The sequence below is a fragment of the Alosa sapidissima genome, chromosome 13 (genome assembly GCF_018492685.1).
Source record: "Alosa sapidissima isolate fAloSap1 chromosome 13, fAloSap1.pri, whole genome shotgun sequence".
NCBI classification, from domain to species: domain Eukaryota; kingdom Metazoa; phylum Chordata; class Actinopteri; order Clupeiformes; family Clupeidae; genus Alosa; species Alosa sapidissima.
Window position 1 is genome coordinate 8868458 of NC_055969.1, and position 61858 is coordinate 8930315.

Sequence of the window (61858 nt, forward strand, 5' to 3'; positions counted from 1 at the left end):
AGATAGTGAGGAGGGGTGAATATGGTAGGAAGGGGGGGGGGGGGCTTAGAAGAAAGGGGGCAAGAGAGGAGTGAGAGCAGGGGGAGAGAGAGAGTGCATGTGAGAGAGAGAGAGGGAGAGAGAGATAGTGAGAGAGAAAAGAGGAAGGAAAATCAGGGTCTACCATTTTGATTCCCTATGGACTATAGCTCAACGAGGCAGACCTTGGTCTCTCTCACTCACTCTCTCTGTCACACACACACACACACACACTGTTTGTGTTTTTCATCCTCTTTTTTCATGCATAAGTTTTCATCACAAACAGGAATTCATGAATATATGTAGCAATACAGCGAGGAATAAAGTGCTTGAGAGAGGGAGGAGTAAGAGACAGAGAGGGAGAAGGGAAAGAATTGAGAGATAAATAGAGTGAAGGCATAAAAAAGACAAAATACAGAATAACAGCAGCATACAGGAGCAACAGAAGGAATATAATAAGAGAGAGAGAGAAGAACAAAAAGAGAGACAGATACTCACATAGGTAAATAGATAGATAGAGAGACAGGAAAAGAGAGGATGAGAGAGAAATTATTAGCAAGTGCCTTAAAGTTTTCTAGTGTTTGTCACTGAAATAAGCCTGTCTCAATAGTACTAAGAGTTAGCTGATAGCACACACAGTCGTCCCCCCCACACACACACACACACATACACACACACACAGCCAAATGAACTCTGGGCTAAAGTACGGTTTTTCAGCCAAGAGGCACAGACTGTCCTTACCACATTCACACACACACACACACACACACACACACACACACACACACACACACACACACACACACACACACACACAGTGGTCAAGAGCCTTCTAATAACCCCCACTGTACCATTGCCATGGCCAGCAAGGCAGACATTGCCACAGTTTGGACTCTCACACACTGTGAAGAAGAGAAATCATTATTATTGTCTGAGTGCTGCCCTGCTTCTCAGTTAGCCCCTGACACCGCCATAGCAATGAATTCAACTTTGGATGAATAAAGTTTATTTCTTGTTTCAGACATTAGGAGAGTATCCCTCTTGTAAGATTGCATATCTGCATGTGTTATGAACAAGAGGGATTTTTCTTCCTCCTGGGATAAGGGGGCCAGTTCACTTCACAAAATGTGCACTTGGGCAGGTGCACACATAAACACACATAAGTGTGCGCGCACGCACACACGCATGGACACACACACACACACACACACACACACACACACACACACACACACACACACACACACACACGCACACACACGCACACACACATTTCTGGATGTCTCCAAGGGATGTTTATTAAATTAATAAAAAGTAGCTGAAGGCAAAGGAAACGGGGGAAAGCCCAGAGCGTCCCTGTGATTGGCACCCTAGCTGCATTTCACACTCTGTGGTCACACACACACACACACACACACACACACACACACACACACACACACTCCTGAAGAACACACGTTTGCTTTAACTAACTGACCATGACTGAGGGGCATCACTTGACAAGCACCAACCCCCCTTCCTCATCTCTCTCTCTCTCTCTCTCTCTCTCTCTCTGCCTTGTCCTCCTGAGAGAGTATGGCTTTAAAGCTCAGTGGGAACCTGAGTGGTTATGGACACAGAGCAAGGGAAAGAAAGAAAAAAGAGTGAGTGTGTGGATGAGCGAAAGAGAGAGAAAGCACACAAACATACTTATAAGTCCCCAACTTTCAAAAGGCTTTGGTAATCTTCATAATGTGGATAGTTAAGAGACTGTGCAAGGGAGCACCTCCCTCTAAAATTAGCGTCAGACTCTCACTCGGGACTCTCGGCAACAGGGCCTCCACCACTATTTCTGCCCCTTACAAAAACAAACGCCGGAAATAAACAGCCTTAATCATCTCCCTTAAATCCTTTTCATAAACAAACAAAATAAACAAAAACAAAACATGACAAAAAAGCCGCTGCCACCCCCGCCATTCTCTCTCTCTCTCTCTCTCTCTCTCTCTCTCTCTCTATTCCTCCTTGGGCTGAAGGCTCTCTGAGGAGTGATGCAGCGCGAGAGAAAGAAAGACAGAGAGAAGAAGAAATGGAGGGAGGGCGAGATATTAGCATATAAACTGCGAGGCAGGAATTGTCATGGGCGGCACATTTAGACGCGTGGAGACTCGGGCGGAGGCCATTTTCATGTGCAAATCTCTGCCGTGCCGTCGACGCACCCCCATTATTATTTCATCAGCGGCGCTGAGAAGCGCTCCCTGCTTTTCTCCGCCAAAACCCCTCGCGGATGCTTCCGGATCCCAACACCACCAGCGCCAGCAGCGCCGCCACTACCACCCCCCTCCTACCAAATCCAAACCTAGCCTCTAACACCCCCTCTCATACAAACCTTTCCAGAAGAAAACACCCCCCACCCCACCCTATCCAGCACAGCACTGTTTACAGTGCCACTAAAAGCGATGAGCCACAGGGAAATGGGGCAGAGAATCGCACAAAGCCCCCCACCCCACCCCACCCGTCTCCTCCACTCCACCCCCCAACACCAGTCGTGATTGGTGCCGTAACTGCTGTTCTGGGCATTGGGCCTCTTGTAAAATGGCGAAGGGAGCGAGCCGAGGGCTAGCGGGCTGTTAAAGGGAAGATTGGGCGGGAGGGATTACAGCCAATTAGCCGGCCTCTGCATGAGCCCTAAGCCTGAAGGGAAGGAAAGGCTCTTCAGAATGGAGGACAGAGCAGAGGAGGGAAGAGGGAAGGAAAGGAGGAAGGGAGGGGTGTAGCAAGGCCTCTGGGTTCTGATTAAGAACGCTGCTACACGGCATGTCAACAGTTTTTTATGGTGCACGTGTGAAAAGGTGAAGAAAACGAGCTGTGAAACATGCTCTTGCCTCAATGTGGCATCCTTCTGCCTAGGTGTCTTGTGTAGGCTACTGATGTAATGCTAAAGAGCATAAAGTTGCACATGTGAATTGTCTGACGCGCGCGCACACACACACACACACACACACACACACACACTCTCTCTCTCTCTCTCTCTCTACTCAGATGCACACCAACTTGAGAGTGAAGGCACACACAGTCTGTACACAAATCAGTTTTTGGAAGCAGCAGAGAGCTGCTGTATTTTCTCTCATCCATCTGTCAGTTTCCGAGCTCCCGTGCCCAGAAGGGTGCTTTCCCCTGTAAACTGCCATCTGCAATTGTGCACTTTCTGTGTTTGACGGGCTGCTATGCACCAACAAACAAACACAAACACACACACACACACACACACACACATAGCAAGAGAGCATGAAAAGCCCTTGTGAGGGGAAACATCACTGTACCTTTGAGCCTGACTACATCTCATTTCCTCGAGAAGGGAGAAAGGTAAAAAAAAAAGACCGCCAGTGTTCCACTCCACTGTGACGGACTTAGTGATCTAGCAGAAGTGCAGAGATTCGTTCCAAAGCACAGAAGTACGATAGCATCGGAATATAGAGTAGTCACTGCATCTCAATCATCTTTATCCTTTACCCCTCTGTAGAATGGAGGATGTGTTATTAACCGTCAAAGAAATCTCTTTATACACAGTACAAAGAGGGTTAGGATATTTATAAGGCTGATCCTGATCTATCTTCACATTTTCTGTAGTAAGAACCAACAGGGACATGTGAAAGCTGTAGGATTGTGTGCAATAAGGGTTTTAAATTGAAATGAACCATCCCTGTTTAGAGTATGTATAGGAAATACTATTTAAATCATGCTCCTCGTAGTTTTGAGTGCACAAGTTGACACATGCATAATCTCATGGACTGAATACCACAAAGAAACATAGCTTTACAACAACAGCAAACAACATAAAGTTCGCCGAATGTCGCTGAGGAACTTCTGGCCATCTTTGTTTGCCAAAGAATAGCCTTCAGGAGTGAACTCTCCCTTGTGACCCACATAACTCTCTCCAGAAACTCAGGAACAGCACCTTGGAACGAAACCTGCTTTAACATTACACCTGCAAGCCCTCGCCAGCAATGAATCACTGCAGAGAATAACATATAAATCCGAGCCATTTTGAATAAACTTCTGTGAATCTCCATGATCTTCAGCAAAAAATGCAAGAAAAGTGGCTTTAGGATGCTGCTGTGGATATATAGAACGAGCCTGCAGAGAAATTAGGACACGGTAACAGAGCATGGTCTTCTTATCCAGAGCAAAAGACTAGCAGGTGATTCGCTCCCACCTGGGCTTGTGGAAGGATGTTGACACTATGCTAACACAACGCTAAAGGACTCAGAAAGTGACCAGGTGTTGGAGACACCGCTCTGGCCGGCCATCAGGCCCGGGACCATGACTCTACATGTCTCCAAGCACCATTTACCAAAGTGGAATATGGTGAAAACTGACTGTTGATCAGCTGTCTAGACTTAAGAGTGTGGGCCTACGGTGCAGCTGTTCTGAGATGAACAGGGAGAGGCTACGCTCTGCGAATACCAACGCGATCCACTTAATCACCAGCATCTCCCACTCTCTCGCTCTCCCCTCGCTCGCCTGGCTCCTGGGGAGTATTTGTTTGTAGTGTGACCCTCTCAGGAAAGTCAACAGCTGTTTCCCGTCAGCTTGTGAGGCTACGCAGCCATTCTTCACTGTGAGGTGTGCCGCGCCTTCTAATGGATTGCCATTAACCACGTCCTAATTAGAACTAATGACTGCCTCGTTAAGCTCTCGGTTGCTAATTGCTATAGCACACCGCGAGCGGTGAGACAACGCAAGCCAGCGAAAAACGATTGCACGCACGTTGAAGCTAAACGGGAGGATAAGTCAAAACGAGGATTGGGTGACTTATCAAACTGCATTTTTAATTAGCCGTAATCAATATTCAAGGAGACGGCTTTATCGTGGACATTTATATTTCTATCAAGGATCATGAATTATTAACATATTTTAATGAGAAAAATACACCCATATCCTCTTGAAGCAATATATTTAATCAAGGGTTTTTTTTTCCAGCAATCAGGAAAAATCACTCACGATTAAAAATATATTGAACTACTAATGCATTAATGCCTCGGCTCTACCACACACTGGGCAGGCTATGCACGATCATCTTTACACACACACACACACACACACACACACACACACAGACCACCATTCTGCGGGCATTTCAGCAGGGAAGGAGCGAGGCCTGTTTGGCATGCTGGGTCCATCTCGCACTCTGTGTTTCATTTAGATCAAAAAGACTCCACGAGATGGAGAATCAGAGAATTTCCACAATATCAAACCGTTTCCTCCTCACCTTTCCTTTGTGCTCCTCACACAGGCCGCGGAGTTTCTCATTAAAGCTGAAAGTCGAGAGACAGACACAAAGAAAAGCAGAGGAGGGAGCGAATACAACAAAAGCAAAGGGGTTTGAGGTAGTTTTTCCCCCTCCTCTCAGGGATGGAGAGAAAGGTTATGGATAAAGAAAGAGGGAGAGCCTGAGACAAGAAAAAGCAAAGCAAAAGAGAGACAAAGTGAACGAGAGACATGTATGTATGTGTGTATGAGGGTTCTTGTGTATACAAGAGAGTATGGGTCTGTGTGAAAGGGAGTGCATGTGTGTGTGTGTGTGTGTGTGTGTGTGTGTGTGTGTGTGTGTGTGTGTGTGTGTGAGAGAGAGAGAGAAATAAAGAGAGAGAGAAAGAGAGAAAGCTTCTGCATGAGGGAGAAGGAGAAGGACACAGTCGTGTAAGAAACCGTATACATGCCACACGCAAACTCACCAGAAGGATAGACGGTACGGCACGGCAAGTGTGGCAGTCAGACTGCATCAGCGCAACGGCCAGAAAACAGCACGCACGTGATTCCGCTCCCAAAAATACTCCCTTCACAACCCACGACCTCCCGCCTCAGGACAACCCTTCCCAAAAATAAAAATACACCTCACCAGGACCTTCCAACCCCCCAACCCCCCCTTCATGCCCTAAAAACCTCTAACGAGGAAACAGGGGAGACAATAGAGTCATTTGTTCGAGGGGGTTGGGGACTGAGTGGGAGGCGAGAGCACTCCTCTAATGGGCTCGGAAGGGGCCCATGGGTCTCCAGCTGCTCCAGGTGCCCTGCAGGAGGAGCTGGTCGCCCTGGGCTGTGCCTTAGGCAAGCCTGGGCAGAAGGGCTGAGGAAGAAGGCCTGGGTGGCAGCAAGCTTGGAGATCAAGCTCTAGTGGAGGAAAGTGTCCTCCGTGAGGAAGGATGCGCAGGACCAGAAGGTCTGGTGTTGGATGGAGACGGCATTAGGAGAGGAAGCTGGACGCTGTTGGGAGACAGGTCAGGCTCATGGGAGTTTTGTCCATGGTGCCAAGCTGAAAGGTCGGCTGATGCTGGGGTATCAGTGGAAGGGTCGAGACATGCAGCTGGGTCTTGCTGAAGAGAGACAGCAATTTGTGTGCAGAATTTAGATTGTTAAGGTTTTAAGTCAGAACAGCTACGCTGGGTTTGGGCCTGCCCTGCAGGATGTTGGTGATGGGCTTGACAGAACAGGGTAGGGAGAGATGGGTCAAGTGGAAAGGCCGATTTATTTATACCTCCCCAATGTTAGATGAATTAACAAATGAAATACTATTCGAATCTTGTTTTATTGATGTTGAGGGAAACACCTTGATCAAGAACTAACTAAGGAATTTCGCTGTCTAGAAGATGCTGTCTAGAAGATGCTGTCTAGAAGATCACTATAGTACACTTGGTGTTTTGCCATACCTGGGAAAAAAAATCCTAACATGTGGGGAAGAATATGCATGTGTATATGAATGTCAGGAGAAGCCGTTGTGGAGGTCAGCACCCCCCACAGCCACCGTGCTCTCTTTGCCCAGTGGCTCTCCCTTGAGCAGGCCAGCTTAGACCAACACTAGCTTTGGATTCTGCTCATTCAGGTTTCCTTTATAGCTAGTGGTGGTTGAACAACTCACCAAATGTAACAATATTCCACTAAATAAGCCAATCCACAAACAATACTGGCATCAGTAACATTTTAGCACCAGCCATATTGTTGACAAAAAATGGGTGACTGGAGAAGGCATCATGCATGCACACAGTAAAGGCCTTTAACATGTAAACAAAATGGGCAAGGTACGCTACTTAATACGTAACATGTAGCATCATCTGGTTTCCTCCAGAATGTCATTGAAGTTTCTTTAAGCATGAGAAATATACGAAGCCAACAGTGTTAAGAAAAAAGAAATGTGAAAAGTAATGCAGAGTAATACCTGTATATCACCTTTTCAAGGGAGATTCCAGGGAGCTCTGCACCCAAGGAGGAGATTCACAGCACCACTGTAGCAGGATCAAGGCCTGGGAACAATCTTTATTTAACACTGCACTCACAGACAGGGAGACAAAAAACGCGAGGTGGGAGAGACAGTTAGCGAGACTAAGAAACCTTTTGAGATATAAATGAGATGAGGCACTTTATAGTAAAAAGTCTACCATACTGTAATTGAAAGCATATCTCCAAGCTAGACCTCTCCCCCAGAGCACTGAGCAGTCTTGTTGTCATAGACAATTAATTATGAAAATGTGTCACACCCCCAAACACCAAGGTGGCCCTGAGGGAGAACTAGAGGCAGTATTATTCAGATGTGTAAACATTTAGGGGGGAAACAAGCGTGGTTTGTGACCCTGTTGAGAGCTCTCCTTTAGCACCATAGGAAAGAAAATGGATCAAAGCCTAAATCTCACTTTTAATGTTTAATTACATCTAAGCATCTTTATCTTAGTACAATGCTTTGAGCCTTACTTGCTTTGAGTATTTTTATTTCAATAGTAGTCTGCTAGCCTTTCTTTTGAAAATTTAAACAACTGAACTGATGCAATCTAGAGACCATTATTAAGCCTTAGTTCAAGGATGAGGGAAACTATTGCTTAAATTGTGCAAAATATCCAAGATTATCTAAGAAGTGCAAAATACTTTCTGCTCCACAGAAGAAGGGATCTGTATGGAACATCCATCCATTTCAACCCAGATGTCTGATCCCCTCAGAGCTGCCACACTGGGCCCAGTGCACTGTTGAGACAGCACTCTATCAGATTTCTCATTAGAAGTTGAGCCCACATAGAGCGTGTGCTTTTAGGTCTAGCATAAGGATATACACAAGGACATTTCCCTTGTTAGTGAGAAATAGACTTGGAGACACTGTGTGATGCTGTGTTTCTGACTTACAGTCTGGCTTACAAGGTTTCACATACACACATATTCACTCTCTCCAATGACTTCATTGCAGCAGAAAAAGAACATTGGTCATCCTGTCAAGTACACTGACCTTACTTACACATACACATACACACACACACACACACACACACACACACACACACACACACACACACAGAAAACGGTATTGCTGAAATGACACTGGCTTACTCTTCTATCAACTTACAAGTAGATGCTCACAAATTCCACATTTTATTGTACACACACACACACACACACACACACACACACACACACACACACACACACATTCCACCTGCTCCATCTCACAAGGCAGAAAGTGTCAGCCTATGCCTCCGCGACTTCAATCTCAAGACACACACACACACACACACACACACACACACACACAGACACACACACACACACACTCACACACACACTCTACCTCACAACACCCTCTGCGTCCTATTCCCATCCTGACTGCTCCCTCTCCTTTTCACAATAAAGCCCCCTGTTTACAAGTAGGAAAGTCACACAAGCCACATCAAAGCCCGAGCCCTCGGGTCCACATGGACATACACAAACAAAAACACACAGAGACATACACACACACACGCGCGCATACACACACACACACGCAACACACACACAAACACTGGTGGTGGGGAGGAGGGGGGGGGGGGGGGTCTTGGAGGAGGGCTGGCGGGTGGATTCTGCGGGGAGGTCATTATCAGGGCATGTTCACAGGGGCTCCTCTTGATGTTGCGCTCCCTTCTTTTTTATTAGAGTTTGAGAGGAGTCAAGGCGCCAACCCCGCTCGGAGACTTGCCGCACAGCGCCTCGCCGCACCGCGCCGCCGCCGGTGTTTCCGGGGAGTTTGCCGAGGCTAGAGCCGAGATGAAACAGATAAAGGATGGTGCTCCTCTCCTGCCGCCGCTGCGACGCCGGTGCTCAGTGCCACGAGCACGCTCGCTCTTTCCCCCCGCGTGCGAGCGAGCGAGAGTGCAACTAACCAACCAACAAACTCTTCTCATCAAGAGCCGAGACGCTACGCGTCATTATTAGGATATCTGCATCTGGGAGCATCACCCGAATAACCACAGGAGGGGAAATCGAGAGAGAGAAAAAATCTAATGAAGAAAAAGAAAGTAAAACTCTTTGCAATCCACAAACACCCCCCCCCCCCCATACACACAAACACACACACTGAAAGAGTGAGAGAGGGAGGGAGTGAAGGGGGTTAAATAACAAAGAAAAGATCCTTGAAATGGGGTCTAATTTCTCCAGTTCCTGCCTCTGCCTGCTCGCGCATACTTACCCTTGCAAAGTACACAAGAAGAAGAGGAGAAAATAGCACGCATATCATTCATTAGCCACAAATAAAAGAAATTCGCTCTAATAGTTCCCCAAGTCCCCGAGCATTCCGACGCCGCTGAGCGGGAGAAAATAAAGAAATGGAGTTCGCTGGTGGAGGCTGGGAGGGGGATGCAAGAGGAAGCCGTCTCCCTCAAGTGCTTGTTAGGCCCAAATTATTATGGCGATGAATAATTTTTAAAAATAAATAAGTGGGTAAATAAATAAATAAGAGGAGGGGAGGGGGGGTGGAAGAAAAGAAACATTTATAGATCTAAGTATCACCAGTGGAGCGGTGGAGTTTGTTGCCGGGCTCTCAGGGCCCCCGTTTGAAATGGGGCTTTGTTTTTGCCTTTGATCTCTAAGAGCTAACCTCTCCATCTTCATCTCCATCTACTCTTCCTCTGCCTCTCCCTCACTCCGTCTACACCTCCTCCGACTCCACGTCCTGACGCCCACCGTAGAGGCGATGTCACACCCATGTGCACTTGCAATATCTATTCTCTGCAGCAGCAGCAATAATTATGGCTCAAATGATCAGTAAAGGCTTGTAATACCCAAATGGTTTTTGTTATTACCGAGGTAATGAACAGCAGAAAGGCAGAATGGATGAAGCAGTGTGACACAAAGTAGATGAAGCAATATGACACACAAAGAGAGAAAGTTGGCTGGAGAAGTATGTGTGTGTATTTGTGTGTGTGTGTGTGTGTGTGTGTGTGTGTGTGTGTGTGTGTGTGTGTGTGCGTCTTCGGGGACCCCGACCTGTAATAAGGGCCATCCCAGTCCTCAGCGTTCCCATCTGATTGATATTATAATGAGCCCGTTTCACTATCCCTTCAACAACCCCCAACCCTGTCTTAGACACACATACACACACACACACACACACACACACACACCTCCCCACTCTCCCTGTGGCCCAGAGCGGCTCGCTCCATTCTGTTTCATCAGACATCAAACACGGCTGGCGTTCGGCTTCACACACCGGACCCAGGGACCACAACATCTGCACGGGGAGGGACACGCACACACACACACACATACACAGACAGGCACACACACACATACACACACACACACACACACACAAGAGTCTGGAGCAGATGTCATAGGGAGCAAAACAGCAGGCATCGCAATAGCCACGAGGGAGTCACCTCTCAACAGGTTGGGCACTGGAAGCATCCAATACACATAGTCACACACACACACACACACACACACACACACACACACACGTACACGTACGCACACGCACACGCACACACACACATACACACACAAACACACACTGCCAATGACATCATACATATCCACAAAAACAAAGCCACACATTTATTCATATACACATCCAATCACCTGCTGTGAGAGACAGCCATAGCCACACACACACACACACACACACACACACACACACAGAGCCTACAACATCCCCTGTGAAGTGAGACCTCTCCTACCCTGACTGTGAGACCCCCCTCTGATCCCCCCGCCTTCTCTCTTCTCCCCTTTGACAATACAATTAGCTAATTAGTCACCCTGGCGCTAATAAGCTAATCATTATGTGTCTGTTTTTTCTATTATTTAAGCCATGTCATCCACAGGGCTCCCTCAGGACACCCACCATTGGCACACACACACACAAACACACACACATATGCACACAACAAGGATTTGAACTTCAGTCTTATCATGACCTGGCAATCAAGCCCTCAGTGGGACACGGACACACAAACACACACACACACACACACACACACACACACACACACACACATATATATAATGGCTGTAATGGGGGCTTTCAAGAAGAATCAGTTATGGAAGGAAGGAACATTATTTAACTTTAGGGTATGGTAATATGCTCTGAATCATTGGTTCTCAAAGTGGGGTCCGCAGCACATTGTCAGGGGGTCCCTGACAAAGTTTGTTTCAAAATATGAAATTGTCTTATACGGCGAAAAATTCTACAGTATCAGTATTTGCCCAATTGATCTGCTGACATCAATACGTCAAAACACTTACTATTAATTAACCGCCAACAAAATGAAAGTTATGTGAAGCAAACACTATGTGTTCACAATAGGCCTACATTTGACAAAGAAACAACAATCCATTAAAAAAATCCTACATACTGTCAAAGTTTGCTAACATGACTATTGTGGTATTAACACTCTATGTTTTTAAAATACATACAACATAAGCATCTAACAGAAAAAAAGGCTATACAGATACATGATTAACTTAAGTTTTACAGTATGTGTTGCGATTATGAGGGGTCCTTGGAGAATTTTCCACTCCATGAGGGGTCCCCAACCCACAAAAGTTTGAGAACCCCTGCTCTAAATTGATTCCACCAACACAACCTTGGGGCATTTAAACATGTGACTGCTGTGAGCATTGCATATTGTGAATGCAGTGCAAAGCCAATGTTTCATTGTAAATATGTATATTGTATATATAAGGTATACACTTAACAGCTTAAAACAACTCATAATCAAAATATAATGGATGCATCCCATCCAGATGATTCAGTGACCAGGTGGAGATATTTATGCACTTTCGCTACCTACCGCATTATTTTCAACTACTGCTGCAGTAAGCTTTTACAGGTAGCGCAATTCTGTATTCCTTTGCCAGGTAGGCCTACTCTGCTATAGTGAGACCAGACAAGGATAATAGGGACCTCTTCTCTCTGACCTCGTTTAGCTATATCTTTGGCAGAAAACTGTGCGTGACCCTCACCCGCCTCAACTCCTCTCGTTCTCCCTCTTCGTCTTTCTCGAACATCCATTCCCACTACTCTGTCGTGGCAGCCTAAATGTAATTACTGCGCAAATTAAACTTTGCCACGCTACTCTCCGAAGCCGTTTGCGTTTCGTTTTGTTTTTCTTTATTTGTTTTTCAGAGTGAGGCGTCCTGCGGAGCTGCGAAGACAGCAGCCGCATCTCATCCTCATTACCCATGCATACCGCTTTTGTCACCCGGTCGACGGGTGCCTCTGAACAGCTGTTTTCCATGGCTGTATACAAGCATTTGTTCTAACATGAAAAGGGAAGAAGGGAGAGGAGGAGAGGCGAGAATAACGGCGGCGCCCGGTCTAGACAGAGAAATGGAAAGATCCGAGCAATGTGCATTCTGTTACTGTCACTTTATATAGGCCTATCTAGTAACCTCTACCGCCTTATGACAGGGAACATTACATTCTCAAGAAGGCTACTGAGATGCTGTTTAGATGGGAACGTGTTGGTCTATTTACCTCTGAGAGGCTATCTTTAGAAATGGATAGAATACCTGACATAAACGAAGCTTAAGCGTCTGAAAGGGGCAAAAAATGTTTTGGAATGTTGAATGTTGACAACACATGCATTACTTCCAACTGCGCCCAATGTGGAATATTTAAATTGTGTATCTGCCTCAAATAGCCTATGTAAAAAAGCCAGTTAAAGAGAGCGGCAGCAGTCCTCCAACCCAACCAACCAGTCCTCTGTGGCTGGTTGAGGGAAAGCTAGAAGCTGTCAAAGCTTTCTACTCGTGCGCTAGGCCTATGACATGAGTATGGTATGCTAACGCATGTGCCATGTAGCAGATTCGATTAGATCAAAGTCAACACATGCCAGTGGCCTGGACGAACAGGCAGCCCAGCACTCTATCACAGCGCGGTAATGAGAGATAACCTCACCAAGGCATAGTTCTCCTCCGGTGCCACCCGCATGCATTTTTTATCAGGCGCAATTACTCAGCCATGCTGATACTCATCCGTTCTTTTCATTTGGCGAAAAAAATTTGCATCGCCTAACTGGAGGCCAGCTGTGGGAAGGCGGGAAGCGCGCGAGAAGAGCAGCCCATGAATGAATTAATGACCGAACTGTGCATCTGTCGGCCGAGACTAAATGTGTTTTCAAATAGGCTAATTCCATCTATACATTGGTATCCCCACTTTGACCATAGATATGGCCTGAAGCAAATAAGAAATAGGTGAATAGACAGCATTTACAAACATTTTTGCAGGTATTGTCTGAAGTCTTGTATGAGATAACATGAGTCTTGGCAAGTGGCATGGCCAGCTGTTACGACTTTCTTCATGCTTGAACAAGAGGCAAAATAAGCAATCAACTCTGACATGTCCAATGATTGTCCATCAAGCCAAAAATAGGGCTGTAAAAAAAACATCCTAGATGTGCCTGCCTCTCTTGTAAAACAATGTGTTCCCAGAAGTATCCCTTGTAAATCTTGGTTGTGTTTTATCACATCCACAGAATTAGCTGGGAGTAGGCTCATTAATGAACATTCCCTGTCACTGACATATCTCTTGTCACTTTTCTAATCTGTGCCTCGAAATCTGGAGCTATCCTCCAGGCAATCTTTAGAGTCGAACTGCTAAGTGCTCTGAATCCCCTTTCACCAAATTAGGGAGAGGAGCGAAACACATTTGGAGTACAAAGCAATACACCTGAGGGATGCTTTCCAAGAGGATGTGTCTAGTTCATAATCCATTAAAGGTTTCTACACTGTATTGCATCTTTACTTGTGTCATACACAAGGATGATGTCAACACACTTTAACCATAAGTGCTGCCAAAATATTCTGAAAAAAGGAGGTATACATTTTAACAAATTATATATACAGCTTTTTAACATTTCTGAGAAGGCTCCAATATCCACACCTTGAAATGGAAATTAACTGCTAAACTGTACATATTCCAAGTAAGGATCTAATCAGCAAATAGGTGCGAAATTCCAAAAGAGCCCAATGTTATTGGCAGTCAGTTAAAGTAACATCAGTAATGACAGCCTGAAGATGAAAACCCAAAATGGACTCCAGTGGATCGAAGTAGAGAGCAGTGGGGAGCCCAGTCAGTCACTCTCACCACCCCCTCTTCCATCACGCCATAATGAAGCCGTGGTACCACCACTCAGCCATCTTTATGTGATGTGTCAATCATCCTGTCAGATGATCTGTCATGTTCCATTAGCTGCCAGTCATGCCACCATGCAAACCTGGGCGCTGGCATCCCACTGGTAGACCTATGCCCGGCACAGGGGGAGACAGACTGGATGTGACTGGCACAATGAATGATTTCCTACTGAGTCAAGTGAAGAAGGAGAGAGAGGCAAATTCCTGGCGGACGTCCATGGCATTTATGCAGATAAATTGGAATAATATATAAATAACCCGATAAGCACAGCGAGCTGCTAGCCTGAGGGGATGAGCATCTATTACTAGATTAAACAACAGCAATCACCAGCAGTCACTCATCTTAAAATGTGCAAAATGTTAAAAGATGCCAAGCTGAGGGGGTGAAAAAAACAAGCAAAGTCATTTCAATTGCTTAAATTGGAGGGAAATAGAAACTGTTTTCTCAAATTAATTATGAAAAAGAAACTAAACAAAACATTAAAAAGATGCTTGCATAATTAAATGACAGTAATTTTGTTCCTCCCACAAAGGCAACAGTAGTGGTATTTCACAGAGATGCAAACTACTGTTGACTCCTGTTGCTACTAACACAGGCTTTTAAAACACATCTTTACACAGTGGGTATTACTTAATTATTTCAGTGGAAAACATGTCTGGAGGATCAACTAAGATTTCAAACAACTTTGGGCAATGGACCTGCTTCTTATAGCTTCTGCAGAATTTATTTGCTTGGCTGAGACCAACAATATCGTTTATAATTGGCACAAAACACAAACAGCAACTAGCGATCTGTCATTTCATTGGCTCTAAAGACCAAAACAAGTCATAACTGACTGGGAGGGCTCCAGTCAGACTTCAGTAAAGTGTGTCAACTCCCCATGGGACAACGGAACCCTGGGTGATATCACTCCTGGGACATGCAGGTGTGAGTGTATGGGTGTGTGTGTGATGTTAGAATGCCAGAGGTTGTGCGTGCATAAAGACATACAAAATTAATCAGGCTCTCACAGTGTGTGTCCGTGCCCGAGTGTGTGTGTGAGTGCGCGCACACACGCGGTGAATGCATTTCCCTCAGCTTTGAAATCCACATCAGTCGATATCAAAGCGGCTCACCGTCCCCGCAACACAATGAGAATGTGAACTGACTGAGCCGGATTGATCAACAACAGCACACACCGCCGAGCTCTCCCCAGCCCAGATAGAGTGCCGGGTCCCTGGTGCCTGTCTGAAAGTGCTGGTTATTGCCAGTATCCCCCGAGAGCACTCGTCTTCTCAGAACTACAGTCAGTACTGTGGACATCCTGAGGAGGCTTTCAGGAAGCACTGATTAGTGTAATAATTGAAGCAATGAAGGATTGGACTGTTATTTTCAGAGTTTTGTTTGGCTGAATGAGGCTAGTTTTAGACTGTTTGTATGTTCCATTAGAGAAGGTAAAATCATTTAAACTGCTCAGTTATTGAAATAATGAAAACTACACTGACATACCTAATTTGACAGGATCCTGGCAACATGCCATCCAACAAACTAAATTAATTCAACTCTCAAAACCTGGTCTAACTCTTAACCTGCCCAAACACTCTTCAGGGGTCTAGCTCCTCAACCACCAAGTGGTACCGAGTTTTGTAGCGTTTACCTCTCTTTCGCTCTCTCACTCTCACTCCCTGATAAACACACACTCACTCGTTTATTCTGCTGTTGTTTTTGCCCTCAGGCCGACAGTGGGCCACTGCTTGTTCCAGTCTTTGATCATCGTTCAGCCAGTGAATTAACATACACGCTTATTTCAACAAGCGCACACACACACACAGACACACACACACACACACACACACAAGCACACACACACACTCCTTCTCATTCAGCTGCTATATTAACATATGCACTCTTCTTCCTCCCCTCACCCCTAATAAATCTCTGCCCCCCTGCATCCACTCCAACACACGATGAGGAACCAATCAATCAACCCCAGGTTGCTTCAGCAACCCCACTGCCTTACCGGCCTGCCGCATGCAGACATCACACAAATAGAAAAGGCATCGCAATAAACTCAGACACACACACATACAAATGCAAGCCCGTCAACAGACACATAAATCTGCATGAACAAATACACACACACACACACACACACACACACACACACACACACACACACACACACACACACACACACAACCACCAGTTTAAATAAACAAAAGATGGATGGATCTATTATTTTGGGAGCATTTGCCTATTGAAAGCCCTCCCTCCCTCCACCCTCCTCTTCTCCTTCACTTCCTCTTTCATCACGCCCTCACTCACTCACACGTGCAAACATGGAGGAAAAGGCAAATATGGCCAGGGAGTTATTCTGATCTTTGGTACACAGCAGGGGTTGATTCCCGTGGCAGAGAGGGAGGCGCAGACTGAGACGGGGACTCTTGACCGAGGGGAAAACTTTGATCTGCAGTGATTTTTGCGAGCCAGACAAAGAGAAGAAGGGGACAGCGGGAATCAAGTTAAATCCTCTGCATGTGCCCCAGAAGGCTGTGTGTGTGTGTGTGTGTGTGTGTGTGCGTGTGTGTGTGTGTGTGTGTGTGTGCATGAGTCTGGGAGAGAGTCCCAAAATGACTGTGTGTATGGGTGTGTACTTGTGTGTAATAACAGACACAGACACACTACATGTGTGTGTGTTAGGAGTAGAAGGACTGCACAGAGACACAGACAGAAAATGTGAGGCTTTTTATGTGCATATCTGTGTGTGTGTGTGTTTGTGTGTGTGTGTGTGTTTGTGTGTGTGTGTGTTTATTTGCAGGACATTGCACACTTGCAGCCCTGCACTGGGACCTGGCTGGCTGGTTTGAGTCTCCAGCTCCTGGCTGTGCTGTAAGTGCAGGCATTAGTGCCGTTTGGGGCGCTAACCTCCTCAGTTTGTCTGCATCAGCCCCGGTGCTCGGCATCCTCCTGCTTTAACCGCCGAGGCCTCTGGGATTGCGCCGCGCCACTTCCTGATTGGCTGGCATCGGAAGCGGAGCACTGGCATCTGCGCAGCCTGCTGGCCCTACACACGAGCTCTGCGAGGACGACACACCAGCACACCGTCTCCTTCACGTCTCACACACTCTCCTTCAGAGAGGCCTGAGCGATAGACCAGCTGGATAGGGCTGGAACGTGGTGGCCGAGATACTGTGGTCACCTGTTCCAAGCGCTTATAGGTCAGTGTCTGGAGGGGAAAGGACAGGAAGAGAGGGAGGAAGTTATTTAAAGATTCAATGCTGAATTCTGTGCAGCGACCTGTTAAAATAGGACATCTGGGGTGAACTCAGAACTGCAAACAAATGGAAATTCAAGTGTTGATTTATGTTTTCCTGCATGCCTCAAGCCCTACAACTGCACCAAACACAATCTTATGAAAACCAAGCTTGCAAAATTATAGGCTTAGTATAACTTTCACTGCAGCACAATTTTGTAGTTAATTACACTGAAGGTGGAACAGGAATTCTGTATACATGAAAAATAGTCCCACACAGTCCCACAAACAGTATGGTACATGGGCATTTATTAAATAAAATGTTCACCGTCTTCATGATTTTATTGTCAAACCACCCCAAATGACCCCCATCCCACTTTGTTCACTCGCTAATGGGAATGCATATTTTCTCTCCACAGAAAACATGGGGTCATTTGGGTTATTGGCATGGCCAAAGCATAAGTGCACTCCATTTTCACACTAATCTCCCCTCACATTTTCTAGAGTTTGGTATATTGGCCATACGATACATCATACATTTGCTGAACTTTAAGGGTTAGCTAATGTCTCTGAGGGGGCATTAGTGTTGAAGTGCTTATCTTGACCATTAACCTAGATACAGTGCCTTATCAGGAGCAAATAAAAACTAATGATACAGTGATCATAATGAAGCTGTGTGACCATGCACAAACATTTGACACGTATGAGAGACTAAGTGCCAAAAAGTAAAATTGTGGGTAAAAAAGTGAAAAATAAATAAAGCAAGCACTCAACAGTTTCGCTTACTTTTTAATTGCCTCACAAACGTTTCAGGCTGACACCCTTCTTCAGTGTGAAAAATGGCAAAAATAAGTCGGCCTCAGGGTAAAAAAAGTGATATTTGGATGAGATAGAGAGGTCTGCAAACTGGAGTTAGGTGTTGGGATAAAGTATAAAGTGCATGTTATGGCTTCCGTATGCCATAGTTCAAACTGATACATGCCATACAATTTCATTCAAAACACATCTGGTTTATTCTGCTCTTTTCACCCTTGAGGCTTGGTATTTCGATCCTTTGTATGTCTCTGCTGGCATTGGTCTTTCCAGCTAGTTATTCTGTTGAAGCGTAAACTAGGTGCACCTTAAAAACATATATCAATTCAAAATCCTCCTGTTCAGATAGCCCCCTTGCCCTGCATGCATTTAGCGCTTGGAAGTGGCACCTTTGTCAGTGCTGGGCTTCACCATAAACTGAGACAAGAGACAGCTCACAACCCATTTCATTCCTGGGGACTGGGGTCAACTTGGGCACAAAGCGTCTGCTGTTTATGCCATTCAATGTCCAACGAATGCTGAAGGCAGTGGCACAAACACACCATGGTGCCAACACACCCTGCAGACTTGCTCACAGTTACAATGTTGGTCATCTAACTGAGCACAATGCATCTATGCTGATGGATCCTCCATATAGCCACATGTATATGCCTAACTCCCACAGAAGTGTGTTCAGCACACCACTAGAGTAAGCTATTTTTTATTATGTAGGACATGCCTGAGAGAATTGCTTTGAGAGCTGCAACTGCTAAGGCAAAACATTCTTGCAATCTGATAATGTTAAAAAGAAAAAATTATTGCATCCGCCCAATCCAGATCTGCACCAAAATGTTTTTTTTTTCCCTTGGCCCAATCCACACCTTACCACCAAGTTTCATGGAAATTGTCTTTGCGTAAACCTGCTGACAGACAGACAAACAATGCAACAAAACAAAACACAGTAAAACATGCCTTCCTTAGCTGAGGAGAGAAGTGAACACATTAGCATACTTAGTCTTGTGAGAGCAGATAGGTGTACCCAGGTGCTCTGACTGTGATTGATTAAAAACAAATATAAAGCCTGCACACAGCAATATAAAAATATAGTACACTTTTAAATAGATAGTGATACCTCCAAATTACCCTAGGCAAACATGTATCTCAGCCAGCCAAAACACAAACATGAATGCATCTCTGGCTGGGCCCATTAGAGGCCTGGACCAGTAGGAGTGCATACTCCAGAAACATGCTGGTGCGGCGGGGAATGAAAACAAGACTCGACATGCCTCCAAATCAAACCAAATAGGGAGAGGAGATTGTAAACAAGCTGAGGGGTGAGCAGTGAATGGGCAGACCTTTAAGTCTGGAGCTGAGGCCCCATTAAAGCCCAGGCCTGCTTGACTCACGGGTGCCGTGTTTGTGTGTGTGAGAGTGTGTGTGTGGCGCATCCTGTAACCACAGTAAAGCAGTCCCTGAGGCAACAGTCAGACAATCAGTCGGTTTGTGTTTTCGGGGATGGGGGGGCAAGGACTGGCTGTTGGCTGCCCAGCGGAGGTGAGCTCCTCGTTTCACACTGATGAGCAGCAGGACTTACTTCAAACGCTGGCGACTCCCAGTGACCCCTGCATGTGCACAACACACACACACACACACACACCTCACAAAACAGCCTGCCACTGTCACTCCACCAAACATACACAGACTAAAACACTCAAATTCTACAGTATTTAAAAAAAAACACTCCAATTCCAAACATAGATATTACAAACAGATTATGTCCATATACAATACACTCACACATACTGACAATCTAAAAACATTAACATGCCACAAACACAGTCAAACAAACAGAACACACAAAAAACACTACACCCCTCATGGACACATACATATTGCTTCATTCATGAAGGAGGATGACCCATTGGCACAAATCGATCACACCTCACAGTGGCAAAGCCCTCCCACATAACTCCTGAGGTGATTAGACGCAGGCCCAGCTGATGCAGCGGGCAGAGGGTGGGTGTCTGGGAACACTCCCTAATCAGCGATGTGCGCACACACACACGCACACACACACACACACACACACACACACACACACAGAGGTATCGATCCCTGGGTGTGCAGAGCTGTGGGGTCTTCTCACCTTTCACTCGACTCCCAGACTCACCTTCAACACAGGTGAAAGGCCGTCTAAAAACAAACCAACCACGCAACGGATTACACAAAAAAGACAAAAAACTCACCAAGTGGACCCAAAGCTAACACTTACACCAGCTCAGAATTCATTGGCTTTATTCTACACCCACTCGGTCTCTCTCAGTCTCTCCTAATCCATCTCTCTTTTTCTGTCACTCTCTCTCTCTCTCTCTCTCTCTCTCTCTGTCTGTCTTTCTTCCTTTCATCAGCCTCTACACTCCCTCTCCATCACTCGCCACCGCCATCTCCGCGTAAAAACAGACACACACACAAGACAGTCAGCCGTCAGCCGCCTCCAGTCATCTTGGCGAAACTGGCACCGGCTGGCACCATTCTTTCAGTCACCTGCCACTGTGCCACCGTAGCCCCAGCCCCTGGCCCGCGATAAGAGCGCGTGGCACACCCGTCAGAGAGAGAGAGGCGATATTAATTAGGGGGGGGTGCAAGGCAGGTTTTTGACAGGGGCGTCCCGCAGGGGCCACGCCATGCGGGCCTTGGCTCTGACCTGGCCCAGTGGGGGTTAGCGGGCGCTGGTTTGGGATGGGGGAAACACAGGGGTGGGGAGAGGGGGAAGGGGGGGGGGGGGGGGTTGGGCGAGGTGGGAGAGGGAGGGGGGGTGGTGGTGGGTTGGCACCATGCTGTCTGCCAGGCTGAGAGCGTCTGCCTGCCTGCTTTGAAGTGTCACCTTGAGGGAGGAGGCACTGGCCAGCCTGCATGGGAGAAGGAGAGAGACAGGGAAAGGGCTGGGGGGGTGGAGGAGGAGAGGAGTGTCACGCCTCTGGTTGCCAGACATGGCGCTTTAATATTACATGGGCTGCTGTCCATCTTTCTCTCACACATACACACAATGACACACACTCACACACACACGATCTTAAACGCACACAGGATATTGCCTCTGCTTGATTTACTCTGAAAGTGGATCTCTCTCTCTCTCTCTCCTCTTCTCATGCTGTGAATCACCTTTCTCTTTTTTATGTAAAACTCCATCGATGCTTTCACCTGAACTGCTTTCGCCAATTACTAAAAAGTTTGAGTGGGGCATAAGGCTGCTTTTAGGTGAACGTGTGTGCGTGTGTCTGTGCTTGCTAGGACAAGGACAGGTTTCAAACAGGGCCTGTTTATCCAGCGTGTATGGAGCAGTCACTCCCCATTAGGCAATGCTTGCTGTTAAAGAGGCTTCGGGGACTTGACGTCAAGTTGGCCGTTGCAGGTGGCAGGCGCTGATGCGAGGCAATGGCAATTCATTAGTAAGGTGGTTAGGGTGGAATTCGACAACCATATCGCTGGTAATGGCAGCCTTATGTGTGGGAGGCTACACTAACCCTGTGATTGTTACATCCACTTATTCCCTACATAGTGAACAACTATATAGTGGTTATTCATTATATAGTGAATGAGCTGGTGATCTGAATACAGGGTCTACCACTAAGTAGGTAAAGATCAATTTATGACCTGAAGGCCTCAATGTGAATTATCTTATCATTTTGACTAGCAACGACTGAAAAGGGGGATTTGCAGCACTCTCATCCAAATGAACATACGGTAATGCCATAGTGGTGTACAGCACAAGCTGAGGAACACAATTGATGTATCCAGACATGATATCCACAAAAGATGGATAAAAGCAAGGAGTCGGTTGAAGAAGCATTGAAGTTGTGCAGAATGTGAATAAAGAAGAGAGACCAAAAAGAGTCGGAGAGCGCTTGCACACATATAGGCCTTCACAGTGAGCAAGTGCGCTCCAGAGAGAGGAGAGGAGAGGAGAGAGCACAGTTTCTGCCCCCTTGTACTGCCGTCCCAGTTCACAAATAGCAGTGTTAACTCCCCTGATTAGCTTTGACATCTGCATGCTTTTATCTCTCCTCCATCTTGCTTCTCTTTTTTTTAATCAGATTAACCCAAATGGGCATCCTTTAATGGGGCTTTTTTAGGGGAGCTGAGAGGGATGATAATTAAAATAATTAAACCACAGGGACAGCTTCCCCTCTCTCCCTCTTTTTTTTCCACATTTTTTTTTTCAAAGTTTGGAGGCTACAGTGCTTGCGAAATCAAAAAAGAGGAGAAAACGAGAACAGCACACAGCATCCACGTTTAATTACATTAACTCTTCTCTCAGTGGTCCAACTACACAAGGCTCTCTTTTCCTTTCCCTGTCTCCCCGCGTCTTCAGGAGACAGTATCGAGTGATTTCTGATGGGGTTATCAGCTGTTTGACTGATGCAACGGGGAGGGTTGGTGAATAAATAGGCTCTTTTTAGCACGTAGCAATTTTGTCTGTTTTGGTACATTGCGTATTAAGCCAAACGCAGAAAAAGCAAGCGCAAAAAAAGTATTCACTTTAATGATTATTTATTCATGGACTTTTAAGCTTTTAATGAGGACAAATGAATTCGTTTTTCAGAGTGTCAGTGTGAAGTACACTTACCAAAAATGATGTTGTTTTGCATTTTCCCGCTCCAGCACGCACCCATGAGGGATGAGTATAAACATTTAATACAACCAGACTTCCGGCAAGGGACTGGTCCTGACCGTGATTGAGTTGGTTTAAAACCCGCCCTGTTCTTTGTTTGAACCTCTTATGAAAACATTTAAACTTCAAAAAACTATAAAATGCATCTTCCATTTTCATGATTTTCACCGCAGTGTAATCGACTGTCACTGGGTTGTGTTTCCCAAGTTCTGGCTTCCATAACACCCTTAAATAAGACTGACATTATTATTCATGTCCCATAATTCATGATGGCGATTTGGCCATATATAATATGATGTCTTAATCTGTGGTGGTCAAATTAGGCTGTCGTCCAGATTGTTAAATTCGTAATTTTCGGACCACTGGTGATTATAACAAGTAACATATTATTGCTATTGTTATTAGGGCACTATTACCACTAGTAATAACAATAGTAGCCTGATAACACTAGGCATATACTGGCCTAATAACATATAATCATTGAGGTCGAAAAGTGAGCTCTTATTCAATTATAGTTAGACTATATTTCATAGAACTCGGATAAATTATTTACAATGTCATTGCCTAAATATTATTTAAAAAAAGAACTTCTGGAGAGAGAGAGAGAAAGATGGCATTGTCAAGCTCAATCTCAACTTTACATTTGTCTGTTTTCAGTACTGACTGTTTCACAGGGTTGCATAAAAAGTTTTGGTGAAAATCCTGATCCCTTTGCTGAGAAATATTTAGATTTATATTTAAATTTTCATAGAATCTTTGAGAACATTGAGGAGCAATTTCACATTTGCACTGACATCTAATTCCTCAAGTCGAGTCTGAAATCACAAATTGCTACGGATTCCCTCAGTGCCCAATTATCCGGCATCAATTTTCCTGACCCCTCGGAGTACTACTAAATTAATCATAAGATTTTTTCCCCTAAATCATGAAATACATATGCACACGTTTGATAAACTAATCATACTTGCTCGGTTATGCTCACAATGATTCTTTTTTCCTGAAGCTGTAAGTGTCAGCGGCACTTACTCGAGGAAGCTGGAAACATCTGCCAAAGAACTACAGAGAATAATTGGACAACGGCAGGCTATATGCTCACCGCATACACTGTGTTCCATCTCTCAAATACAGCAGCCTTAATTTACGGTATTAAAATATTAAGTAAAGAGGCGACAGAGATGGAGAGGGAAGTGCGGGGGAACAGGAGATGGTGTTTGGCATATAAAATGAGTGTTACCAGATGAGGCTGCGTGAGCACAGAAGCAGTATTTTTCCTTTTCCTACAATTATTTTAGGCCCATGCCTTGCTTTGAAAGCTGGTGACTGTCTGTCTCGAAGAATAAACGAGTTAATTAAATTCGACTTTTAACCCCATCAAGAATGACTGTCGCGAGACTACTCGAACTAATAAGCCAAAATTATTTTATGCGTTGGGTTCAGCGAGCCCATCACTGTCTGGTTGACTCTAGTCGCATCAGGACCAGGCACTACCTGTTGATCATGGAAGACTTCACGAGTACTCGGAACAACAGCGCTCTCTGGTGGTTGATACAAGATAATCTACTACGCCATCCTCGTATTGACGTACAATCCTGTTTCATGTACCAGAGCATCGCTTTACGCATACTGATTTAGCTCATCAGCAACTCTATTTTAAACATGACACGGCATACAGGTACACGGTTACAGGCATGTGGGTTTCTTCAGAGGTGGATGAAGTTCACAGCCTACTGTTCCTGGCTAGCATGACCGAGTCCAGACTCCAATTCCTAAGTGTTTGGCTCACAAAAATGATATCTAAAGGTGACATTTTATTCTTTCATGTCACCTCTGAAGGATGCCTGAAGGTCATGCTTGTTTATTCTTGAAGGTCTCTATATCCCCAAAGTTCCTTCAGCTATTGACTGTAACAAACTGTTCCAGGAATCAAGCTTTTGCACACCTGAAAAATATTGACAACTAGTGCCACCTGACCTGAAGGTCCTAAATAGTAGTTTACCATAGGCTACTGCAAAATTATTTGAAGAACCCTTTTGGTTTCAGGCATTCAGGGCCAAAAAGTATTTTTCAAGAACAGGTCTACCTTGTCAAACAGTTACATTCGTTCTATAACCACAAGGGTTTGATGTTAGGACATTGCGATTTATCAAAGCATTTATTGTACCAGTCCTCACTTTGTTGAATGTCAAATAGAGAAGTTGATGAATTTTGATCCAGACACATACACAATCATAAGAAAAAAGTCAGAGACCTGAACTGTAGTGCAAAACATTGAAGACAATTTTTTTTATTTCATTTTTCTTTTCTTTTTTTAATCGTTCACAGTTAACACAAGCAACTGCTTTTTTTTCTTAAGAACTTTGTCCCCCTCCAAACCTTTTTTTCCTCTTTATTCGTAACGTCCATCTCCAGTAAAGGAGCTCCCATTCAATTTCTCCAGTCAATTTTTCACTGATTGTACCTTTTTATCTTGGTATGTTGTATTTCCTATGGTTGGCGTTTAAAGTGGATTGTTGTACATGCTTTAGATAGCAAGGCAGAAGGACTGAAAGAGGCTTCAGGTGGACAACAGGATTTTGGACATTAAAACAACTGGGCAGACAGACAAAAAGACTTTTCACATTCTGTTCACAGCAAAAGGAAAACAGCAGAGAAGCAAGTAAAAGGAGGTAACACCAGACACCCTTTTAGTATGTGTTGACTGAAATAATGTATTAGATATGTTTGGTGTGTGTGTGTGTGTGTTCCACCTCAGCACATCTGATCTGAGCTATGCTCCATATGCTCAGCAGCATAGTGATGGGAAAGACAAGAGTGCATGTGAGTGAAATGTGACAAAGTGAGCGTCACAATAATCAGTGTGAGCGCATCCCATTGCAAGTCTTTATGAGTAGGAGAGAAAGAAAGAATGAAAGAAAGAAAGAAAGAAAGAAAGAAAGAAAGAAAGGAGAAAGAAAGGAGTGAATTAGCTCATGGCCTTCTGTGCAATCAGAGAGCGATGCAACTCAAAAGTGATATGTGCATAAAAAAGGTTCTACATGATTCTTTTCTAACAAGAAAAGAAAACTGAAATGATAGCTCATACTTTTAAGGTATGCGTTCCCTCGCCTTAAGTACCTCTTCAGCAGCATGTCATGGTTTGGCACTTCTCACGCAGAATTGTGAAATACTTAACACACCATGATGCCATCGTTTAAAAACAAAACAAAACAAAAAAATAATCTGTGTGAGCCAGTATGCGTTCTAAAGGCAAAACATCAGGGAAGGCAACGGAATAGCTTTGCTCTGAAGGCAAAGGCCAAAGCAGTATTTAACCAAGGGTTAAATTAGGGAAAGACTGGACAATACAAAATTACGGTAGGTAACATGGCATACTGTGGGTAAATGATGGGGTTAGTCTCACAAAAGGGATCATTCCTTTCACTAGCAATGTTCCATGAGCCTGGAAGCAACTGGCTCAGCAGCAGTTTAGCTTCACGAATCACTAGACAACTGCGGTTGCATCACTCATTGTGTTCTGGTGTGATATCTGCTGCTTGGTGTCAACATTGCTTAGTGTGTTGGTGGGAGGAAGAGATCTACATTAACAGCTGTGCTCAAGATATGTGAAACGGGGGAAAAAGGGTTCTCCGTGTCCTGACATTGGCCATCTCCTCAATTCTACTTCTAGCACATTCAGCACCTTATTAGTGAACCAAAGTTCATTTAGTGCACCTTGAAGACCTACCTCTCTCTCCGAGCAGAATTCAGCATGCACAATGGGTATACAAAGGCAGCAGGAAAGCATGTGACAAGAGAATAAATAATTTAAAACTAGCTTAATAAAAAAAATCGCCTCTGCACTTCCTCACTCCTGAAAATTCCGCTTTCTAAACTCTTACACAATGGAAGGACAAACACATACACATACACATACACACACACACACACACACACACACACACACACACACACACACAACGACCTTCATATGTTCACTGATATTGGCAAAGACACACACAGATGACAGATATGCATGATATGAGTGTCTTTGATTTAGTTGTACTTGACATTCTAACGTTACTTGGATTTTAATGGGGGTGCCTGAAAAAAAGTGTGAAACACGATGACCAAACACACACTTGACATTCACCTTCAATAGCAAATCATCAGTGCCCAACAAGAACCTTGATTCCTTCAAAGTGAGATATTGCTCGAAAGAACCTGGCACTTTTTCCCACTGTTGTTAGTGGCTGTAGTCAGGGCACATACCGTGTCTGTTGTCTTGATGTGGACAGGTTGTAGTAAAAAGCTTATTGTTCTCTAAAATGGCTAACGGATGGCAACACTAAAAGCTAAGTGTTCAGCTGAGTGCAGAGGTCTGTGAGAACGGACTTGATGGGGGGTGGGGGGGGGGGGGGGTGGGCAAATGATGGGAACACTGAGAGCCCTCTGCTGGTGAACACTTGCGACTGCACGAGGTGAATCCTCCATCATTTGTTTTCCAGTTTTCTTAAGGTAGATCATGACAAATAAACAGAGAAGAAGCCAAAAGGAAGATAGTCCAAAATCCTGTTGTCCACTCGAGGGAATGGAACAAATAACACTGAAAATCAAAAAAAGTCTTAAACGCTCTTTTACTGGTAGAAGCCAGCAGTTCTCTCCATCACTCACTTCAGCTTCGTTTCTCCTTCCAGTCACTCAGTAACTCAGTACCTCCTCCCCTCATCTCTCTACCTCTCTCTCTCTCTCTCTCTCTCTCTTTCTCGCTCTCTCTTTTATTCCTCTCCTTCACTCCATCTCTCTGTCTCTCAGTCTGTCTTTCTTAACTGCTCTCCTGGTGGGTCTCGTTGTAGTCCATGATCTTCAGCTGCTTTTGTCTGGGCCGTCCAGCGCTGGCCGGCGAGCCCACCCCGGGCCCGACCCCCGACCGCTCCCGACTGTTGGCCCTCTGCAGGGCCTGCTTGGCGGGCGAGGACCGGGGCCCGGGGCTCGGAGTGCTCGCAACAGGGGCCGAGGCAGGAGGGGGGGGTGGCGGGGTTGGCACTGCCCTGACCTGGGCACTGCTGCTTCTGCTGTGGGTGCAACTGCTGCTGCTGTGGTTCTAGTTGTTTCGGTTTCTGTTTCTGCTGCTGCTGCTGCTGCTGCTGCTGCTGCTTGTGGGGGTTGGCGGGTGGTGGTGGCGAGTCGGGCCCAGGCGACGGAGGCTCCATGCACAGCTCGTTCTTCAGCGCTTGGGAGAGGCTGGTGAGGCGGCGCGGGGAGGCACGCACCCGGCCCCCACCTCCTCCTCCACCTCCTCCTCCTCCAAGTCGGCCCAGCCCGTCCTCTCCTTCTCCACCGCCGCCACCTTCGCCTTCCTCTCCCTCGTTCTCCTCCTCCAGGTCCTCCATCTCCTCCGACTCTCCGCAGCGACTCTCGCTCTTGTTGCGGAAGAGCTCACGCGCGCGCATGCCCAGGAAGCTCTTGGCGCTGGGGTAGGAACCCACGGTGAGGGGCTCGTCGTGGGCGCTGGTGCCCCGGGGGGGAAGCCCCAACAACGGGGGCTCCAGGAGCTGAGGGGGAGGCTGGGGGCCGTCGCGGCTGCCGTTGACGGAGTTGGTGGCCGAGGAAGTGGCGGAGGAGGCGGATGAGGAAGAGGAGGGGGACGAGGAGGACGACGGGGAGGGCTTGGCCTTGGGTTGCCCGGGCGATAAAGTGCTGGCGTTGCCATTGCGCGGAGGAGGGGAGGGCTGGACGCCCGGGCCCTCTTTGGTGGTGGCCTTGGCCAGGCAGTCAGGGATGGAGACACTGGAGCGACACACACACACACACACACACACACACACACACACAAATACATATAAACTTTCCTGTAAACATTTACTGAAAGCTTTAGGATCCTACTTTGATGCTTAAAACAGCTGGGTGAAATGGCAGCATGTGTACAAAACGAAGGGCTGCAGAGAGTGAGGCAAAGGTGTGGTCAGGGCACCTAATGGGCAGAGCCGAAGATACGTTTGGTCAAAGCCATCCAATAGCACTGTCAAGCAATCCCTTTGCGAATGTATCAGAGGAGATTGAAATATTGCTGTAGATTCTGGTAGTAAAAAAAAGTGTTTTGTTCACTTAAATTTCATGAGGCTTATTGTGATGAAAAAGTCAATAAAAAAGACCTATGAATGATTTCATGAAGCTATTTGTGTCGAGATCAATACAGCATAAATCCATTCTGGAGAATTTATTTACGTAAATTGAAATAAATTTTATCTACTTTAATACTCTATTGGATTTTGATCTCTAAGGAGTTTTAAAGGAGTTTAAAGTAGTCTGCTATTAAAATCTCTGGATTTCCAGGGTAGTTTGGGTCCAGCTTGAGGTAATTTCCTCTGAACCCACCCATCTCTCTCCCTCACTCATGTCCTGTCATCTCCACACTAAAACTGAGGCAGGCATTATACGATGAAAGAGGGGGGCAGTTGGTACCATCTTGTACATAACCAATGCCTGCAGTGATGGGGTTACTATTAAATGACATGATATGTATTTTCTTCTAAACTTCTTTCTTTAACTACACTTAAAACCTTTGTTTACAATGTTACTTGTTATACTTCCAATTGGATTCAGTTAAGAGCTAAAAGAAGAAATCTGGCGATGTTTCTCGAGGTTACCGAGTACCGTCAAAAAACGAAAACAATCGGTTTTACCTAACTCAAGTTGCTGCAGCCAGCAGCTAAAGCAGTCAGGCAGCTACAGCGCTACACCCCCCCATGTTCATGCCCCCAGAGTGTAGTGCTGCTTTAGCTGCTGGCTGCTAGGTAAAACCGATTTTTTTTTTCCCGTACCGACAGTAGTCTGTGACATCGAGAAAGCGGATTTCTCCTTTAATGTGCAACTTCAGTTTAATTTCACCGGTGGTTACCTTTAGAATTCAAAGTGAACTAAGAGTGCCGAGACCTATTCTCAGTTGGGGATTGGTCTGGTGTCAGCCAGGCTAGGGGTCAGACCCAATCAGAGGTAGAGTATGGTCAGGTGTGCTCTACTTCCACCCTTCTTCTCTTCTTGGTATGATGGTTGTGGTGCATCCTGTTACACTATCATGTTTTAGGGTAGGTTGTTGGATATGAATATTTGCATGTGATAGTGAGATGTTTGGCCACAGAGGGAAGTCCAACAATGCAAGCAACATCTTTTCCTTGTTCCTGTATTTATTTTTTTTAATTACTTTGGCATACTGCTGACATTTATTTTCAAGTCAAACAAATTAGACTACCACTTCCTAGACACTCCAGTCTTTCAAGAGGTTTTAACCTTTTAAAACAAATATTTAATTCTTTTTTTAAACCCTGCCATAATATGTATTAACTTTGAGGATACCAAGATAAATTAATTGCATTAACCCTCAACATTTGGTCCTACATTAGACATGGGCATTGATGGCTTGTGATTGCTGGATACATGTTCCCGATCAGAGAATAGGTCTCCTCTCCCATACCCAAAATCCATGCCTCCGCAGCGAGTTTAATTTATCGCCAACCCGCCAAACGTTTAAGCCAACCCGCCCCGGGCAGAAAATAGGGTCCTTAAGGTTCGCAACGTTAGAATGTGTCTGTGTCTGTATATCTGTGTGTGTCTGTGTTACCTGGCCTCTGTGGGGCCGTAGATCTCGGTGCTGCCCCCTGCTGGAGAGTTGGTGGTGTTGGCAGGAGCCTCCATCTCCAGCCGGCTGTAGAGCTGCAGCAGCTCGGCCTGGAGGGCCTGGGTCACATGCCGCTGCGCCTGGTACCGGCTCTCTGAGGCCTGCAGTTCCCCTCTGTACACACACACACACACACGTACGCACAATCAATTTAATTAGAGATATGTTCCGGTTAAATGCTTTTCGAATCAATATTTACACAATATGAACAATATTTACGGAACATGAACTATCGTATGAAATTCAACAAAAATATCCAAAGCTGAGCAAGGCATTTTACAGGATATTAAGAAACCTGTCGTTACAGTCACTTCACTCATCAGGACTTCAACACAAACTTGGATCTAACTTGGTTACACAACCCCAACTTTAAGGACTCCCATGTGTGATACAAAGTAAGTGCCCAACTCAGTATGAGGGTAGATGTGTGTTTGGTTGGTGTGTGTGTGTGTGTGTGTGTGTGTGTGTGTGTGTGTCCATTAACTAATTCCACTCCTAGGTGTGTCTGCCTGCCCATGGGCGTACTTGGCCTGCAGCTTGACGTCCTCCAGGAACTTCTTTTGCTCGGCGATAAGGTGCTCCTTCTTGGAAAGCTGCGTCTCCAGTTCCGCAGCGCGCTGCTGGGCCGCCTCCAGCTTCTGGGCCTGGGAGAGCAGGTTCTGGCGCAGACGCTCCGCCTCCTTACTGCTGGACAACTGCAGCATCTGCTTCTCCTGGGGGGGGGGGGGGGGGGGGGGGGGGTTATGTAATCCTTATGTTAGTGTTTCTCAAACAAAAACAAAAAAAACTTCTTTGAAGTTTTCAAAGAATCTTGCACCTTTGAAAAAATAATGCCATGCTATGTCAGTCTTTTAGAGTTATCAGCAATATTGCTAACAAACAGGTAAGGGGTTCTGTTCTTCCGAAAACCTTTAACTTCTATCTGACTTTTTATGAGCCTTCTACACATGTGAACAGAGGCTTCATTATGCACATAGCAAAGTATGAAAGCAATTCAAAATTGCCTGCATTCCTTTCCTATGAGTAGAGTCTAGGAACTGATTCCAAGTTCATGATGCAATTATCACCAGTCTTTGGCACCTGAGCTTTAGATCCAGTCAGTGTCCTCCCTGTAGCCAGTCTGTGGGCTTACATCACTGGCCACTGGGGTCTGTGGGCTTAGCTTACTGGTGTATGTGGTCTTACTTACATGGTGAGTGTCTGTGAGCTTATCTCACTGTTGTTCTGCGAGTGTCTGCGGTCTTACTTCACTAGTGTCTGTGAGTGTCTGTGAGGTTACCTTAGTGGTGTCTGTGGTCTTACCTCACTAGTGTCTGTGATTCTATTTTAGTAGTGTCTACAAGTGTCTGTGATCTTATCTTAGTGATGTCTGCGAGTGTCTCTGGGCTTACTTTAGTGGTGTCTGTAGGTGTCTGTGGGCTTACTTTAGTGGTGTCTGTAGGTGTCTGTGGGCTTACTTTAGTGGTGTCGGGGCCCGAGTGCTGGAGCTCCTGCACACACAGCTTGTGGGCCTCTCCCAGCAGCAACAGCTGCTTGCTGAGGAAACTCATCTGCTGCTGGGTGCTCTCGCTCGTCAACAGCTGAGAGGGAGAAGTAAGGAACAGGAAGTAAGACATCAAGCAGGGTTTATACAGGAGTGCAGAGGAAAGATGAATGACCCAGGTAGGCCCAGAGGAGGGTTTTTTTCAAGTCAGATAGAAAATCTGGAGAAAATGAAATCATATGATTCAATTTAGATTAAGTGTTACTACATGGTTAAATCAGTGAGCAGTGAGAGAGGGTTTACTGAACATTTCTGGATGTGGCATCTAGAAAAATGATCATCTGACCCCGATTCAGAGGCAGAGTCTGCAAATGATTTTAGTGGTCAGGTGCTTCTCACAGTGAAATGAAGACATCTATCCCAGAGCTGGACACTAAGACAGAGATCACACTGGCCAGTGGCAAGCGGCAGGTTTCCTACTGTTCTCTATGGTTCGGCAGCGGAACGGTGGCAGCACAAGTGTAGCGCTAGCATAGAACAAGCTGGACGTTGAAGCGCAACGTGACATTATTCAATTGTAAGTTTAGGCAAACATTTGTGTTGCTTAGGAACGAGATAGAACTTGTTATGGTATGAGCGTTGCGTTGCGTTGCGTTGCGTTATGCTTACCGCTGCCGCTTCATTATTTCCAGTGTGATCCCCGCCTAAGGCTGCAGTCCTCAGACCCCCTCAGAATCCGTCACCAAGGGCCCAAAACTGGCCCCTACCCCACATCTCTGGTGGCATTTAAATCACACACACACACACACACACACACACACACACACACACACACACTATACTGGGAACTACAAATTTTGACCACCTGCTGACAGGCTCCTGGTCATGTGGTCTAAGAATGTGTCAAATATAGAGTGGGCTTTACAGCAGACCAACAATTTCTAGGTCAATCTCTGGGCCATCTTGGCTCCAAGCTCAAAATACAAGAAAAGCAGATATCTGTGAGGGGTGGACAAGGGAGATGACCAAAAGAGAGAAGCTGAACGCAACAGGACACCACCTTCAACAAAACTGTTCATTTTGATTCCTTCAGTCAAAGCATTTTCATGCCCAGGATAAGCTAATTGTGTAACTGCACTTACAAACGGCAATCTCTTGCTTCATAGCCCTTCTTACAAAATCCTGCCTTTTAAGATACCTTTGTTCTGTTGAATTTCGTACATGTGCTCTTCATGCTGCCTTTAACTTCCTGAATTCTATCCAATTATGCAGTCCCAACAATTAACAAACATAAGATGGCAGGCGGTATCGCTACCATTCCAGGCCATCTTAGCAAGTTCATTGCTGGTGCCTTGATACCTCTGGGCCTGGCTAAAGGCAGCCAGGCAGCCAACAGTCATCTTATCTAATCATTAGGTGTTTTCATTGAGACAGAAGCTGGCAGTAAATGTTCACGTATGATAATCTTCCCAAGCCACATAAAGCCAGTGGATGATCATGGGATGGCGGTACCTTCATATGCTAACCAAATCAGGCTGTGTTTGCCCAAGGTTTGTCCCGCTTCTTACCTTGGCAGTCAGCTGGTTGAGCAGGTGCCCAGTGTGGCACACCTTGTTGTTGGCTCTCTGAAGCTCCGCCTCCATCTCACCCATCTGCTTCTGGCACTCCTGCAGTTTACTCTGGGGAAGGAAAGGAAAGGAATGGTGAACACACACACACACACACAGACACACACAACCAAAATATCATCAATAAAAGACGATGCATTAATGATAAAGTGTTTAATAGCATTCAGTGTTTCCCCTAGAATTTTTTCCAGCAGCGGTGCTGTTGATCGTAGGAAGCCCCCCCCCCCCCCCCCCCCAAAAAAAGAGAAACATTTGAAAAAATTACTCCTTAAATTGTGACTTCTGGTGGATTTTGTGAAAGAAATGGACAGATTGAGTTACAAATTATGACATAACCATCAACACAAGCATGATTATTGCAGTACTTGCAGGATTATTCATGTTTTTCTTTCACCTTTTTCATTTACATTATTAGTATTAGCCACTGTACAACACTGTAGGCCACTGTACAAACTATTACTATTTAGAATATACAGTGCTGTGCATAAGTTAAGACATTTATATATAATGTATTTATTTACGATACATGATGCATTAAAAATAATTGATGTCCTATTTCTTTTTTAATTATGGCATTAAGACAAAAGGCAAAATATGTTTTTATTCCTCCCTTTAGTCAATTTCAGCATGGGTGTCTTAACTTTTGCACAGCACTGTATAAACTATATACACTTCTCTTTCATGCCATTACACTGTATTGGTGCTGTGCAAGTCGAATTGAGTGCCTGTCACTTTAATGCCGTGACGGCCCGTCACGCTAGCTTGATTCTCACGGTTTTAAGCTACTTTGTGGTGCATAAGAATATGTGGATGAAATTAATTATGTTTCCCATGTCATTTGGTAAAATAAATGGTCAAAAATTCGAAGAAAATTCACTTGGATTATAGCAGATAAGTGTCTTGTATCATATCTATAATTTTGATGAGCTCTACAGGAATTACAAACTATCTCAGATGTAAATGCTTGCGTATCCTATTACTCAAATTCAATTAAACCCACCAATAGGCTAGCTAGACCTTAGTTTCACAGCCTAGGTATGTTAGCAACACAGGGCTTGAAAGCATTGCCTGTATCACAAACAAAAACGAAACAATGCGTGGATTTATCTGGGAATAGGCTACTGAAGGTAGGGGCGAGCTATCTCGCTGGCGTGTTTAATTTGGTTCCTTGGTTAACATAATGTAGGCTACGTTTTTTTGCACAAAATTGCGTCTGCTAATAAACTTAAACATAACCACAAACAAGCGTGATCTCCTGTGGAATCCCTGACTGCGCCTTCAACGTTAGCCTACTATTATTTGTTGACATGAAACCTGAATGAACGGCAGCTGTTCCTGAAGTTCACTTGCGTCTATTTTTTTTTAATTAGGCAACTCTTTTTGCAGTGGCGCTTGAATTCCAGGAGCGGCGCTGTGCCACTGATGAATACATTGTAGGGGAAACACTGCCATTACACTTACATTCTAAATACATGATAATACAAATACAACAACTTTATTTTATACAGTTGGCAAACCTGCATGTACGCTCCTGATTCTGGTTGAGGTAGAGGCTGTGAGTGTGTGTGTGTGTGTGTGTGTGTGTTTTGGCTGCCGCGTACCTGCAGCTCCTGGTTCTTGGTGTAGTGATCGTCCCGGCTCTGCTGCAGCTGGCGGACCTGGCTGTGGAGTCTGGTGACGAGGGTCTCCCTGTCGTCCCACAGCTGCCTGTAGCGCTGCTGCTCCACGGTCAGGCTCTCCCGCAGCGACAGCATCTCCACACCCTGCAGGTTCATCTGCTCCTTCTGCAACACACACGCACACAGACCAGACACACACACACACACACACACACAGCATTACATAAATGCACAATTGCACTGTATTTAACACTGGTACAGTGCACAAACATACTTTAATCAGTAAAGTTCCAGGCTACAACTGTATTCTTGCCATGGCATTTTATCGGTTAAAGGAGAAATACAGCGAATTTACACATAGATCTCCGTTTCTCAAGGTCACGAGTACTGTTGGTACTAAAAACAAAACGAAAACAATTGGTTTTACCTAGCTCGAGTTGCTACAACCAGCAGCTAACGCAGTCGGGCAGCTACAGCGCTACACTCTGGGGGCATGTCCGTCAGCCCCTATGTACATGCCCGCAGACTGAGTGTAGGACTACTCATTGCAACTCGAGCTAGGTAAAACCAATTGTTTTGGTTTTTTCTTTCAGTCCTCGGTGACCTTGAGAAACTCTATGTGAAACTCTATGTGATCTATGTGAAAACTTGCTGGATTTCCCCTTCAAGGTGCGTGTGTTTGCTCAGCCACAACCAAGGTTATTCCTACGTCACTGATGAACTCACACACACACATACATACACTTTTTTTTTTTAAATTAGGCCTGAAACTCAGTGAAAAGGCTTACTGATAGCAACTCATCAGCATATGACCCCATCAGTGCATGAGAGGCCTTTCCTAACACACACATAAAAAAACAAAAAAACAAACAGTCCCGTTACCATGGCGTTGTTCTGCTCCTCGAGTGCGGTGGCATTGATGATGCGTCGCAGCAGCCGGCGGTTGCGGACGGCGTGCTGCTCGCGCTTGTAGCGCTCGTACAGCAGCTGGTTGTGCAGCAGGAGCAGCTGGCTGCGCAGCGTGTGCAGTTCGTCCAGAGGCGCCGAGCCTGAACATGCCCAATCCCACCACAGCACCACACCGCAGCGAACACGCACCAATCGGCCAGAACGCAGCAGCGGCACAACAGGAGAGAGAGGTGATCGTCCACGGAAGAAAAAAGCAACGAAAGAGGAAACGAAAGGAAGAGAGGGAAAGAAAACAAACAAACAAACAAAAGGAGAGAGAAAGAAAGACAAAAAAACAATACAGATGGCGGTCAGTACAAAGGATTACATTTTAAACCATGAGAACCAGGCGCCATGAGGAGGACCTGGCCAGTAGAGGCTTACATAAGCCAGCGTCCAGACCAGACCAGTCTCCCTGGGCAGCCTATTTCTCACAATCAGAGATACAGGACTTCTATAAGTTATGCAACACTGTGGAAGTTGATTAAGTTGAAAACAGCACTGGTGGGTGTCACAATATGAGTAAAGGATGACTATAATGGGGGACTGGATGAAGAGGATGGTGGTGATGACGATGACAATAACAGGCGATTGTGAATGGACAAATTGGAGTATAGTGTTAGAGAGACATGAATGACTTTAATCTGAGCAAGCCTGTATGTATATGATTGAGAACAGAACAGGCCTTTCACAGCACAGCTTCTATGTGTGTGTGTGTGTGTGTGTGTGTGTGTGTGTGTGTGTGTGTGTGTGTGTGTGTGTGTGTGTGTGTGTGTGTACGCCTACATGTGCGTAAGCTGTGTAAATGGTGGCACTTATACATTCATCCTCATTTGACTGGGTTGAAATACAGGGAACATAGAGGCCTAGAGCTATAGGAAATTGGAGGGATTCCATAAACATAACAGGCAGGGGCACTGCCACTGGCAGGGGGCTTCTTCATAGGATGCACTCAAATTATAATGGAATGCACAGAACTTTTTTGGTTGCAGTTCATGAGCTAGTAAATCACAATAATCCCTATTCCAGACAGTGCAGTAAACAGGAGCCATTTTATCCTAAACTAGTTTGGTCTGGCTATCTGATCTGAGATCAGTTTGGTATTGTATTTGAGAGATGGAAATATGGCAAACAAAGGACAACACTCACAATGATGCTGTTTACCTCCAAAGTGTGTCCAGTCAGCTGATTTGCTTGGCAAAGGTAATCTGAAAGAGATTTGCGAAAAATGGTCAGCGAGCAGGACCAGGAGGAGGTGGAGAAGGAAGGGGTGAAAAAGGGAAGAGAGAAAAAATGCGAAAGAAAGAAAAAAAAAGCAACAGAAGCAAAAGAAGGAAGAGATTCAGCGGTGCACCAGGCATTTGAAGTAAACAGGATGCCAACGATGGGTCAGCGCCAGAGCTTCTTAAACAAAGCACAGAGGTGGCAAACACGCACTCAATACGAACATACACACGCAAACACACGACACAAGGTTCGGTATGCCTTGTGTCCAACTCAATTAGAGCCCATCCTTCAAACGAAATGCTCTGCAAAACCAAAGCTCTTTGGCAGGAGGTGGTCAAAAAACACTGAGACTGGGAGGAAAGAGAGAGAAAGAGAGAGAGAGAAAAAGACAGAGACAAAAGAAAGAAAGAGAAAGAGTTGTGTAAGAGAAAGACAGAGACAAAAGAAAGAGAGAGAGAGAGAGAGAGAGAGAGAAAGAAAGAAAAAATGAGTGAGGGAGAGAGAGACAAGAGAGAGAGAGAGAGAGAGAGAGAGAGAGAGAGAGAGAAGAGAGAGAGGGAGAGAGAGAGAGAGAGAGAGAGAGAGAAAGAGAGAGAAAGAGAGAGAAAGAAGGGTCTGACTGTTGCGTGTTGTTGCCGTTGGTTGTGTGCGCATCTTGTGCTGTGTGGGTCAGCTGCAGTGCACTTTGGACGCGAGGAGAGACAATGGCTGCCGTTGTGTCAGACAGAGGCCATCCAACAGGTCAGCACGTCTGGAGAGCAGCCCAAGTCTGCTTGGCATCCGCACACACACCAACACACGTCTATCCACTATGCTCACACTCTTGCCTTCAAAACCAACCTAGTGTATTCTCTCTGTCTCTTTCTATCACACACACACACACACACACACACACACACACTGCCCTTTCAAATATCACAGGGAGAAGTAGGGCATGCATCTGGTAAACTTTGTTTTGGTGAGCTGATGCTGAAAAGATTGTGTGAGTGTTTGTGAGAGCATGCCGATTTAAAATGCATGTGGTAGTGCGTCTGTGTGTGTGTGTGTTTCTGGGGCAAGTGTGAGCTTCATGTGACATTTTAATCTCACTAGAGCTTGCGGTATGCTCCTTCACAGATCCAGCGTCACCGCCCTGTTTTAGGAAAGGCCCATCAATCTTCGGGTCAGTGTGTTGCATTGCATTTGTGAGATCTTACACTAGCTCTAATGGCAGCCATTTCACACTGTAATATCAAAGATGTCAGAGGGTGTACAATGATATCCTCCTGAACTCCACCATAGCTGGACACCACTCTGTCCTGCTCTGAGCCTCAACCAAGAAACACAGGGGGACAGGCCAGCTAACAGGAACGGAAAAGAGCAAAGAAGCAGAGAAGTACTAGAGACAAGAGATTTCAGATCACGGTCATATATACTCTGGCACTCCCGTGTCTTCCGTGCGGCTCACCTCTTTAGCACCTTGTCGTGGACGTCGTTCCCCTGCTGCACGAGGCGATCCAGCACCTCCAGGGGGGAGGCCATGGCTGTGGTCAGCTCCCCCTCGGCCTCCCCCTCGCCCAGCCCCAACTCTCCGTCCGCCTCCCCGTCTGTCAGCACCAGCTTTCCCAACTCGGACTCCTCTTCCTCCCCCAACCCAAACCCAAATCCTAGAATGCTGCCGCCGCCTCCTCCTCCGCCTCCTCCTCCTCCTCCTCCTCCTTTCTGCCCTCTCCTCTCCACGGAGGCCCTCTGAGTGGCCTCCAGCGTCTTCCTCGCGACGAAGAGCGAGGCAGCACGTGGTAGCGCCAGGTCGAAGAGAGCCTCGTAGGGCAGCGCGGCCGCGGGGCGGCAGGGGCTGGGGGAGAGCAGGCCGAGCTTGAGGGCGTCCTCCTCGGTGGTGGTGGAGGTGCACGGGCTGCGCTGGACCACGTGGTCGCCTCCTCCAACTCCTCCGCCGCCGCCGCCGCCGCCGCCGCCAGGCCCCGGAGCCTCGATGGGGGTGAAGACGGGCTGGAAGGCCCAAGGAAGGGACCCGTCCTGGGAGGGGGGGCCGCGGCTGCCTCCCGCCCGGCTGGATCTGCCACTGCCGCCGCCGCCGCCAGACTTCTCCTGGGAGGGTGTGGGCGTGGAGGTGGCATTGTGAAGGTGCAGCGGGTGGAGAGGATGGAGGGGGCCGTCGCGGGAAGAGGAGGAGGAGGAGGTCGGGCCGGAGCCGGGTTTCTCGTCCACGGCGTTGGTCAGTGTCTCTGTGGTGCGGAGGAAGGGCGAGTCAAAGCCACGGAGGGCCGAGGACTCCTGCTTGTCCTCCGTCAGCTTCAGCAGCTCCTCATTGATGGCAGCTAGGGAAAGAGAGAGAGGAGGAGGGACAGCGGTCAGAAACGCGGGAAGATGAAAAGACACAACAAAGCAGCAAGGGATGGATAGAGGAAAAGAGGAATAAAAAAGGAGTTAAACCAGGGGGAAAACAAAGGAAATGAAGAGAAAAGAGGACAGTTAAATAAGTTAACAGGCGGAAGTGGAGAGAGCAAAAGAGTCACAGTGTGACCGGACAAAAGGGATCCGATTTCAGGTGAAAGAGAGACATTTAATATTAGTATATTAAGATGAGAGATGAGCAGAGTGTGCTGGTTTGGGCCTCACCTTCCTCTCGCTCCTTCTCCGTGCGTAGCTGCTCCTGTTCTTTCATGTAGACAGACAGCTCCGTCAGGGTCATGGACGAGCCCTTACCTGCTCCATCTACCACAGGGGCAGGTGAGAGGAAACCTTTAGTTGCAATTAGGTTCATTTTCCATTAAAACCGACAAAATTACATTTGTTATATTATTCGATATGATAGACGCCTTGCTCACCTCTGTGGTTGTTCACTTCTGCGCTTCCTTTGTCCAGCTCTCTGATGGGATCCTGTCTGACCAAGTGGTGTTTGTGTGACTCTCCAGGTTTGCCATCCTTTTACGGGGAAAAAAACAAAATGTTTAGGGCATGTAGTGTAAATCACAGCTCAGCCATCATCAGTCTTCTTCATAGCAAGGGCTATTCACCAGCTAATAAGCTGTTAAACAACAGCTCTACTACTATAGGTTGACAATGAAAAGAAATTCAGCAAAGCCTCAAGACAATTGTGTTCAAATTAGGGCTGTCAATCAATTAAAAAAAATCATCTAATTAATTACATACTCTGTGATTAATTAATCTAAATTAATCACATATATAATTTTTGCTGTGAAAGTATTCAAATGAATAATCAGCATTAGTGACATTAAAGTTCAAAAACTCTTTTATTATTATTTTCACTGTTCAAATAATGGCCATAATAATCTATGATATGACCTAATATGCTGAGGAAATAAATTCAAAAGTGCTTCACATACAAGACATTTCAGGCCACAGATATAACCTAGGGGACACAATGAAAATAAATAAACACTCCCCTCAATGTCAACACTTGCAGACATTGCAAAGGACTTTATTTTCAACACTTTATTTTTATTGACACCATCAGGCCGTTTTAAAAGTAAATGTTCAAATCAATGATCTAGGCAGCACGTTTTCTTCTCTCTCCTTCATTTTACAGTCTAATTTTTACTGACTAGAATGGCTCGGGGTCAAAGGTCATACGGAATCAATTAATCTGCACTAATTTTTTTAATCAGTTATTTTTTCTCAAATTAATTAATCAAAATTAATCAGTTATTTTGACAGCCCTAGTTCAAATTAGTGCCAGAATTAAAAGTTGGAAATAATAGCATAGAAAGACATGTTTTAATGGCAGCACCATCAGCAGAGCACAGAGAGAATGCTGATAAAGAAACTGCTGATTACCGTACTGTTTGAAGTATTGGAGTTCCTCTACAGGGCAGCATTACAGATACCATTACGAGAATTCTCAGCTTGTCAAGCAACACTTGATAGTTTTGTCAAATGCTTCGAGCCCCAGTGTAAGAAACCCCACAAAAATGACCTCCTACACATTTCCCCGGGGCATAAATTAAAAACCACAAACTGCTTGTAGAAAGCCCTGTGCACTGCTAATATGGTAAAACATATTTGCTAAGTGCTGAACCATTAACTCCATTTCACAGTAGGCATGTAATCTTTTAATTTGCCAGGGATTATACTACTGCCCTGAACAAAGCTGAATGATCAGGAGAGCTATGAGAATGTAAATGCATGCGAATATATCGGCACTTTTAATTATGCAGCATTTTGCCTTTACTTTTAATACGCAACTAGATTTGATAGACGCTGTGTGGTCAAGGCAACGGAGGTGCTGTTTTTGTTTAGAACGTTTTTGCATTAGTTTGCTAATTTGTGACCCAAACAGGTGCATTTGTGCTAATATAAGGGTACACAGCTACTCAGAAATCTGAGGACAAGATTTATTCAACAAAAATGAAGGCTACTAAAAAGCAAAAGGTTTTGCTTTATCTTTCGCTCCTGGGCCAGTGGGTTAGCCTGGTTTAGAGCGCATCTAGGCCACACCAAAGAGCTTCCAGAGCAGATGAAGTGTCTCTCTGGCAATACCTTGCATGGGGGGCTGGCCGTCTGGGCCAGGGCGAGGGGTGGGAAGTCGTCGGAGAGGGACGGGGGAGGGGAGGAAGCTGCTGGAGTGCTGGAGGACGGGGTGCCCTTCCCTCCAGCTAACAGGAAATACAAACAAAACACAGGATGAGAGGTTATAGAAAAAAATAACTCATGTATCATCTATGCTATGTATGACATAAATACTACATAAATGACGCCAAGAAACAATTTTACTTTATTAGAGGTTTTTAAGGGATTAAGAACAGCATGATTTGTGTCAGTAAGACAAACAAACAGATTCCCAGCTCTGGTGAAACGGTACTTCTTTTGTAAACAAACACGGTAATAATAGCCATCACTGACCCCTGGTACCTCTGTTGACAGAAATATCTAGGGCTAAAAATAGCACCCACCACCCCCTCACCAAAAACAGTCCACCCTAGTGGCACACGTACCCGAGGTGTTCTGGACGCGGCTTGGCAGGTGAGAGGCACTGTGGGATAGCTCTGGGTTGGGCGACATGCCACGCGAGGAAGGGGGTGTAGCCATGCCACACAGGGAGGAGGGGCTCCAGAGTGGGTCCTTCATGCCATACGTGGAGTTATATTCACAGCTAGAGTTCTGTACATGCATGCACACGCACACGCACACACACACACACACACACACACACACACACACACACACACACACACACACACAGGAATAGGGTTATCAAGATTACATATTTACATATCTTCAATTTACAGAGGCCTTCATACAAATGTTCTTGTCATAAACATCTCATCAGTATGTATGCAAGTGAGAACTCTTGTTGTGACCAGGGTGCTGTAGAAACACTGGTCTTCCAGTTGAGCTAGAGATCATACAGTGAGATAATATTACCGATGCATGTACATACATGTAACGCTACACTCTGACTATGGAGTGGAATGTGTCAATACGGATTGATCCTGTGCGACAGGTTTGAATGAACACAATGACATTCAACTGAAAGGAAACAGCCAGAGAGCCCCTAGAAAAAGCACATCTGGGGAGAAGTGAACTCGGGGAACTTTAATATCAGATCTATGCGATCTGCCTGCCTGCCGGCCTTGAGTGCAGAGACGCCTGCACCAAAAAGGAACATCGTGCACACAAAGAACGGCATAAAAATAAGAGAGTGTTGCACAACAACCGACATTACCTGATCCGGTACAGGCACCGCAGTCCATAAACACTAACCTTTCTACATGAATGTTCAATCAGGGCCTGTTGCCAAAGCAACCAGCGCTGCGTCAGCTCCGGGGATGGCATGTTTTTCTGTTTTTTAAAAAGAGCTGCACACCCACCCCAATGACTCAACGTTCTCTCCCTGACAAACACACACAGGCACACACACAAACTGAAAACAAGGACACGATTCATAAGCCTGGGGGGTGGGGGAGGGAGATCTGTGTGTGTGTGTGTGTGTGTGTGTTGGGGGGGTGTGGGGGGGGGGGACTGGGTGCATTGGATTGGTCAGGGACGGGTGATTTATAAACAGCAGCTGACACAGCTGATTTATCAGGAGTAAACACCCTCGCGAAACAAACACATACAAACACATAAACACACACACACACTTCACGCAAGACGTACACGGAGGAAACAAAGGAGAAGAGTTTCATCCTCACTAGCTCACTCTCTGTCCTTCTGCTAAACTCAGGCTTACTGCCACAAGAAATGTCAAAGAGAGAGAGAAAAGCAACAGAGCAGAATGGGAGGGAGGAAGAAAAACGAGAGAGAAAGGGGGGGGGGGGGGGGGGTGGATGGTAGGAAAAGGCGCAAGTTATCTGCAGATACTGTGTAGGGTATGTTTCAACAGCTTTGCAGAATCAATGAGATCTCTGTTTTCTGCCTGGATTTGGAAAAACTTGGTGTCAAACGGTCTGTGGTCCAGAATCCCAGTCTTAATCACCAAGTTCACCACAGGGCTTCTGATGGGAATTAACCCATTACTGTTGTAGGAGCCAACACAAATACATGCCACTATATGGCTGGCCTGAGACATTTAAGGGACTTTTATTAACTCTTGCCTGAATCATGCCAGGTATGATGTTCTTCAGACAGACTGAGAGGTTGGCCATTGTGGGAAAGTCTAGCCACCATTCTAAAACGGATAGTTCTGGTACTTGATTATGATTGGCTGAAACACATTCAATGCCATTGTAAAACCCAAAGCAACTCCGCAACGCCCCTTAGCTGTTCGCTGGAACCTACGGCCTGTTGGGGCTTATTGCTGAGATCTAGATCAGTGGTTAGTGTGGGCGTAGGACGAGATGGAGTTGGAGGTGGGGCCCTTACCTGGCGTTGCATGCTGGGTGGGCTCCTGCAGACGGTCCCTGAGAGCGGGGGCAGGGATTGGGGCGGGGGGCCCGACTGGCGAGGGGTGGAGAACTGGGTGGAGGAGGAACTGCCTGTGAACAGGCAACAACAACACAGAGAACAGACATGAGCACACACAACAAAATGATCAAACAAGACTATGCACAATACCAGACTTAAAGTCAATAGAGCCTATTTAATAGATACACACAATAGACAAATCAACCATATTTTTTAATAAATGTGCAGAGATTCTGAAATTCTATCTTTATGGGGCAATGAGTATATGTACTTCCATGTGCATTGTTCATTGATTTTGGGGGGGAAATAATTTAAATGAGTTAAACATAAAAAAGGTGAGGGATCTGAACATACAGCACTGTATACACTACAGAACAGATCATCACTATACTAATGCAAAATTTGTTTAACAACAATGTAAATCCTTATGAGTAAATCCTTTTGAGCTGATGTATGCGTCATGTGCGGGAGGACATTACAGTGTGTGATGCAAGACTGCAGCAAATTTTATGCATAGGCACTGTTAGCACTGAGCTAATAGCACTTGGCCTCTGACCGTAGCTGCTCTGGAAGTCAGTGTAGGGGCTGGCAGTGCAGTCTGTCGGGCGCAGCTGCAGGTGGGCACTGAAGTGCTCGGGCATGGTGGCATAGCCCTCCTCACATGACGCCTCCTTGGGGTCCAGGGACACTTTGGCACACTCGATAACGATATCATGGACCTCGAAGCGCTTCCATCTGTGGCCAGGGATGTATAAAGTATGGCTCAATTTCACAAGGTTTCTTTTCACATTTTACCATATCTAGGTATCTAATGACACCAAATTAAGACTATGGGCTCTGGTTTCATTGACGGGCTACTTGTAATGAGTAAAGCAATGATCAACACATGAAGTAAAGCTAACTTAAGTTAATAACTAATAGCTAGCTTTAGTGAATGTGCTTTGCCTATTGCCTGTCAATGAAGTCAGGGCCTTAGGTCTCCTTCTGGCTCAAACAGCTGATCAGTGCTGACATGTGCTAAACCCTCAGCCTTTTCCCCTCTGGAAGTTTATTCACAGTTGACTAGTTGTCTCACCTTGTTGGGTCCAGCTCATGGTCCTTGGTTCCAGTCACTAATTCTGGGTGTATGCGAACATGTTCCAGCATTGGCTATGGAACAGAGAAAAGACATGAAGTGATGGCCAAAAAAATACGGCTGAAGATCAGCCTACAAAAGCAGCAAGGAGCATTCTACTTTAGAAAAATGTTTGTGTTAATAAGTAATACTGATCCTTGTGCCAGGCTCTGGTCCCCACTTCTCTGCTGGGGAAAGCTGCTCTTAGCAGTGTGTCTGTATGAATAGTTCTCAAAATCCCAACTACAAAAAATGTACCTACTCTGTAGATAGTGTAGAGTGAAGCTGCTAATCCCAAATGAGTGTTAGAGCACTAACTCAAATATTCAGCCAATATTTACAATAGATATTTAGATATATGCTGCTGATTTTTTGCACTTGTGGTTAGATGGTTAGACCTCTATGCTACAGCTGGTTGAAGGCTCACTATCAATAGCCTATCCAAAGTAGCGACGACTGTATTCGTTTTTTTTTTTTATCTATGAACAGAAACATTGCATTGCTAACCAATAACCAAATAAATATTCTGGGTAGTGACAAGGCCTTTGAAAGATAAGAATTTAAGCCGTTTTCTCTCAGGAACAACGTTACTCTTCCAAAAGTTCTGGCTGGAGTCTAATGGTAATTTAGTTAATACATGTGTGCGTCTCACGTGTTCTACAGCAACAACAACAACAACAACACTGGGCTGCCCGCAGATGCGCCTGACTGTTAAATGGCCTAATATGCTCGGACATTGGCCAATGCTGATTAATTAAAAATGCCAAAAAACGCCCGATCAATCGGTTGACCTCAAATTTACAAGCTGTTGAAGTAATGGGACAGGACACAGATGCAATGCTAATAGTAGCTTCTGCCTTACTGACATAATCCCAAATGTGTTACTTGAGTATCATGTTATTTGAGTCCAAAGTTTGAATTGGTGGGGAGCCTCAGTGTTACTAGGTGAAAACACTAGGTTGGTGGCATGTTGTGCTGAGCAGAGAACCATGTTTGTAAAGGCATGTGCTTTGGATGCTCATATGCCATGCATCCAAGTCATAACAGATATCACAGGTTTACAACAGCAGAAGATACAGTGCAATTCTTCACATTTTGTGAAACAGTGTGGTGAACAGCACCACACACACATGCAAAACACTGCAACCTTGCCTCTAAAAGCTGTCATAAGCAAGTGGAAATGCTGCAAAACATTGATTAGCTGTTTGCTGAGGGTGGGGTGAGAACATTGAGTAATCAGACCAACTTCAGCAAGCCTGTGGTTGACAAGAGTGCCTGTGAAATTGCCTGCAATAGGGTCTGAACGAACATGCCTCCTGATGTGCTAGACAGCAATCATGGCTAGAGGCTATCCAGCGGAAATGAGTGACTGACAGACACATTTGAATTAGCATGGAGATGCTCTAGTTCTAAAGGTCGGTCATGTACTCTAGGATTCACAAAATCTTTAAAAAATGTGCGAAGACAGAGTGAGGACAAGGAAGACTTCAACTGGCCAAGAGCACTCTGGCTTCCTGAGGACGCCTGCTGTCAAATGAACATTCCTAATGTGAATAGGGGTGTACGATCCATGATGATCTAAATTGTAGTATACTATGCAAGCTGACATTGAGTATTTTTATGTCTATATCTATGGCAGGTGTGTTTTAGCAAAGACAGAAGCATTACATAGTAGAGGTGTAGTGATCATAAGACACAGGGGAACAAGGAGGTTTATATAAATATAGATACTTTTTGCCAATACAGCACACCCCTTCATACAAACCAAATGCATGATTTGTTTTGTTTTTGATCAGGTCAGAGGTCCTCACCTTCACCACCTCCTCAAAGGTCTCCACGTTCTCCTTCATGCTGTAGTGGGAGCGCAGGTACGAGACAAAGTTGCAGGGGTACATGCCATACAACCGATGGAATAAAGAGTACACGCTCGCATGCAGATGGATAAGGTACACCTCTGACACATGGCCTAGAGCAGAGAGAAGAGAAGAAGATAAAAGGAGAAGGGGAGAAGAGAAGAGAAGAGAAGAGTAGAAAAGTGAAGAGAAGAAAAAAGATGAAAAGAGAACAAAAGAAAAGACAGGGGAAAGAAAGAGTGGAGAGGGTCATAATAGCAAATCATTTTTACGGCTCTTCAAACACAGCCAATCACAGATTGACACCTTGATAAACACCCTTCGACATGATGTTTCTGCAGACAGCCACTTTCTACATGACAATAGCATCAAGAGGACAGGATGTCTGTTCAACAGTGCCTCACAAAATAATCACCCCTGTTTACTTGCAAAGAAAATCCTCTTACGCAAGGCAAAGCACTTATAATCCAATTCGAAAATATTAAAAGCACTGACACGCAGCCAACCTGCTGATTAAAAAATGCTGATTCTTCCATCAATAACAAAAGGGAGCCTCTGGCTCCGTTTGCTTTGTGGTCTGGGCCAGGCCACCGAAGCATGCATGGCACATCATCAAGTCATTTTTTTAGAGTAGGTAACCCAGGCCATGCTAGCGCCGATTAATTTCAGTGAGTCACGTTGAAGTGTTTGGCTCTAACTCAATCCAATTTCGGACATGTGGACACGCTTTGGGTGAGACGGTAAACATCTTGGAGAGACCAAGACCCACCAATTGCAGCACAGAGCTCAGTCAGAAGGGCCAACAATTAATCATCTGGTCAATCTGACCAACCTGGATTAACAACAATTAGTGCAGGATCGAAATTAAATGCCATGCATCTTGCCATTTCCAGGCACTTTGCCAAGGAAGATATTTCCTGCTTAACTCATGCAAAAACACATTACTTTCTCACCGTGTCAATTAAATCTATTCAGAAGTACAGTAGTAGTCACAGACGTATGAATCAAGCCAAATCAGTTTCTAGTGTAGCTCCCATGGTCAGCATAGAGAGAACTGAAGTTGCCATTTGCTCCATTTTGTGTCTTGTAGTATAACTGGGAATCTCCACCACCAAAGGGGAGCTTGGCCTAGACATTGAGCTTACCGGGATTCTTGAGATTCCAAGATGCCAATCGTCCAAATATGTCAAAGAACTCATACAGGTGTTGTTTTCCTGCCTGGGGGATCATGGGGAGCAGAGTGATGAGCACCAAGACTCCAGTTATGAGCACCACCACATCGGTATCCGTCTGGAAGGAGAGCCCACACATAAGCACAGAAACGGTCAAGACAGAACACTAATTAGTGTATTTTTAAATAATTTTAACTACACCCAAAAGGATCTTACTTCATTTTATTTTACCTAAGTTAACACTGGAAGGACTTCATGCATATACAGTATAACTATGCAAACACAAAAATGCAAATACTATCCCTCCTTCTGAACTTTTGACATTTGTGTGGTAGAGTGATATCTACATAACAGTAACGTACTTTCTTTCAGCCAACACTGTTATTTTGCTAGATGAGTCATGGCAAATATGTAAGACTCTTTTGTCAGTCATTATGTGTCCCTGTGCAGGATTTATTACAGAAGAGCACTTGAAAAGCCAGACGCATCAAGTACCAACGCACTGCTATTTTATATGCCTCTAATTTGCCGTCAGTGAATTGGGCTACTGGTGAGTCACACGGACTCTGCTGGCACAGTGTCTGCACATTCAAACTGCCTTCACAATATTCGGATTAGATTTCTGACAGTTGACAGCACTAATGAGTCAGTCAGCCTTCAAAAGTCAAGTGCAATTTTTGAGTCCAATTTCTTTCCCTTAGTCAAAGTAATCCTCCTGCCATAACACAAAATACACTTCCCCAGAACAGCGCAACGTGATGCTGTTGACAAAAATGCATTCACAGGACTGTGATCGACTCTTCTGTTGTTGAATTACATAGACTGCATACTGATATTGATTGAGCAAAAGCTTAGGGACTCATTCAGTTGTGGTCGCTGGGGCAGCCAAATAGCATTTTACGACCACACTGGCAGGTGCTGGTCGGTCCCGCCGTTCCCAGCATACCTTGAGGCATTTGAGGAGCGAGAGCAGCAGGGGGTAGCGGGCAATCTTGTGGATCCAGGACGGCTGCTTCCTGACGACGTGCCCCAGCAGGCTGAGTGTGGGCAACCTGCACGAGTGCTTGGCCATACACTCGTTCATCTTATCCAGAAGGTGCTGCAATGGAGACACGCAACAGACATGCTCATCAGTTCTATTCAAATTCATTTATTTTTACATAAAGTACCTAACTAACTAAACTAACTTACCCTCAGCTAAATTACACTTCAATTCCAGTTCAACTGGAGAACTAAATAAACATAATTTATTTCAAAATGTTTCATCACTATTCTATTTATTCTTTATTTTTGCAAGCTGTTGTCTGAATAGGATGAACCAATATCATAAAATTAGATGTACCCTTAACCTAGGTTATAAACTTTTAGTTGAAGTATAATAATTAGTGAATAGCAGCTTATTAAACAATAGTGTGGCAATCTGGTGAAAAAAACAATCTGGTTATCATGACATCATCTTTATCACAACACTTCTATAAACAAATAAAAAAAAAAAAACTCTCAAATGAGACCATTATCCAAAGTAACATACCAATGAGACAATCACAATCAAACACAGATTTAGCATAGCAGAATACCTTGGAGTAAGAACTAAGTACTCTATCCATTTAATAAGACAAGGTGCAAAGCGTTCAGGAATGTGTGACATTGCCCAAAAGTGCATCTTAGGTGCAAATTAGACATGCTAGGGTGTTAAAGGTGTTCAGAGAGGACAGGCTCTCTGAAGAAATCAGTCTTCAAGAAATGTTTGAGAAGAGAGGGACGCCCCTGCTCTGACAGCATTTGGTAGCTTGTTCCACCATTGGGGAATCAGTCTGGACTGATGTTGCTTTGTGTGTAGGGATGGCAATGCCAGACCATGTTCCTTGGAGGGACACAGTGGTCAACAGGGAGCATAAGCCTGTCTAATTGAATTTAAGATGGGTGCAGAACCAGAAATCCCTCTATTGGAAAGCATTAGTGACATGAATTTGATTCGGGTGGCAATGGGTAGCCAGTGATTTGAATCAAGGAGGTCATTCCGTGAGAGGAAACTGCCCTGATGAAACCCTTTCAATAGCATGATTGACACAAGGGTTCTCTTTTCTCGTGGTCACGCAACCTCTCAACTTGTGAGTACTCAGAGATATTACAGAGTGCAAAAGCAAAGTGCTGTATGCGGTGTTGTTCAAAGTTAGTGAAAGTAAATGTGTGAAGCCGCTCAGCAGGTCAGATCCATTGCTGAAATTAATGGGGTTGTCTGATGTGATGTGACACATTCCCACCAAGTTTCCAACCAGAAATCACACCTTGAGTTTTTGCATAATACTGGACACAGATAAGCAGACAAATAAACCACAATGAAAACATCCTTGCCGATATCCTTTATTCCTTAGACATCCTTGACAGAGGTAATAATCCCAAAGCAAACTGTCATAACATTCCATGACATCAACCCAGCCACCTGAATAAATAAAGACGGTTAGGCTAAACAAGCACCTGTAACTGTATACCTAGTGGCCACCAGCAGATGTCTGTACTGCAGTAGAACCGTATTAGATCACAATGGAAAATTTAAGTTAACTCATAATCCTGTGACTCAGCTGTGAACATGGCAATCAGAAACTGCTTAAGACTGTAAACTGAATCCTGATGACATTGTGAGGCCTTCAGGGATACAGTGATGACACATTACAACCCTGTAGAGAAGGTCTGCCATTGCTGGCTCCCACCGTCAGGCAGACATGCCTCAAAGGGACAGGCTGACTGGAGACGCCAGCCAATGCAATACTGGATGATTAGAGCTCAGCTGCAGGTGATGCTGTCTGCAGAGTTAGCTGCTGTGCCACGATCACATTATAAAAAGTGATGTAGTGGAAATTTACCTTGGAAGGAACATGTGGGTGTTTTTTTTGGGGGGGGGCTTTTCTGCCACGGGTCGCTGTCCCAGACACAATCTTCGTGTCTCCCTGTGTCTTTTTAGATCCTGTGCTGGCCTTAATGAGTATGAGATCATTTCTCATTTAAAGGGTCATTGGGTGGCCATTGGCGAGTGGGCTGCAAAGCAGAAGCGATACTAAAGTGTAAAGGTGCAGCGCTAAGCGCTAACCCGCGGCTTCATCGCCTCTCCAGCGGAGATGAGGATATATTCATGCTGATTGGGTGGGCTCCGAAACGCACTCAACCTGATTGGTACGGATAGGAGCACACGCCCACTCGCTCCCCCTTGCACTCTCAAAGCAACAGGAGACAGGCGAGCCGAAGGCCCTCTGACGTAGGCTTGCTGTGCAACAGAGCGGAGTATATGGACCACATAACAGCGTGCGTCAGATAATGGGGCAATGAGGGGAAGAAACATAAGTGATTGTTCAAGGATCCAAATCTGGATTTCAAATAAACATCAGGGTCTGAGATCAGTGTTCATCGTTCCACTTCTATGGCATTTAAAAAGGGGAATAGCCTATTTGTGGGGGGAAAGGTGTCAACCAGATGGCTAAACCAGCCATGTGTGAGCCCACTGCACGGTTGGTTGTCTGAAGAGGATTTTTATTGAAGATTAATAACAGTGCCATGGCCGCACTGTGCAAACAACTCACTGCCTCAACAACTCTCCTCACAATAAACCAACTGTAACTACAATCACAACAGTGTACATGAAGGGCACTTGCTTTGTGTTCATGTTGGTGGAAGTTCTTGGCTGTCTGCTTGGATCAATGCACAGATTCATCACGACAACATGTGTTAGTGTGTACCATGTTGATAATGTTAATCTCCACAGAGGAAGAGGTATTCATCATAAAACAGTTTCCACTCAAATGTGTAACTGTTGCATCTGCAAATACTGAGAAATGGTTCCTTGAAAGGTGAAACCTCTACTTGACTCATTATTTCGACACAAACAACAAACAGTTTGCTCAAGCTCTAAAGGGCTCTTCACACCTCAAAACCACTGGCTGACAGCCATGAAATCCACTTCAAATGTTTCTGCACAGATCCTTTTAACAGGGGAGTCTAGGTAGAACCAGAATCTTCTATGTAGTCCAAAAAGTCTGCCAGGTTTACTACAACATGTCAGAATTACACAACCTTAATCCTTGCAGAGCAGAGCACACTGGTTTACTGCTATATTCATTCACTGACTTTTCACACTGAAGAGCAGCACCTTGGTTCTCCAAGCACAACAATGCAATAATACAAATGTTATTCTTCCTACCAATAAATACATCTAGTCAAGCCTTTGGCATCATAAAAGCAGTTTGTGAATCATGATGCATTGGCTAAAAAGCTCTTTGTATATTTTCACCTGACCAGGATTGGCAGCATAACATAAGCAAGATCATTAGAATTATACATTGTCTTCAAACCTTATCGTGTGGCTCTCGCACTGAGGACAGGATGTGCATGGCCTGGGAAGAGTTGGTCTCCAGGAAGTAGTCCACAAGACTGTTAAGTAGCACCGACCCTCGCTCTGGAAGAGAAATGAAATAAATCAGTGGTCATAATGAAATCAAGACATAACTGTGAGGTGTTATTATTATTATAATTATAAATTAACAAGGATAACCCCTGTCCAAACTGGCCCTTGGCAAAACTGACAGGGCAAACAGCCAGGAATTGGATAGTTTTAACAAGTCTGTTATATTGACACAGATGGCGCATCATGAGTCTTTGGCCACATGCACTCAATCAAAACTTTTGGAAGCAGAAGGGGCACACAAACCTATCAGTTCCCAGTCCAGAGTCGTTTGTTTGAGCATTTGACAGACACTGGCATCATTCAGAAACAAGATGGATGAGTATGTACCCAACTTCCCCCGCTTCAACCCTTTAGTACATTACCCATAACCCAAGGCAAGCTACACGTTTAGCCTACTATAAGCATAGACACTGCAGTGGCAGATAACACATTCAACAATTCAAGACCCATTTTCGCAAATGGATCTTTACAAGTATTTAAAGGTTCACCATCTCAAAGTAATGGGCAAATAATGAAGGCACTTCAAAACACAAAAAGACTGGCCTATACACTTTAATGCCAAAGTGTTCAATGAAAGACAAATGCAATATCATTTGTTTAACAAGTGTTAATGCACTTCCTTTAAGTGACTTTGGACTAAAACATTCTACCTAAATAAAAGCACATGGAACAGGTCACCAGTCACTGTCAAATTCAATGGCTTATAAATAGATCCTATCAAGTTGCCATGTGCTTGTATGGGCTATATGTATCCATATTGAATAATACAAGTTGGTATATACGGGCTGAAAACCACCATTGTGCTGAACCTGCTGATGAATACTCTTCAGCACAATTATCTCTCCAAGAAACAGAAAACAACCCTTTCTAGAGGGACCCAAGGTCTCTGCCATAATAACTGGGTGGCAAATTTGAGCACTGTTTCTAGGAGGCATGACATTTCTCACCAACTGCAAGTGCAGTTCCACCTTAAAAGCCAACAGCTGCATCTCAATCTCCCTGCAGAGGAGTGGGTGTTCAAAGTCACAGAGCTCCTACACAGTATTTCCCTAGTGTGACGTTCAACTGAAATCATCGCCACGTTTCAGGGAGCGGCTCAATACCCAACACCCACACTGTCAGAAAGAAGGTTTATAGGCATCGGAGTACATCCTTTAAACCCCTAGCCTGAGCAAAAAAAAACAAAGAGAGCCCTAGACCCGTTTCTTTCTTACCTGAGCTGAGGTGTTCGTTGATGAGCCCCTTGATCTCCTCCAGCTGACTTATGTCGGAGGACTCCAGGAGAGGGAGCAGGTCCCCCACGTTGGGCTGCTCCCGGGCCATGGTGGAGGCGGATGTGGAGTGAGGGGTGTCAGGGCAACGGACGCCACTCCCAGACACAACAGCCGAGGGGCAGGGGTGTGAGGCGTGGGACGAGGGGAGGGGAGGGGAAAGGGGGGAGGGGGAGGATCGGCTCAGTCGCGGTCACAACACCCTCCGGTCCTGCGGCGCCGGGGTCCCGAGGCCGCCTGCCGAAACAGTCTCCTGGCACCACTGGGAGAGGAGGAGGGGAAGATGGGTGAGGTTAAGTCCACGTCCCCATTTCCAATTCATTCCCTTCCTGACCCCTCATTTGGACTCACCATATGCTTTTGAGTCCAGAAAATATCCTGCAGGCAGGGCGTAGATAAATACCAAAAGATAAACACCATTACAGTACAGCCCCAGAATAAACAATATAAAATCCAGTTCCACTTAGACTGTAGACACTTAAGTCATGTGTAAATATGAATAAACATAAAACTTAAAACACAGCAGCTGAAGTTTGTGATCACACAGAGGGAATAAAACAAATAATTGGGTGCAGCTATGAAAATTAGTTATGATAGCACGATAGTGATCCTTTAAGTTGCTGAAACTGAGATATTACAGCATTTTTCTGACAAAGAACTGCAACATAGAAAATAATCCTGCATCTGGATCATGAAGATGTGGTAAATCTGGAAAACCCAAGGTTATTCGAACCGGTACTTTTGAAGTCATGTTATCAAGCATGCATGCGCACACACACACACACACAGACCATATTACAATACACTCCACCTCCTAAGAGGAAACATATTCTAGTTATTTTCTTAGATTCTTACTGATCTATCCAAGTTTTTAATTATATTACCTGATAAAACCACTGATGTAACTTGAAGGCAAGTTAAAATTGAAGAAGACAGAGGGTTACCAACAGTGAATGTCATCCTAAAACACAAGTCTGTCTACACCTCTTCAGTGAGATGACTGTCATGTATTAAGGCCGTTGTATGCTTCTGCATCGAATCAACAACATAGTCCCACAGAGCCCTCCACGTCGGCGTGTACCCCAACCAAGCCCTCCGCCGTCGCCTGACGCACACCTCCAAAAATATTTAACCTAGCGTTGAGGCGATGCAGACTACAAGGACTGTGATTGGTCCACTGGCCCTGTGTGTTGAGCCAGCTGCTTCAAGTAGCCTACTGTGGGGAGTAGCAACATGCTAGTTCACTGACATTAGCTTTGCAAATAAACTCAGACATATTTTGGTTACAATGACGGGGTTATCCGATTGCAGAGTGTTGATTTGTCAGTAACGTTTTGAAATCAACACTTTGCCAGCAAGCAGTACTTTGTGGGCAGTTGTGGGAAGTTCGCTTGCTAACATAACATAAACAGGCTGGCAGATACCTTGCAAATAACCTCAGACTTATTTTCTTGTTATAGTACCTACTATTCATTGGTGTCTATTTCTTGATAATTTTTACAAAATCTAAGCAAGAAAAGGCCAAAAAATAAGATTCATATTTCAGCAGAAAATTTATTATTATTTAATTTATCGATAAGCTTTGCTATGCTAATTCCTCTCCTCTTGGTTAAACAGTACCCTCCAGCTGAATACATTTTCTTCGATTTGTGGCTTAATGAGGATAAATGCACTCACAGCATGGAAGGAAAGAATCACCGCGCTAATGGGTCTGGTGAGACACAATGGGAGCAAATCCACTTGCACGGTCCAAATGATTTTGTTTGGCCCTTAAACTAATGAACAAGAGCTGGCTATTCTCAATAGCCAAGCATGCATCGGGGGTCAGTGGGTTCCTTAATCTCGACTGAATATTCATTCTGTCCAGCATGGATTAGTCCAGTGTGTGTTTGTGACCAAACATGAGGATTTAAACCAGAGGAGAGTAACCCTTTCAAGAGTGACCCTTTCAAACGCAGCCTTGGATTTTTCCCCTAGTCTCTGCTTCATCAACACAGCTAGAGCCGATCACCTTTACCGAATGGAGTGGGAACAATGCGGGCTTTTGAGGATGCTTCATGGGTCGTGAGTGGGTTAGGGTGGGGTTAGGGTTGGGAGCAGCGTCCCAACGTCCCAACTCACCCTCGGAGCCCATTAGGGCCCAGTCACACATTCAAATGCAGACTGACAGCGCCGTGGCATTCACAATAACAAAATAATCTGCCCTCTCATGCCAGGCCGGCTTCCTAGTGGGCATTTAGCAAATGCCGTTAGCAGGAACAGGTATTCAAAAGGCATGACGTGACTGCATGCCTGCTGATTCAGCTAGCTGGAGGGGGGGGGGGGGGGGGGGGGGGTAATGGGGGATTGGAAGCCCTCCTCACTGGATTGACATCCAGCACGCTTCAACGATCAACAGCTATCACAACTCCCACTGATCTTTGGCACAGTGAAATCTACCAGGGGTGATACTCACATTTCAATACCAGTGGAGGTTACTTCACTAATGGCAGTTGTAAATTAAAGCCATGGTATCTAATCAGGATTTTTTTTTTCATATGATGTACAAAATCCAAGTATCCTAACCTATGTGAAGGGAAACTTTTTTAAAACATCAACAGCAACAAAGCATCTGAACACAAACCAAGTATGCTATATAATCTCCTGTGTGACCACTTCTCAGCTGTGAGCACCCATAAGAAAGGTGTGTGAACTTTGTGTAAAACCTCAAAAACTAGCTAGAGAAAAAAGCATAGATAGATAGATAGATAGATAGATAGATAGATAGAGATACATTATTGATCCTCAAGGGGAAATTCAAGAATGCAGATGGCAGCGGATGGTGGGAAGGCAGAGGAGGTGGTGGGGGGGGAGCTAGGCAGCCACACAGGAGTCATGGGAGCACACAGCAAGAAAATAATCCCAATCTGTTCTCCTGATCCGGGCCGGCCGTTTCCCCATGCAGCTCCACTGCAGCCAGGACAGTGAGACGAGGAGGGGGGCACTGAGGGGGGCACTGAAGCGTGAAGAAGCCCACACTCTTGGGCTGGGATGGGATGTGAGGGGAGGGGAGGGGAGGGGAGGGTGGGGGTGTGGTGGGGAGAGGGGGGCTGAGCTGTGGGTGAAAGTGATCTTTACTTGTGGTGACACCCCCGCGATCGCAGCCTCAAAGTGCCCGCTCTACTAAATCTTTTCCTCCTGACAAGACAGCATAAATAACTTCTGACTGACAGACCATTATCCCAACGATCTGCATGTGTGCAACAGCACACACCAAAACAAGTTGCCCATCATCTGCAAAATCAGCCAGAATTTGTCAAAGAATGACAATTCAGTTCATGAATGTATTGCTGGTAACCTTTTGCCATAATTTCATGAATGCACTGATGGTAACTTTGTATATTTCTTGCAATCCACCAATTATAGTTAGGCTTCATTAACTGAAAAGCATTACTATACATACAAAATAAAAAAGAAATCATTATAGTTCAAATAGAAATGGGCTGCCTGATTTCCAGAAGATATTGCGCTTGATTTCGGTTTGCTGCTTTCTATGTCTCCCAATATCATGCAGTACTGTGCAAAAGAATGTGCTTGTCAGATCCCACCCACATGGTTACTTCCACTGAAGCAGTGCATAGCGGAAAGGCTATCCCAGCATGGAGTCAAGATTCAAGAACCTGATAGCATTAAGCAGGCAACACACAAATTCTTAAAAAAAACATATCCTTAATTAATTTAACCAGATGAGCAGCTGACATCTCTAGTAAATATTTCACTGGCATGAGGCATGGGTCACTTTAACACCACTGGACCTGTATCTCTGGGAGGATTAGTTGAAGAATGAGTGTTCTATGGTGCTGACAGATTCTGACAGGCAAGCACAGCTGGAGGACAACACTCAGTGAAGACAAGCCTTCTTCGGTCACAATCAATCAAAACGCCTCCCTGCCAAAGCAGAAGAGAGCCCCAATGTGAAGCATAAGACAAGAGACACAAAGTTGGTTGGTTTGATACATTCATATGCCGACTCCTTAATGAGGGAGTGAACAGTGACACAAACAGAAACAAATGTTACCGTGACCTTCGGGCATAGCAGCCACACATCACCCGGCATAGGACATACAAAGAGGCCTTATGTTGCCTGTGCACCTCCATGCAAACGCTGGAAATTGCATTTGGCTCTGTGCGAGTTGGTAAATGGCACTGCAAAATGTAAAAGGCTCTCACAACGGCGTTGGCAACTTACTTAACACAAGACTGTCGCAAGAGTTTTGTTAATTAGTGGTTGAATAGTATGGCTGTAAACACCAATATTAGTAGATAAAGCGATAATATAACACAACGTGGAAAAACTGCGCATCTGTGGATGTAACGGTGTGACTATGAAAGATAGCAGGCTACCGTGCTATGCGAGTCCTCTAAGAAAAATAGTCCGTATTCAATGAATGGTAGGTTATACTTAGATGCTGTAGATTCAGATGTAGATTAGGATTACTACGTCACTTTCAAATCTTACTGGATTGGGCTAAATTATAATTGAATGTGTTGTCAGCGTAGCTAAGGGAAAAAGCTGCCAATTCCTAAAACTGTCCGTAAAACGGTCTATGTACAATTAACGTAGAGTTCGGTTTAAACTGTGCAGCGAGCTAATGCTGCTGTGCAGCTATGACGCTGCGTTAAAAAGCTCGCTGTTGCGAAAAGTGATGACTGCAAAAATGGGGCGATTATCATATATAGCTCTAGATGAAAAATAAGTTTAAGGCGTGGTAATAAGACTGCGTATGCCTGTCACTGTGTAATACAAATGTTCTATATACACAGAGCGACTTGATTAACTGCTGTGGCTAGATTGCTAGCGTTCTCGCTAGCAATCTGGAATGACCACTGCTTGGCGTAAACAACTCCGGAGAACAATGGGGATCGTTGGCCAAACTAACCCCTTCGGCTTATTACGCGTATGCTTTGCTAAATCTTTCCGATACAAGCATGCATCTGCAGGACATCACACGACTTACATATTTCCACAACGCTAGAAGTCAAAAACTAAGATAGCTGAAGCTACCAAACTGTAATTCGCCGCCAGTCCCTACACCAGGCATTATAATCGTGCGCTTTGTACAAAAAAATGATATCCTTTGTCAGTCACTGTCGAGGTCAGAAAATCCACTTTCCTATTCGGATTTATCATTATGAGTGACACAGCATTGGAAAATTTGCAATGCATCTTTAAAAACATGAATAAATAAACCTGTTTACCTGTTAGAGTAACTGCACTCCACAGGGCGCCGCCATCTTGAACACCTCACACCCCTCCCTCTGCAATTACCCTCCGCCGCCGTCGAGGCAAAGTAATCCCTGATTACACTGTAGTGTGTTTGTTCATTCTAAGAACGCGGTCTTTTTTTTTTACTTATTTTACATCTTTCATCTAAAAAATAAAACCGTTCGCCACTTTAGGCTATTTAGAAATATGTAGCTGACGAACTTCAGATGAAATTCTAAAAACATGATTGTTTTTCTGCAAAGTGGAGGGATGTGCCTAGTGTAATGCGGTTTTCGCGTGACTCAGGTGCTGGGCGCATGCGCCACGTGAGATTCTCAGAAGGCTGCAAAACACATGCAACTGCATGCCTTTTAGGATAAATGTGATGTGACAAGTCTGTTGAGCAACTGTGTGCATTACACTTTAAAAATGTCAAAATACCAATGCATTCCGTTCAACATGATTTTCAGATATTTCTGGCACCAGCTGACCAGTAGCCATATGATACTATATTTGTGTGTGCTTTCCTCACTTAATAGGCTACATTTTATTCCTACAGATCCAACATTAATCTCATATTTGGTAAACAAATTGCTCAACAGTCAGGGATGGATTACTGCACAGGCCTACCGGGCCCAGGCCCCCAAGGGGTCAGGGGGCCCTGAAGCCCAAGCCTTTGCATGAATCACTGCCTCAATATCAAAAAATCAGGATGTAGGGTATGAATCTTATTGAATTTAGCATTGGCCATCCCCAAAATGCACCAGAATACAGGAAATCACATCAAATAAATGAAAATCTGTGACAATTAGTGGGGGGCCCTTAATACATCTGTGCCCAGGGGCCCAAAAGTTCATAATCCGTCCATGTCAACAGTGTAGTTGGATTTCAGGATCAGGTGTAATCAGAAATCTACAGACAGACTGAAGCTCTGTGAATTCCAGTAAGCTAGCTATGACAGCTGGCACTCTTCTTCCTTTGGCCCCTCTTATATTGCAAGAAGCCAGGAGGCTCTGTCACACTCCCCCCACCCTACCCTCACTCTCACGGATACAGACGAATATTTGAGAGTAAATGTGTCTGTTGTTGCAGACTTGTCTTGAAGACTGCACACATGGACACATATGCACACATCTGCATAGACACACAGACACACACACTGCATGCAAAAATCTAGACATACAGCTTATAATATATGATATATATAAATAAATATTAAGAAATCAGTGGCACTCATGTTTGTAGTCTAGGTCTGCATTACTCTAAGTCAGTACAGGACAGGAGTAAAACAGGCCTTTGAGACTTATCTTCTCTTACGAGACCTAATGTATCTCTGTCCATGATGAGGTGGTCATCTCGACTATAAATGGTTATGGATTTAGCAGACGCCTTTGTCCAAAGCGACACATAAATACAAAACAACATAATAATATTTAAAATTGAACAGGGAACAGATTAAAATGTAGGTCAAATATAGTAAGGAGAATAGTTGTAGTACACAATAATATCAATTCAAGCAATAGCCTAATAAAAAGCAATGTAAAAAAGGGGAAAGGCAATAATAAAACAATAATGTCAATTCAATCAATAATATAAAAACAATGACATGCTAAGACTACATTAAGGAGAATATCAATAATAAACAATAATGTCAAATTAATTAACAGCCCAATTAAAATAAAACAACATTATATAAACCATAACACATAAGCGCTTAAACAACTAAGTATATGTTGAATAGGAATGTCTTTAGACCCCTCTTAAACGACCCAAAACTACCACAGGAACGGAGAGCACTGGGCAGTTCATTCCACCAACATGGAACCACTGAAGAAAAGAGTCTGGAATTAGACCCAGTTTTCATGACTGGTCGACACAACATACGCTCACCAGAAGACCGCAGTGGGCGGTTGGGGATGTAAGGCTTGATTATTGAATTAAAATAACTAGGAGCAGATCTAGTTAGTGTCCTATAGGCCAAAGTGAGAGATTTAAATTTAATTCTGGCTACTATAGGGAGCCAATGGAGAGTAACTAGGAGAGGAGTTACATGTGTCCTCTTTGGCTGATTGAAGACCAGGCGTGCTCCAGCATTTTGAATCAGCTGTAATGATCTTGTTACACAAGCGGGTAAGCCAGCTAATAGTGAATTACAATAGTCCAGCTTAGAGATGACCATGGTCTGAACAAGAAGTTGTGTGGA

The 61858-nt window shown here is 45.0% G+C and overlaps 1 protein-coding gene across 5 annotated transcripts; it reads right to left on the reverse strand.

The window, feature by feature from the left end:
• Positions 1–25372: 25372 nt before the first annotated feature.
• tsc1b (TSC complex subunit 1b) lies at positions 25373–59784 on the reverse strand. Of its 5 annotated transcripts, none has more exons than XM_042058309.1 (23): positions 59649–59704; positions 54762–54788; positions 54354–54672; positions 53027–53130; positions 49630–49782; positions 48657–48801; positions 47470–47624; positions 45620–45693; positions 45101–45279; positions 44503–44615; positions 42633–42798; positions 42178–42293; positions 40506–40602; positions 40297–40392; positions 39125–39995; positions 37600–37658; positions 36385–36551; positions 35485–35667; positions 33824–33934; positions 32230–32352; positions 31298–31485; positions 30716–30886; positions 25373–28884 (listed from the first exon to the last, which is right to left on the reverse strand). In XM_042058309.1, the coding sequence occupies exons 3-23, from the start codon at positions 54460–54462 to the stop codon at positions 27906–27908; spliced, it is 4359 nt and encodes a 1452-aa protein (XP_041914243.1). In that variant the 5' UTR covers positions 54463–54672; positions 54762–54788; positions 59649–59704; the 3' UTR covers positions 25373–27905. The 5 variants fall into 5 exon arrangements, with proteins under 5 accessions (XP_041914243.1, XP_041914242.1, XP_041914241.1 ...); XM_042058308.1 differs by lacking the exon at positions 59649–59704 and adding an exon at positions 55295–59620; XM_042058307.1 differs by lacking the exon at positions 54762–54788 and having other exon boundaries at positions 59649–59784.
• Positions 59785–61858: the final 2074 nt, after the last annotated feature.

What these genes read in the sequence shown, in the direction of transcription:
- tsc1b (XM_042058307.1), bottom strand. Translation starts at nt 54,462, where the DNA reads ATGGCCCGGGAGCAGCCCAACGTGGGGGACCTGCTCCCTCTCCTGGAG. An exon ending in CAACGAACACCTCAGCTCAG is followed by an intron (nt 53,131 to 54,353) that starts GTAAGAAAGAAA and finishes TTTCTCTTCCAG; the next exon opens with AGCGAGGGTCGGTGCTACTT. An exon ending in CATGAGCTGGACCCAACAAG is followed by an intron (nt 45,280 to 45,619) that starts GTGAGACAACTA and finishes CCCTGGCCACAG; the next exon opens with ATGGAAGCGCTTCGAGGTCC.